Consider the following 72089-nt stretch of genomic DNA (forward strand, 5'->3'; position numbering starts at 1 on the left):
CCAGTTGATGTTTTAGGTTCAACTGAGGTTATAGAAAGTTTCTAGGAGATAAATGAAACCTTTTTCATGTTGGGATCGAGGTCTATAACAGTCCCAATTTTAAAATCACCAATTGAGTTCATAAGTGTTCTTTAAGACTGCCGTTACCACTTTTAATCCGTTTCCAAAATTCCCAAACACCTTAAACCGATTCTGTTGTGTTTATAACTCCATCAATTAAACACTTGATTAAGTATCAATGTCAATTCTCTATTCAATAGTCAATTTGTGTTGAGAAGATAAAGAAGAAAAGGAAACAGAAAAATAATGGGTTATAAATATTTAAGGGGAAATAATTTCAGAAAAACAGTCACAGAGGGATGGTTAAGGGGTTGTTCAGGTGTTTGAGAGGTCACGGGTTTGAGCCTGTCTTGTGGCATTTTTTTTAAACGGCTGATATGAGGTAGATTTCTAATTATAATTATTATTATTATTATTATTATTATTATTATTATTATTATTATTATTATTATTATTATTATTATCTTTATTATTAATTATTGTTATCATTATGTTATTCATTGTTATTAATATCTTGATTATCATTATAAGTTAGGTTATTATCATTACTAAGCATTATTATTATTTATGATAAAAATGATTGTAAGGATTATAAATATATATATATTGATTATAAATACAAATATGAAAATTATTATTATTACTAAATATCTAGAAGTATCATTATCATTAATTAAAATTAAGAGTATTAACATTATCGTTATTATTAGTATAAGTATTATAACTACAACTAGGATTATCATTATTATTAATGTTATTACTAATATTATTATCATTTTAGTATTAGCCTTAAGTATCATTATTATGGGTATTATCATTTTTAGAATTATGATTATTATTATGAAAATAATACAATTTATTATTATAAATACTATTATTAGTATCATTTTATAATTATTAGTATCATTAGTAACATAGGCATTATTATTAATACATTCATTATTATTATTAATATGATAGTTAGTATCAATATTATTAAACTTATTATCATTGATTCATTAATAGTAAAATTGTTATATTCATAGTTATTATTATTATTATTATCATTATCATTATTAAAAGTATCATATTTAAATATGTCAGTTTATTAAAATTGGTATTATCATTACTATTACTAATATTACAAAGTATCATTAATAGATTTATCATTTAAACACTAATATTAGTATTAGTGTATGATTTCTGAAAATTCTATTAAAAATATCATTTTTATTAAAATTACCCTTATTATTAACAGTATTATTTTTACTAAAACTATCATTATTATTATTATCAGTATTATCTAAATTACGATTATTAAAATAATTACGATTATAAAAATAAAAGTTTTAATAACATTATTAAAGTCATAAGCATAAAAATAAAAGATTTCATATATAATTATGTACTTAACAAACATAACTTATCTATATTAATATTTATATATAAAATGAAAATACATATATAATGGAACTTAATAATTTATTATATATAAAAATTACATCAATAATAATAACATACATATTTGTTCGATTACAATTACATATGTTAATATATATATACAAATGATATAGGTTCGTGAATCCGAGGCCAACCTTGCACTTGTTCAATGCCATTATATGCGTAATTACTACAAAATACAGTATTGTGAGTTCATTTGATTCCCTTTTACTCTTTACATTTTTAGGACTGAGAATACATGCTCTGTTTTTATAACTGTTTTACTAAATGCTTTGAGATATATTTTTGAACTGAGAATACATGAACTGCTTTTATAAACGTTTAATGAAATAGACACAAATATTCAAAAACTATATTCTATAATAGAATTATTTGGATTCAGAGGTTCGATTTCTACAAAGATTGTATTATCGACCATCGGCGAGATGATTTTGTCATTGCACACACGCATTAGCTCCCGAAATGGTTCGATTTTGTAGTTAGTAACGGAGAGATGATTTTGTCATTGTACGCACGCATTAGCTCCCGTTCTAGCTACCATCGGCAAGATGATTTTGTCATTGCACGCACGCATTAGCTCCCGATGTAATGTATTGTATTGTATTGTATTCGATTTTGTGGTTAATAACGGAGAGATGATTTTGTCATTGCACGCACGTATTAGCTCCCGTTTTTGCTACCCTCGGAGAGATGATTTTGCATTGCATGCACGTATTAGCTCCCGTTGTAAAATTATATTAACTACCACGGTTTGATGATTTTGCATTGCACGCATGCATTAGCTACCGTTGGTGAGTTGTTTGAAAGGTTCCGGTGTTCTTCATATGAATGATTTTACAGCAGGAGTAGACCTGCACAGATTGTTTTCTAAATATGAGTATATTGTGGTCTATTATACTATTGGAAATGATTATTTATGATAAACTAATGAACTCACCAATCTTTTAGTTGACACTTTAAAGCATGTTTATTCTCAGATATTAAGGAAATCTTCCGCTGTGCATTTTCTCATTTTAAAGATATTACTTGGAGTCATTCATGGCATATTTCAAAAGACGTTGCATTCGAGTCAATAAGTTCATCAAGATTGATAAGAAGTCATTGATAGTTTGATATATTAGGAAATGGTATGCATGCCTGTTAACTTTCGATGTAAAGAAAGTTTATCTTTTAAAAATGAATGCAATGTTTGTAAAATGTATCTTATGGAGGTCAAATACCTCGCGATGTATTAAACTATTGTGAATCGTTTATAATGTATATGAACGAGGCATTTCAGATAATCCCCCTTTTCAGTTGTTTCTAAAAGAAAGTCTGCCAAAATTTGCCCTTTAACTGCATGTCTTGGTGAGAAATTTATTTCATATTCTCCCAATTCAACCGCCCATTTTGCTAAACGTCCTGACGACTCTGGATGTTTCAAAATTTGCTTTATTGGTTGATCTGTCAAGACGAGAATTGGATGTGCTTGAAAATAACGTCTGAGTCATCTAGCTGCATGTGTTACAGCATATACCAATTTTTCAACTGGCGGATAATTAACTTCACTTTGCTGTAATATCTTACTGACAAAGTATATTGGCATTTGTACCCCGTTTCATTCTGCGATTAAAACTAAACTAATGACTTCTGCCGACGCTGCCACATATAAAATTAATGTTTCTCCTGCTATTGGTGCAGTTAAAGTAGGCAATTCTTTTAAGAGTCGCTTAACATCTTAAAAATCTGTTTCAGCTTCTTCCATCCACATAAAATCCTTTTTGTTCAAACAACTTTTTAAGACTCTCATAAATGGTAATGATCAGTCTGCTGCTCTGGATAAAAACCTTGTTAAGGCTGCCAATCTTCCATTCAAGCTTTGTACTTCTTTCTTTGTTTTTGGGGATACCATATCTTCAATTGCTTGAATCCTTTTTGGATTTGCCTTAATTCCTCTTTCTGTAACAATATGACCTAAAAATTTGCCTTCTTCCACGCCAAAAGTGCATTTTTTAGGGTTCAACTTCATATTAACTCTTCATAATGATTCAAAAGTTTCAAGTATCTCTGAGCATACTTTCTTCCGTATGACTCTTGGTAACAATATCATCAACATAGGCTTCCACATTCCTACCTATTTGATCTTTAAACGCTTTATCAATCACACGCTGATAAGTTGCTCATGCGTTTTTCAATCCAAAAGGCATTTTGATGTAGCGGAAATTCCATCTGGTGTATGGAATGCTGTTTTATCCTGATCCCGTATTGCCATAGGATTTGATGGTACCCCTTAAATGCATCCAAAAAAGATTTAAACTGATACCCGCTTACAGATTCCACCTTCCAATCTATTTCTGGCAAAGGATAGTTATCCTTTGGACATGCTTTATTTATGTCTGTGAAATCCACATACATCCTCCATGTGTTATCTGATTTTCTAACCATCACTAGATTTGCTACCCATGTCTGATATTTAACTTCCCGCAATATCCCAGTGTCGACTAATTTTTTAACTCCTTCTCTAAGAAATTTTGTTCGTTCTGGAGCCATACCTCTTTTCTTTTGGCATACTGGTGGAATATTGGGATTCACACTGAGCTTATGTTCAGCTATATGACGTGGTACTCTAGTCATATCAGATTCTTGCCACGCGAAAACATCTAAATTGGTTGCTAAAATTTAGTAAAGTTTTTCTTTTATTTCTTTCGCTATAGTGTTTCTAATAATGATTTTCTGATCTGGGAATTCTGGATTTGGTGATACTGACCCATCTTCATGGACAATTGGATTAACAGCAGTTCTATTTATTTGTATACATTCTATTGCTCTTCTCCGCTCAGCGTATAGCGTGGCATGTCAGCCGATGTGGGAAATTTTATCATTCCGTGCACCGTTGACGTCAAAGCCCCAAATGTCATCATAGCTGATCGACCTAAAATTACATTATACTGTGAATTCTCTTTGACAACCAAAAACTCGATATGAGCTGTTCGTTTAAATGGTGTTTTTCCCAACACTACTTCTAAAACTATGCTTCCTTCTGACCATGACGGATCATTAGCAAAGCTTGCTGAGGGAACAAATGTGTCTTTCAGCCTCTCCTTAACTATTTCTGGAAATTGTACAAAACAATGCTCATGCATGATATATGCCCCTGCTCCTGTATCAGTATATATTCCTCCAACAACACAATTTGTATACGAGCTTCAATCACTACAGGAGCATCAGATGGATTGGTATTAAACATGGAAGGAAAAACAATCAACTCATGTTTCCAATCTTCTAATGCTTCTGCTTTTCTTCGTTGTCCAGCTTGCCATGAGTTTATCATGTTTACTTCAATAGGGATTATCTTACAATTACGCTTCTTGGTGCTCTTGAGAGTTGAATGATCCTTTAGAACGGATGGTGCCATATGTTGGTACGATTTTTCGTGTAGCGGTTGTAAGGTACCAGTGCAATACAATAACAGCTTAGCGTTGAGCGTATGATGCCGACTGATGTTTGACCTCGAGAAATAATCTCTGCAGACCCGAAACATGGATGGGAGATGCGTGTGGTAGCCTCAATCAGTCTGGGATCAATCTGTAATTGATACGTCTAGCGTATTGCTGCTAAGCGGCTAATGTGTAGTGACCTGAACTTTTCCATATTTATATTTATTAAATGAAATTGATATTTATATTTATATGGTTAAGTGTTTCCAACATGTCAAGCAATCAAACTTGTTCAGACTGGATTAATTGAAATAGGTTTTATATAGATAATTGACCACTCAAGTTGACCGGTGATTCACGAACGTTAAAACTTGTAAAAACTATATGATGTCATATATATGGATAAATATATATAGTTAACATGGTATTATGATAAGTAAACATATCATTAAGTATATTAACAATGAACTACAAATGTAAAAACAAGACTACTAACTTAATGATTTCGAAATGAGGCATATATGTAACGATTATCGTTGTAACGACATTTAATTGTATATATATCATATTAAGATATATTAATACATCATAATATCATGTTAATGTAATAATTTAACATCTCATTTGATATAATAAACAATAGGTTAACAACACTTAACAAGATCGTTAACCTAAAGGTTTCAAAACAACACTTACATATAACGATTAACGATGACTTAACGACTCAGTTAAAATGTATATACATGTAGTGTTTTAATATGTATTCATACACTTTTGAAAGACTTTAAGACACTTATCAAAATACTTTTGCTTAACAAAAATGCTTACAATTACATCCTCGTTCAGTTTCATCAACAATTCTACTCGTATGCACCCGTATTCGTACTCGTACAATACACAGCTTTTAGATGTATGTACTATTGGTATATACACTCCAATGATCAGGTATTAGCAGCCCATGTGAGTCACCTAACACATGTGGGAACCATAATTTGGCAACTAGCATGAAATATCTCATAAAATTATAAAAATATTAGTAATCATTCATGACTTATTTACATGTAAACAAAATTACACATCCTTTATATCTAATCCATATACCAACGACTAAAAACACCTACAAACACTTTCATTCTACAATTTTCTTCATCTAATTGATCTCTCTCAAGTTCTATCTTCAAGTTCTAAGTGTTCTTCATAAATTCTATAAGTCCTAGTTTCATAAAATCAAGAATACTTCCAAGTATTCTAGGTTACTTCCAATCTTGTAAAGTGATCATCCATCCTCAAGAAATCATTCTTATTTACAGTAAGATATATTTCTAATACAAGGTAATACTCATATTCAAACTTTGATTCAATTTCTATAACTATAACAATCTTATTTCGAGTGGAAATCTTACTTGAACTTGTTTTCGTGTCATTATTCTGCTTCAAGAACTTTCAAGCCATCCAAGGATCCTTTGAAGCTAGATCTATTTTTATCATTTCCAGTAGGTTTATCCACAAAACCTGAGGTAGTAATGATGTTCATAACATCATTCGATTCATATATATAAAACTACCTTATTCGAAGGTTTAAACTTGAAATCACTAGAACATAGTCTAGTTAATTCTAAACTTGTTCGCAAACAAAAGTTAATCCTTCTAACTTGACTTTTAAAATCAACTATACACATGTTCTATATCTATATAATATGCTAACTTAATGAATTAAAACCTGAAAACACGAAAAACACCATAAAACTGGATATACGCCGTCGTAGTAACACCGCGGGCTGTTTTGGGTTAGTTAATTTAAAACTATGATAAACTTTGATTTAAAAGTTGTTCTTCTCAGAAAATGATTTTTCTTATGAACATGAAACTATATCCAAAAATCATGGTTAAACTCAAAGTGGAAGTATGTTTTCCAAAATGGTCATCTAGACGTCGTTCTTTCGACTGAAATGACTACCTTTACAAAAAGGACTTGTAACCTGTATTTCCGACTATAAACTTATATTTTTTCTGTATAGATTCATAAACTTAAGTTCAATATGAAACCATAGCAATTGAATTCACTCAAAACGGATTTAAAACGAAGAAGTTATGGGTAAAACAAGATTGGATATTTTTGCTTGTTGTAGCTACGTGAAAATTGGTAACAAATCTATATTAATCATATCCTAGCTAACTTGTATTGTATTATACATGTATTCTAATATATTATGTAATCTTGGGATACCATAGACACGTATGCAAATGTTTTGACATATCATATCGACCCATCTATATATTATTTAAAACAACCATAGACACTCTATATGCAGTAACGTTGGAGTTAGCTATACAGGGTTGAGGTTGATTCCAAAAATATATATACTTTGAGTTGTGATCTAGCCTGAGACGTGTATACATTGGGTCATGGATTGGGTCAAGATAATATATATCAATTTATTTTCTGTACATCTAATTATGGACAACTAGTTGTAGGTTACTAACGAGGATAGCTGACTTAATAAACTTAAAACATTAAAACGTATTAAAAATATTGTAAATATATTTTGAACACACTTTGATATATATGTACATATTTGTTATAGGTTCGTGAATCGACCAGTGGCCAAGTCTTACTTTCCAATGAAGTAAAAATCTGTGAAAGTGAGTTATAGTCCCACTTTTAAAATCTAATATTTTGGGATGAGAATACATGCAAATTTATAAATGTTTTACGAAATAGACACAAGTAAATGAAACTACTTTATATGGGTGAATGATCGAAGCCGAATATGCCCCTTTTTAGCTTGGTAGCCTAAGAATTTGGGAACAGACCCCCAAATTGACGCGAATCTTAAAGATAGATCTATCGGGCCCAATAAGCCCCATTCTGGAATTTGGAATGCTTTAGTACTTCGAAATTATCATGTTCGATGGGTGTCCCGAAATGATGGGGATATTCTATATGCATCTTGTTAATGTCTGTTACTAGGTGTTCACCGTATGAATGATTTTTATCTCTATGTATGGGATGTATTGAAATATGAAATCTTGTGGTCTATTATTTCGATTGATAAATATATAGGTTAAACCTATAACTCACCAATATTTTTGTTGACGTTTAAAGCATATTTATTCTCAGGTGATTATTAAGAGCTTCCGCTGTTGCATACTAAAATAAGGACAAGATTTGGAGTCCATGCTTGTATGATATTATGTAAAAACTGCATTCAATAAACTTATTTTTGATGTAATATATTCTTATTGTAAACCATTATGTAATGGTCGTGTGTAAACAGTATATTTCAGATTATCATTATTTGATAATCTACGTAATGCTTTTTTAAACCTTTATCGATAAAATAAAAGTTATGGTTATTTTAAAAATGAATGCAGTCTTTGAAAAACGTCTCATATAGAGGTCAAAACCTCGCGACGAAATCAATTATTATGGAACGTTTATAATCAATATGAACGGGACATTTCAGTTGGTATTCGAGCGTTGGTCTTAGAGAACCAGAAATTTGCATTAGTGTGTCTTATCGAGTTTGTTAGGATACATTAGTGAGTCTGGACTTCGACCGTGTTTTCTTTAAAAACGATTGCTTAACACTTTTGTTGGAAACTATATATTATTAACATGTAAATATTATGTGATATATTAACCTCTTAATGTGTTTGATATTGTGTGATAGATGTCTACCACTAGTACAAATCTCATCGACTCACCTAATAATAATGAAGAGTCGAATATAATTTGGGAAGATTCACAAATTCTCGAAGAGGAACCGGAAGAAGAGGAACCGGAAGAAGAGGAACCGGAAGAAGAGAATCAGACGAAGAGGAATCGGAAGAGGAGGAACCGAAAGAGGAGGAACCGGAAGAAGAAGAGGTTCCGGAGGATGAAATTTTGATACCTACAGTAAATCGATTAAATAAAAGAAAATCATCAACCAATGGACCAAAGTTAAAAATGGTCAATGGTGTTTCCGCCGAGGAAGCAAAATATTGGGAAGATTACCAATTTTTCGATGAATCGGATCCCGATGAGGATTCCGATGATGTTATATGAGGATTCTGATGTATCGGCAACGTCCATATTTCCTAAATTGTAACAATAACCCGAGAACCTCTAAACCACCAAGTTTTTCTAAACCATTGTGGAAAATGACGGCTCGTATTAGAGGAACATCATATATCCCTAGAAAATTAGGAAAACGAACCAAGTTCGAAGAAGAAGAAACCAGTGATTCAGATTAGAGGGTTGTAATCATGTTGTGTATTATATGTATTATAATATGCTTGTACTTTTATGTTCTATGTAAAAATTGCTTGAATTGTTTGTTAATTATCTTTTACGAATTTAATCCTTGTCTATTTTACAGTATAAAAACACAAAATGGACGTTAAGGATAGACAACCAAAAATTTTAGAAGACCTACCAGGAGATATGATTGATGAAATCTTGTCTAGAGTCGGGCAGAATTCATCAGCACAATTAGTTACGGCAAAATTAGTTTGTCAAACGTTTGAAAGACATTTCAGGCATGCCTTAGTATATAAAAGGCTTTCCTTTGAAAGATGGGGTATATCACATTGGGGAGACTTTAAGTTACGCCAAGTTTTCTTTAAGACATTTAGTGCGGGAAACCCAGATACAATTTTACGCTACGGGTTACGAACCTATTTTGACTCAACATATCCCAACATAGGACTCCGTTCTTTAGAAAGAGCTTCTAACATGCAACATAAAGAAGCATGTTATGCTTACGGGCTAGTGATTTTTGCTTCTTACCAAAGCGAGAAAAAGAATATCGGATTGCAACTTTTAAATAAAACCTTCCCACAAGTGACGGATTCAGTATTTGGGGAGAGAAACAAGGTTTTTAGATTATTACGGGGCTGTTGGACATTACGAAACCCTCGTCCTTTTGACAACATTACAACATGCTGCCTAGCCAATGGTCATAACGGTTATTTTCCACAAGACCAAGGATGGGAAGTCATCTTAGTAAAACCAGAATGCATGACTTGTTTCTGGACTTATGAATTACGTGTCTTTATTTTCTTTGCTGAACAACTTGCGTATTAACTAGATTTTTCTTCAAAACTGTCCTGTATCAAAGTGTACTATATTTCATGTTATATGTAGTATAGCGAAGTTGTAAGTTTGAAGAATATTTGTATGTGATATATTATTATTGTAGAGACCCGTCCTAATCCATCCGGACGAAGTCCATATCGATTACAAATGATTCACAATAGTTAGTTACATCGCGAGGTACTTGACCTCTATATGATACATTTTACAAACATTGCATTCGTTTTTAAAAGACAAACTTTCATTTACATTGAAAGTTGACGGCATGCATACTCTTTCATAATATATCCAACTATAATCGACTTAATAATAATCTTGATGAACTCGATGACTCGAATGCAACGTCTTTTGAAATATGTCATGAATGACTCCAAGTAACATCTCTAATATGAGCAAATGCACAGCGAAAGATTTCTTTCATACCTGAGAATAAACATGCTTTCAAGTGTCAACCAAAAGGTTGGTGAGTTCATTAGTTTAACATAAATAATCATTTCCATCATTTTAATAGACCACAGGATTTCATTTTCAGTTCTCATAAAAATACGTCCCATGCATAGAGACAAAAATATCATTCATATGGATTGAACACCTGGTAACCGACATTAACAAGATGCATATAAGAATATCCTCTATCATTCCGGGAAATCCTTCGGACATGATAAAAACAATATCGAAGTACTAAAGCATCCGGTACTTTGGATGGGGTTCGTTAGGCCTAATAGATCTATCTTTAGGATTCGCGTAAATTAGTAGATCGGTTTACTAATTCTTAGGTTACCAAGCAAAAAGGGGCATATTCGGCTTCGATCATTCAACCATATAATGTAGTATCGATTACTTGTGTCTATTTCGTAAAACAGTTATAAAAGCAGCGCATGTATTCTCAGTCCCAAAAATATATATTGCAAAAGCATTTAAAAAGGGAGCAAATGAAACTCACTTTCACAGATATTTCCTTCCTCGGAAATAAGACTTGGCCACGGATTGATTCACGAACCTATACAAATATGTACATATATATCAAAGTATGATCAAAATATAATTACAACCATTTTTATTATGTTTTAAAGATTTGAGGGTATTAAGTCAGCTGTCCTCGTTAATAACCTACAACTAGTTGTCCATAGTTAGATGTACAGAAATACATCGATATATATTATCTTGAATCAATCCACGACCCAGTATATACACGTCTCAGGCTAGATCACAACTCAAAGTATATATATTTTTGGAATCAACCTCAACCCTGTATAGCTAACTCCAACATTACTGTATATAGAGTGTCTATGGTTGTTCCAAATAATATATATACATGGGTCGATATGATATGTCAAAACATTTGCATACATGTCTATGGTATCCTAAGATTACATAATATATTAGAATAATACATGTATAATACAATATAAGTTAGCTAGGATATGATTAATATAGATTTGTTACCAATTTTCACGTAGCTACAACAAGAAAAATTATCCAATCTTGTTTTACCCATAACTTCTTCGTTTTAAATCCGTTTTGAGTGAATCAAGTTGCTATGGTTTCATATTGAACTTAAGTTTATGAATCTAAATAGAAAAAGTATAAGTTTATAGTCAGAAAGTTTAGTTACATGTCAATTACTAAAGAGGTAGTCATTTCCGTCGAAAGAACGACATCTTGATGACCATTTTGAAAAACATACTTTCACTTTGAGTTTAACCAAGATTTTTGGATATAGTTTCATGTTCATATGAAAAATCATTTTCCCAGAAGAACAACTTTTAAATCAAAGTTTATCATAGTTTTTAATTATCCAAACCAAAACAGCCCCCGGTTTCACTACGACGGCGTATATCCGATTTTATTGTGTTCATCGTGTTTCCAGGTTTTAAATCATTAAGTTAGCATATCATATAGATATAGAACATGTGTTTAGTTGATTTTAAAAGTCAAGTTAGAAGGATTAACTTTTGTTTGCGAACAAGTTTAGAATTAACTAAACTATGTTCTAGTGATTACAAGTTTAAATCTTCGAATAAGATAGCTTTATATGTATGAATCAAATGATGTTATGAACATCATTACTACCTCAAGTTTTCTGGATAAAACTACTGGAAATGAGAAAAATGGATCTAGCTTCAAAGGATCCTTGGATGGCTTGAAAGTTCTTGAAGCAGAATCATGACACGAAAACAGTTCAAGTAAGATTTTTACTCGAAATAAGATTGTTATAGTTGTAGAAATTGAATCAAAGTTTGAATATGAATATTACCTTGAATTAGAAAGATAACCTACTGTAAATAATAAAGGTTCCTTGATCTTAGATAATTACTTGGAATGGATTAGAAAGCTTGGAAATAGACTTGCAAACTTGAAAGTATTCTTGATTTTTATGAAACTATACTTATGGAATTTATGAAGAACACTTAGAACTTGAAGATGGAACTTGAGAGAGATCAATTAGATGAATAAAATTGAAGAATGAAAGTGTTTGTAGGTGTTTTTGGTCGTTGGTATATGGATTAGATATAAAGGATATGTAATTTTGTTTTCATGTAAATAAGTCATGAATGATTACTAATATTTTTGTAATTTTATGAGATATTTCATGCTAGTTGCCAAATGATGGTTCCCACATGTGTTAGGTGACTCACATGGGCTGCTAAGAGCTGATCATTGGATTGTATATACCAATAGTACATACATCTAAAAGCTGTGTATTGTACGAGTACGAATACGGGTGCATACGAGTAGAATTGTTGATGAAACTGAACGAGGATGTAATTGTAAGCATTTTTGTTAAGTAGAAGTACTTTGATATATGTCTTGAAGTCTTTAAAAAGTGTAAGAATACATATCAAAACACAACATGTATATACATTCTAATGGAGTCGTTAAGTCTTCGTTAGTCGTTACATGTAAGTGTTGTTTTGAAACCTTTAAGTTAACGATCTCAATTAATGTTGTTAACCCAATGTTTATTATATCAAATGAGATGTTAAATTATTATGTTATCATGATATTATGATGTATGAATATCTCTTAATATGATATATACATTAAAATATCGTTACAACGATAATCGTTACATATAAGTCTCGTTTCGTAATTCTTGAGTTAGTAGTCTTGTTTTTACATATATAGTTCATTGTTAACACACTTAATGATATATTTAAATATCATTTTATCATGTTAAATATAGTGTATCAATATCTTAATATGATACATATGTATTTAGTAGACGTTATCATAACGATAATCGTTATATATATCATTTCGAGTTTCTTAACTTAGTAATCTCATTTCTTATGTATATCACACATTGTTAATATACTTAGTGAGATACTTACTCATCATAATCTCATGTCAACCATATATATGTCTATATATACCACAACATGTAGTTTTTACAAATTTGTAACGCTCGTGAATCGCCGGTCAACTTGGGTGATCAATTGTCTATATGAAACTTATTTCATTTAATCAAGTCTTAACAAGTTTGATTGCTTAACACGTTGGAAACATTTAGTCATGTAAATATCAATCTCAATTAATATATATAAACATGAAAAAGTTCGGGTCACTACAATTATAATCAATTTTTCATATGGAATTGTAGTAGTTGAATTGTATATTAGCTACTAAGTATGAACTTAACGGGTAGGTAGTACCCAAATTTAAACTTATAAAATGCTAATATGAAGAAAAAGCTTTTATAAATGAGTTCATATTATGCTACGAAATACTATTGACTACTCTTAATATTCTGTATGATTAACTCGATTCAGTTGGCTATTTTGAAGGAAATGGCACCGGCGACTCGTCAGAATTTGAACATGAACGAGGAAGACTTCCGTGTTTTCCTTGCAGCAAACATAGCCGGAGTACAGGCTGCGATGCAAACTAATAATAACTCTGGATCTAGCAGTGGAACTAATTCCACAAGAAATCGTGTCAGATGCTCCTACAAAGAATTCACTGCCTACAAACCTTTGGAATTTGATGGAACCGAAGGACCAATTGGATTGAAACGGTGGACCGAGAAAGTCGAATCGGTGTTTGCCATAAGTAAGTGTACTGAATAGGACAAAGTTAAGTACGCTACGCATACCTTCACAGGTACTGCGTTAATATGGTGGAACACCTATCTTGAACAGGTAGGACAAAATGCTGCTTACGCACTACCGTGGTCGGCATTCAAGCAATTGATGAACGAGCAGTACCGTCCTAGAAACGAAGTCAATAAACTCAAGGTAGAACTTAGGGAGTTACGAACACAAGGGTTCGACATTACCACATATGAACGACGATTCACAGAGTTGTGCCTATTGTGTCCGGGAGCATTCAAAGATGAAGAAGAGAAGATCGACGCGTTTGTAAAAGGGTTACCAGTAAGGATTCAAGAAGATGTGAGTTCACACGAGCCTGCTTCCATACAAAAGTCAAGTCGAATGGCTCATAAACTCATAAATCAGATTAAGGGAAGAATTAAAGAGCAGGTGGCCGAAGAAGCCAACACGAAACAACTCAAGAGGAAGTGGGAGGAAAACGGTGACAAGAGTCACCAGAACAACAACAACAACAACAATTACAACCACAATTGCAACAACTATCCCAACGATCGCAACAATAACCGTAATCCTAATAATAACTACAACAAATATCCAAACAACAACTACAACAACCGTTCCAACAACATTAACAATCTCAGCAACAACCTCAATAACAACAACGGCAACAAAAACCAAAAATGCCAAAGGTGTGAAGAGTACCACCAGAATGGGTTCTGCACGACATTTTGAAACAAGTGTAAAAGAACTGGCCATGGTGCGAAAAAGTGTGAGGTCTACGGACCAAAGTTTAACAGAACTAAAGGAACAAATAGTGGCGAAACAAGTAATGCCGCCTTTGTTTGTTATGGATGTGGAAAATCGGGCCACATTAGAAGTAATTGCCCGAATCAGGGGAATACTAATGGGCAGGGCAGCGGAAGAGTTTTCAATATTAATACGGTAGAAGCGTAAGAAGACCCGGAGCTTGTTACGGGTACGTTTCTTATTGATAATAAATCTGCTTATGTTTTATTTGATTCGGGTGCGGATAGAAGCTATATGAGTAGAGATTTTTGTGCTAAATTAAGTTGCCCATTGACGCCTTTGGATAGTAAATTTTTACTCGAATTAGCAAACGGTAAATTAATTTCAGCAGATAATATATGTCGGGATAGAGAAATTAAACTGGGGGATGAAACGTTTAAAATTGATTTAATACCAGTCGAGTTAGGGAGTTTTGATGTAATAATTGGTATGGACTGGTTGAAAAAGGTGAGAGCAGAGGTCGTTTGTTACAAAAATGTGATTCGCATTGTGCGTGAAAAAGGAAAACCTTTAATGGTGTACGGAGAAAAGAACAACGCAAAATTAAATCTTATTAGTAGTTTGAAGGCGCAGAAACTAATAAGAAAAGGTTGTAACGTCATTCTAGCACACATCAAGGAAGTTAAACCTGAAGAAAAGAACATCAGTGATGTTCCCGTCGCAAAAGAATTTCCCGATGTATTTTCGAAAGAATTACCGAGATTACCCCCACATCGATCCGTTGAATTTCAAATAGACCTTGTACCAGGAGCTGCACCAATAGCTCGTGCTCCATACAGAATCGCACCCAGCGAAATGAAAGAATTACAAAGTCAATTGCAGGAAATTTTAGAGCGTAGTTTCATTCGACCAAGTACATCACCATGGGGAGCTCCTGTTCTGTTTGTCAAGAAGAAAGATGGTACATTCAGGTTGTGTATCGACTACCGAGAGTTGAACAAACTTACCATCAAGAACCGTTACCCATTACCGAGAATTGACGATTTATTTGATCAACTACAAGGCTCGTCGGTTTATTCGAAGATTGATTTACGTTCTGGGTATCACCAAATGCGGGTGAAGGAGGATGACATTCCGAAGACTGCTTTTAGGACGCGTTACGGTCATTAAGAGTTTATGGTTATGCCGTTTGGATTGACTAACGCACCAGCTGTGTTCATGGACCTCATGAACCGAGTGTATGGCCCATATCTTGACAAGTTTGTCATTGTCTTCATCGATGACATACTTATTTACTCGAAGAATGATCAAGAGCACGAAGAACATTTGAGAAAAGTGCTAGAGTTGCTAAAAAAAGAAAAACTGTACGCTAAGCTTTCAAAGTGTGCATTTTGGTTAGAAGAAGTTCAATTCCTCGGTCATATAGTGAATAAAGAAGGTATTCAGGTGGATCCAGCAAAGATTGAAACCGTTGAAAAGTGGAAAACCCCGAAAACTTCGAAACACATACGCCAATTTTTAGGACTAGCTGGTTACTACAGAAGGTTCATCCAAGATTTTTCCAAAATAGCAAAACCCTTGACTGCATTAACGCATAAAGGGAAGAAATTTGAATGGAAGAATGAACAAGAAAAAGCGTTTCAATTGTTGAAGAAAAAGTTAACTACGGCACCTATATTGTCATTACCTGAAGGGAATGATGATTTTGTGATATATTGTGACGCCTCAAAGCAAGGTCTCAGTTGTATATTAATGCAACGAACGAAGGTAATTGCTTATGCGTCTAGACAATTGAAGATTCATGAGCAGAATTATACGACACATGATTTGGAATTAGGCGCGGTTGTTTTTGCATTAAAGACTTGGAGGCACTACTTATATGGGGTCAAAAGTATTATATATACCGACCACAAAAGTCTTCAACACATATTTAATCAGAAACAACTGAACATGAGGCAGCGCAGGTGGATTGAATTGCTGAATGATTACGACTTTGAGATTCGTTACCACCCAGGAAAGGCAAATGTGGTAGCCGACGCCTTGAGCAGAAAGGACAGAGAACCTATTCGAGTAAAAGCTATTAATATAATGATTCACACTAACCTTACTACTCAAATAAAGGAGGCGCACAAGGAGTTTTAAAAGAGGGAAATTTAAAGGATGAAATACCCAAAGGATCAGAGAAACAACTTAATATTCGGGAAGACGGAACCCGGTATTGGGCTGAAAGGATTTGGGTACCAAAATTTGGAGATATGAGAGAAATGGTACTTAGAGAAGCTCATAAAACCAGATACTCAATACATCCTGGAACGGGGAAGATGTACAAAGATCTCAAGAAACATTTTTAGTGGCCAGGTATGAAAGCCGATGTTGCTAAATACGTAGGGAATGTTTGACGTGTTCTAAGGTCAAAGTTGAGCATCAGAAACCATCAGGTCTACTTCAACAACCCGAAATCCCGGAATGGAAATGGGAAAACATTACCATGGATTTCATCACTAAATTGCCAAGGACTACAAGTGGTTTTGATACTATTTGGGTAATAGTTGATCGTCTCACCAAATTAGCACACTTCCTGCCAATAAGAGAAGATGACAAGATGGAGAAGTTAGCACGACTGTATTTGAAGGAAGTCGTATCCAGACATGGAATACCAATCTCTATTATCTCTGATAGGGATGGCAGATTTATTTCAAGATTCTGGCAGACATTACAGCAAGCATTAGGAACTCGTCTAGACATGAGTACTACCTATCATCCACAAACTGATGGGCAGAGCGAAAGGACGATACAAATGCTTGAAGACATGCTACGAGTATGTGTTATTGATTTCGGAAACAGTTGGGATCGACACCTACCGTTAGCAGAATTTTCTTACAACAACAGCTACCATTCAAGCATTGAGATGGCGCCGTTTAAAGCACTTTATGGTAGAAAGTGCAGGTCTCTGATTTGTTGGAGTGAAGTGGGGGATAGACAGATTACGGGTCCGGAGATAATACAAGAAACTACCGAGAAGATCATCCAAATTCAACAACGGTTGAAAATCGCCCAAAGTCGACAAAAGAGCTACGCTGACATTAAAAGAAAAGATATAGAATTTGAAATTGAAGAAATGGTCATGCTTAAAGTTACACCGTGGAAAGGCGTTGTTCGATTTGGTAAACGAGGGAAATTAAATCCAAGGTATATTGGACCATTCAAGGTTATTGATCGTGTCGGACCAGTAGCTTACTGACTTGAGTTACCTCAACAACTTGCGGCTGTACATAACACTTTCCACATCTCGAATTTGAAGAAATTTTTTGCTAAAGAAGATCTCACTATTCCGTTAGATGAAATCCAAATCAAATAAAAACTTCAATTCATCGAAGAACCCGTCGAAATAATGGATCGTGAGGTTAAAAGACTTAAGCAAAACAAGATACCAATTGTTAAGGTTCGATGGAATGCTCGTAGAGGACCCGAGTTCACCTGGGAACGAGAAGATCAGATGAAAAAGAAATACCCGCACTTATTTCCAGAAGATACGTCAACACCTCCAACTGCTTAAAATTTCGGGACGAAATTTATTTAACGGGTAGGTACTGTAGTGACCCGAACTTTTCCATGTTTATATATATTAAATGAAATTGATATTTATATGGTTAAGTGTTTCCAACATGTTAAGCAATCAAACTTGTTAAGACTTGATTAATTGAAATAGGTTTTATATAGACAATTGACCACTCAAGTTGACCGGTGATTCACGAACGTTAAAACGTGTAAAAACTATATGATGTCATATATATGGATATATATATATATATATATATATATATATATATATATATATATATATATATATATATATATATATATATATATATATATATATATATATATATATATATATATATATATATAGTTAGCATGGTATTATGATAAGTAAACATATCATTAAGTATATTAACAATGAACTACGTATGTAAAAACAAGGCTACTAACTTAATGATTTCGAAACGAGGCATATATGTAACGATTATCGTTGTAACGACATTTAATTGTTTATATATCATATTAAGATATATTAATACATCATAATATCATGTTAATGTAATAATTTAACATCTCATTTGATATAATAAACAATGGATTAACAACACTTAACAAGATCGTTAACCTAAAGGTTTCAAAACAACACTTACATATAACGACTAACGATGACTTAACGACTCAGTTAAAATGTATATACATGTAGTGTTTTAATATGTATTCATACACTTTTGAAAGACTTCAAGACACTTATCAAAATACTTCTGCTTAACAAAAATGCTTACAATTACATCCTCGTTCAGTTTCATCAACAATTCTACTCGTATGCACCCGTATTCGTACTCGTACAATACACAGCTTTTAGATGAATGTACTATTGGTATATACACTCCAATGATCAGCTCTTAGCAGCCCATGTGAGTCACCTAACACATGTAGGAACCATCATTTGGCAACTAGCATGAAATATCTCATAAAATTACAAAAATATTAGTAATCATTCATGACTTATTTACATGTAAACAAAATTACACATCCTTTATATCTAATCCATATACCAATGACCAAAAACACCTACGAACACTTTAATTCTTCAATTTTATTCATCTAATTGATCTCTCTCAAGTTCTATCTTCAAGTTATAAGTGTTCTTCATAAATTCTATAAGTCCTAGTTTCATAAAATCAAGAATACTTCCAAGTTTGCTTGCTTACTTTCAATCTTGTAAAGTGATCATCCAACCTCAATAAATCTTTCTTATTTACAGTAAGATATCTTTCTAATACAAGGTAATACTCATATTCAAACTTTGATTCAATTTCTATAACTATAACAATCTTATTTCGAGTGGAAATCTTACTTGAACTTGTTTTCGTGTCATGATTCTGCTTCAAGAACTTTCAAGCCATCCAAGGATCCTTTGAAGCTAGATCTATTTTTCTCATTTCCAGTAGGTTTATCCACAAAACCTGAGGTAGTAATGATGTTCATAACATCATTCAATTCATATATATAAAACTACCTTATTCGAAGGTTTAAACTTGAAATCACTAGAACATAGTTTAGTTAATTCTCAACTTGTTCTCAAACAGAATTTTCTTACAACAACAGCTACCATTCAAGCATTGAGATGGCGCTGTTTGAAGCACTTTATGGTAGAAAGTGCAGGTCTCTGATTTGTTGGAGTGAAGTGGGGGATAGACAGATTACGGGTCCGGAGATAATACAAGAAACTACCGAGAAGATCATCCAAATTCTACAACGGTTGAAAACCGCCCAAAGTCGACAAAAGAGCTACGCTGACATTAAAAGAAAAGATATAGAATTTGAAATTGGAGAAATGGTCATGCTTAAAGTTGCACCGTAGAAAGGCGTTGTTCGATTTGGTAAACGCTGGAAATTAAATCCAAGGTATATTGGACCATTCAAGGTTATTGATCGTGTCGGACCAGTAGCTTACCGACTTGAGTTACCTCAACAACTCGCGGCTGTACATAACACTTTCCACATCTCGAATTTGAAGAAATGTTTTGCTAAAGAAGATCTCACTATTCCGTTAGATGAAATCCAAATCAACTAAAAAGTTCAATTCATCGAAGAACCCGTCGAAATAATGGATCGTGAGGTTAAAAGACTTAAGCAAAACAAGATACCAATTGTTAAGGTTCGATGGAATGCTCGTAGAGGACCCGAGTTCACCTGGGAACGAGAATATCAGATGAAAAAGAAATACCCACACTTATTTCCAGAAGATATGTCAACACCTCCAACTGCTTAAAATTTTGGGACGAAATTTATTTAACGGGTAGGTACTGTAGTGACCCGAACTTTTCCATGTTTATATATATTAAATGAAATTGATATTTATATGTTTAAGTGTTTCCAACATGTTAAGCAATCAAACTTGTTAAGACTTGATTAATTGAAATAGGTATATAGACAATTGACCACTCAAGTTGACCGGTGATTCACGAACGTTAAAACTTGTAAAAACTATATGATGTCATATATATGGATATATATATATATATATATATATATATATATATATATATATATATATATATATATATATATATATATATATATATATATATATATATATAGTTAACATGGTATTATGATAAGTAAACATATCATTAAGTATATTAACAATGAACTACGTATGTAAAAACAAGACTACTAACTTAATGATTTCGAAACGAGGCATATATGTAACGATTATCGTTGTAACGACATTTAATTGTATATATATCATATTAAGATATATTAATACATCATAATATCATGTTAATGTAATAATTTAACATCTCATTTGATATAATAAACAATGGATTAACAACACTTAACAAGATCGTTAACCTAAAGGTTTCAAAACAACACTTACATATAACGACTAACGATGACTTAACGACTCAGTTAAAATGTATATACATGTAGTGTTTTAATATGTATTCATACACTTTTGAAAGACTTCAAGACACTTATCAAAATACTTCTGCTTAACAAAAATGCTTACAATTACATCCTCGTTCAGTTTCATCAACAATTCTACTCGTATGCACCCGTATTCGTACTCGTACAATACACAGCTTTTAGATGTATGTACTATTGGTATATACACTCCAATGATCAGGTATTAGCAGCCCATGTGAGTCACCTAACACATGTGGGAACCATAATTTGGCAACTAGCATGAAATATCTCATTAAATTATAAAAATATTAGTAATCATTCATGACTTATTTACATGTAAACAAAATTACACATCCTTTATATCTAATCCATACACCAACGACCAAAAACACCTACAAACACTTTAATTCTTCAATTTTCTTCATCTAATTGATCTCTCTCAAGTTCTATCTTCAAGTTCTAAGTGTTCTTCATAAATTCTATAAGTCCTAGTTTCATAAAATCAAGAATACTTCCAAGTTTGCTTGCTTACTTTCAATCTTGTAAAGTGATCATCCAACCTCAATAAATCTTTCTTATTTACAGTAAGATATCTTTCTAATACAAGGTAATACTCATATTAAAACTTTGATTCAATTTCTATAACTATAACAATCTTATTTCGAGTGGAAATCTTACTTGAACTTGTTTTCGTGTCATGATTCTGCTTCAAGAACTTTCAAGCCATCCAAGGATCCTTTGAAGCTAGATCTATTTTTCTCATTTCTAGTAGGTTTATCTACAAAACCTGAGGTAGTAATGATGTTCATAACATCATTCAATTCATATATATAAAACTACCTTATTCGAAGGTTTAAACTTGAAATCACTAGAACATAGTTTAGTTAATTCTAAACTTGTTCACAAACAAAAGTTAATCCTTATAACTTGACTTTTAAAAACAACTAGACACATGTTCTATATCTATATGATATGCTAACTTAATGATTTAAAACCTGAAAACACGAAAAACACCGTAAAACTGGATATACGCCGTCGTAGTAACACCGCGGGCTGTTTTGGGTTAGTTAATTAAAAACTATGATAAACTTTGATTTAAAAGTTGTTCTTCTGGGAAAATAATTTTTCTTATGAACATGAAACTATATCCAAAAATCATGGTTAAACTCAAAGTGGAAGTATGTTTTCCAAAATAGTCATCTAGACGTCGTTCTTTCGACTGAAATGACTACCTTTACAAAAACGACTTGTAACCTGTATTTCCGACTATAAACTTATATTTTTTCTGTATATATTCATAAACTTAAGTTCAATATGAAACCATAGCAATTGAATTCACTCAAAACGGATTTAAAGCGAAGAAGTTATGGGTAAAACAAGATTGGATATTTTTGCTTGTTGTAGCTACGTGAAAATTGGTAACAAATCTATATTAATCATATCCTAGCTAACTTGTATTGTATTATACATGTATTCTAATATATTATGTAATCTTGGGATACCATAGACACGTATGCAAATATTTTGACATATCATATCGACCCATCTATATATTATTTGGAACAATCATAGACACTCTATATGCAATAATGTTGGAGTTAGCTATACAGGGTTGAGTTGATTCCAAAAATATATATACTTTGAGTTGTGATCTAGCCTGAGACGTGTATACACTGGGTCGTGGATTGGGTCAAGATAATATATATCAATTTATTTTCTGTACATCTAACTATGGACAACTAGTTGTAGGTTACTAACGAGGACAGCTGACTTAATAAACTTAAAACATTAAAACGTATTAAAAATGTTGTAAATATATTTTGAACATACTTTGATATATATGTACATATTTGTTATAGGTTCGTGAATCGACCAGTGGCTAAGTCTTACTTTCCGACGAAGTAAAAATCTGTGAAAGTGAGTTATAGTCCCACTTTTAAAATCTAATATTTTGGGATGAGAATACATGCAAATTTATAAATGTTTTACGAAATAGACACAAGTAAATGAAACTACTTTATATGGGTGAATGATCGAAGCCGAATATGCCCCTTTTTAGCTTGGTAGCCTAAGAATTTGGGAACAGACCCCCAAATTGACGGGAATCCTAAAGATATATCTATCGGGCCCAACAAGCCCCATTCTGGAATTTGAAATGCTTTAGTACTTCGAAATTATCATGTCCGATGGGTGTCCCGGAATGATGGGGATATTCTATATGCATCTTGTTAATGTCGGTTACCAGGTGTTCACCGTATGAATGATTTTTATCTCTATGTATGGGATGTATTGAAATATGAAATCTTGTGGTCTATTATTTCGATTGATAAATATATAGGTTAAACCTATAACTCACCAACATTTTTGTTGACGTTTAAAGCATGCTTATTCTCAAGTGATTATTAAGAGCTTCCACTGTTGCATACTAAAATAAGGACAAGATTTGGAGTCCATGCTTGTATGATATTATGTAAAAACTGCATTCAAGAAATTTATTTTTGACGTAATATATTCTTATTGTAAACCATTATGTAATGGTCGTGTGTAAACAGTATATTTTAGATTATCATTATTTGATAATCTACGTAATGCGTTTTTAAACCTTTATCGATAAAATAAAGGTTATGGTTGTTTTAAAAATGAATGCAGTCTTTGAAAAACGTCTCATATAGAGGTCAAAACCTCGCGACGAAATCAATTAATATGGAACGTTTATAATCAATATGAACGGGACATTTCATAATGTGCGTTTAGAGTGAGAAAGAACTGTGTGAGAGAGAAAGTGTACTTCTCTCTGCCTGAAGTTCCGATGTGAAATGTGGTGACCCAGGGGGTCTATTTATAGGCGTAGAATGTCCGAAAATCTCGGAAACACGTGTCAAACGCTGATTAATTCAGTTATGCGAAGTATCCGGAACCGACCTTGGTGTGGCTGACGTGGCTGCGTACCGTTCACGCGCCTAGTATAAGGGCTTAAGCATAGAAGCTGCCTGCAGGGCTTACGCATGACGTTGGGCGGCCTGCTGAACGCTAGGCTGCAAATGCTAAAAACCGCCAAATACTGCTATCCTTTACGCTTTTTGATCCATTTTTCTGTATAAAGATGGTGCTTTTATGCGTGTATCCCTTAAGATACACTATTAGTATCCAAAGTGATGAAATTCAAGATAACAAAAACAAATTTTCAAAAAAGATGCAAGATTGGTTGAGCATGTGTTTAGTAATTGTTGAAAAATTCGTATCACGATGTAACAAATTGACATACCTTTAAAGAATCGTCTTCATAACACAATTAACCAAGCCTTTTTGCTTCACAATCAAAGTTATGAGATGAAAACGAAATCAGGAACCCTAATTTCAATCTGTTACAACTTCAATTGACAGTCTCACGTGATAATTGAAGGGTATTTGCCGAACACACGAAATAAATCTATACACTCTGTGGATTGGATAATCAAACGTTAGAATCGAATGTGAAAATCAAACTTGATTAATATTGATAATAGGAGATGATATTACCGAATTGGATACAATCGACGTCAACGTTCGATTAATGTTCTAGGTTAAATGTGGGCGAACTGATGGGGTTACAAATGAAACCCTAGATGAGTGATAACCCATACCCCTAATTGTGAGGAAGTATCCGTATTTTCCATGTACGCTTAGAGTGACGTGTATTTTCTTTCAAGATTAATTAAATTAATCAGGATTAATTATCAATATTACATGTCAGCATTCATGAATAAGGAGTAATTAAAGAGTGCCACATGAGATTAAGTTACAAGATTTATACACATGTATATAGATATATAGATGTATATAGATGTATAGATATGTATTCAAATGAGAACATTCTCATTTTTAATTGATGTTTTATATCATTTGTGTACGTTAAAACTAAAAGTTTGCATCCGTGATCATCGATATCGCATTAGCATCCTCAATTAATGGTTTATATCTCCTATGTTAAAACGGAAAACAAATACTTTTTATAGTTTATACCCTTCTTTTGACTTTTTCTAACTATTTTTGAGTAATTAAATATATGGCTAGAAAGTGTTCCCACCATTTTATTGAATAAGAACGTTCTTACCGGATTACTACCCTATGTATTCAAATGAAAACATTCTTATTTTTAAGTTTTGTTCTCAACCAATCATTTGTTTTATTCTAATTCTAGTTAACTTTAAATTAAAAAGAAAAAAGTATTTAGGGGCTAATTGGTAAATGTATTTGGCAGTTACAACATATGTGGTGGGTTTAACATTAAACGTTTAACGGCTTCCTATTTTGAAGCATCTTGAGCAACTAGATGTGTCAGTCACAAACCATAAAAAAAAATCCGGACAACTAATCCAAAATGATTAGTTGTTATACGGGGTATATGATAAGCAAAAAATTGGTAAATTTATCAAGTACTCCGTATAAAAATATTAATAGCTGAAAATGGATCAAAACCGAAAGCTTTGTACATACATACAATATACCAAAAATAAAGTTTTGTACATACTTTTCCTGTTTTCTGGTCCAAAAGAAGATCCTCAGAGTGTAAGCAATTTCATGTTGCCTCCTGCCTTGTTAAATACACTTTCATACCATGAAAAAGCTCATTTAACCTGAACAAGCATAACATTATTTAGCACCGACAAAGATATGAATACACACCAAAGGCTATTATCAGTACATACAATATACACACCAAAGGCCATTATCAGTACGTAATCTAGCTCGGTCAGATGTTTGCCAGATTAAAAATTTCATCAAAGCACCTCCCAGTTGTTAACTATGAGACAATATGCTAATTATGCATGGACATCAGCTAAAAAAACTGAATAAGGTAAACAGGCTATTTTAACACATGATAACAGGGAATATGATTCATTAACTATCCGACCAACCAATAGTGCATTCTACCAATCAGACTCCCCACAACTCCTCTACATCAAATGGCATTAATATGGACATCTAATAGCAGCTTAATAAACTGGATTTGCCATCAAATTAATCTTTACCTTCCCTCACGAAAACAATAGCATTAATATGTTCTAATTCCATCTTTCCCTTGTTTTTTTTTTTAATACCAAATATTACTAACAAGTCAATTGACTGCAACATCCAACAATTGTGTTTATGACGGACTGACACAGTTAAGGAAGGAATGCAGGGTCTATAACAATTTTAATTACGCTAAATTAATTTAGTTTAGATGTATGAGGCTACCCCATAATCACAGATATTGTTGTTCTCTAGCCACAAGTCCACAACCAGATAGAGCCTAAATCAATAAATATCTATCTATTGAAAAGTTATGAGGTTCCTCTGGCTGGCACAGTAAATATATTAATATCTGCGAACAAAGGGAGTCGTCGACCATGGACCTCAGTTTGTAAGGTTAAAAACGGGAAAGGGGAGTATTTTTCAGTTTCCTAAAACTCATGGCAACACTAACTAACAAAAGGTATAAAAGAGAATAAGACTAGTACTACACCTTTTCTTGTCTTGGTTGGTCTAATTGCATGACCTGTAGGTCGTATTGGCGGACAAGACCTTCTTCTATCTGGAACAGATTTCAACGACGACGATTCAGGCTGCTTCTTCTTCTTTTTAGAAGATGAGGACGATATAAAAGCTGAAGGAAGAAGAGCATCTACAGCTTCTCTTTGTTGTTGTTTTTTTCTGTGAACAGGGTCACCGGGTTCTTCTTCTACTTGACCAGATGATGATGATGATGATCTACTACTAGTACTACCTAAACCTTCTTTCTTTTGAATAATAATAGTTTTGCTCAACGTCTCACTACCCCCTCCTATGTCAACATTCCTATCCAACTTATGTCTTCTACCTGAACCTTTTTTACCCAAACCATCTTCGGTGGTCGCTAGCTTCACATCTGTGGATGCTTTTTTGTTTAGACTGTCATCAACAGATTCCTTGCCCTTATCTTCTGATATATAATTATTATTATTATTATTATTAACAAATTGCACTTTTGCCTTTTTCTTTTCTATATAACTATCCTCTGTACCATTACTACGGCCCCCATGGTACTCTCTTTTCCTTGTACAAGAAACATTATTAGACCGTATCCTCTTTTCAGGATGATGTTTGTTAACCTCGTTCCCAGTTTTTTTACTGTTACGCTGTTCTGAAAGATTGAATGAACTATCATCTGGAACCCGATTACTACTCTTATATAATAATAGAGAGTTGAACGTGGATACATACGGTTTGGTAACAGATAATACCAAATTTCTGTCCTTGGCATCATTAACAAGTGCTCCCCAGTTCTTATTTGCCTGCAATGTTGTTGCGTTTCCCAAAATCCATAACGAGTGTTTGGCCCTTGTTAACGCCACATTCATTCGTCTCACATCAGAAACAAACCCAATACTACTACTACTCCTGGAGGAGTTGTTTTTGTTTTTTTCAGAGGATGCCGCCGCCGCCGCCCTAACAGTAGAAACTACAAGTATATCAACCTCCCGACCTTGAAAACCATCCACCGTATTAAGTTCCATTTCATCCATTATACACGAACCAAATGCAGCCGAAAAACGTGAATGCAACAACGAAAGTTGGGACCTATATGGAGTTATGATCCCGATTCTTCCCCCAACAAACTCCAACGGATAACTGACAACAACAACAAAACCAGTCAAATTTCCATAACTAGTATACAAGCCTAAACAAAAGTAGTATCTATCAAATATATATATATATATATATATATATATATATATATATATATATATATATATATATATATATATATATATATATATATATATATATACCTCTTCCTGAAGAATGTCAAAAGTTGTACAGCAGCATCAACCTCGCACTCATTGTAAAGAGATCCAGAGTTCTTACCATGAAGCTCCTGCCCATCCACAATATCGAAGAACAAATAAGGTCCAAGGCCTCTAGTCTTGTGATACGGTTTATCTTTGCTACACATCCCATCACCATTCAGTAAGTTGCCATCATAAAAATGCAATGAAGGAAACCTGCATATATCTGGATGCATCCTATACTGAAGTACACAAATACCAGATATATCAGCGAAATCTGAAACAAGCAGTTGATATATAAAGAAAAAAGAGGGAGACAAGCACAACAATTATTGTGTTTGGTTTTTAGTATAAATATATAGTGTATACTTGCTTCTAAACAAAAGACATGCATGTGATGTATATGTTCATAAACAAAAACAAAAAAATACATGCCTAATTCTCTAGATAGTTTTATTTATCACAATAAAATGGAGGAAGGTATTACTTGCAAGCGTAGTAACAGGATTACCAGTGGAAACAGTTTACCTGTTTTGTAAGCATAATAACAGGATGACCAGCCTTTTGTAGACGTTCAAACATACTGCATTGATACAGGTATTTACTTGCAACATCAGAGAGAACAGTTGCAGGAAGCTGTTTTGGATCTCCAACCTTATACAATATATATGTACCGAGTAAGTTTTACAAATTCAACTTAGAACAAATAAATAAATTAAACATATTAGAGTAGTCCCAACCATAATGCTCTTGCTTCCTTTTGATTTTAAGAGCTGAAGAGGAATCAAAGTAGCAGGTTCGAGAGCCTGCCAGAAGTGAGGGGCACATGCTTAGGAAGCAACAAACAAACACATAATCTTAATCTACATAAAAAGTCAATAGAGAAGTTGTTAACAAAGATGAAAAAGCAAAGATTCATACTTGAGCAGCTTCATCAATTACAACAGCATCAAACAATGAAGACTCGGATGAAGGGCTGAACTTATGAGTAAGCATAGACTCACAGCATACGGTGTAAAGATCTCCACCACAACCACTCAATGTCGTTATCACAATTTCAGCTTCCCTTAGTATAGACTTACGCAATTTAATTTTTAAAGCTTTTCTTTTCTCGTGAAGTTTTTTCTCTCGAGCCTGAGCAGTAGCAAGTTCTATGTAGACTGCTTTTTTGTCGCTATATAGTACTCTAAGCTTTGCCCCTATTTCTGCGTCAGACATTTTCTTGACATCATCAGCCGCCATATCATCATCATCCCCTTGAATAAAATTGTTCCCATTGCTTAAATTAGCTCGTTTGGCTTCAAGAAACCTAATACGATCCACTAACTTCTCCAGCTTGGAACGAACAACAGTTGAGGAGTCGCCGTCTGTATCACCCCCCGTCACATCACTATTACCATCTAACAACATCTCCTCAGCCTTTAAACGTTGGTCAACAAGGGTGTCAATGAAAAAACGTAGAGAATTCGAGTGAACTGTCTTTGCATTACCAACCCTAACAAGATATGGCTTGTACATTATTCCATCGATGTCGTATAAGCCATGGCTGGATATTCTGGACACCAGTTCATCAACTGCAGCATTTGATTGTGCACATATGAGAACTCGGCCTCTCATGTGGTGGCTAGCAGCAGCAGTATCTCCTCTAGAGTTTATAACCACCTCATCATCCTTCAGTTGTTGTTTGGCCAATGCTGCATCCTGCCAGGCCCGTGCAATTGCAGCAGTTTGACCCATTTTCATTTTAGTTACAGAACAAGTGTTGCTAGCAGCTCTCACACCACTACTTTCCATCCTTCGAGCATTCAATTTTGAAAACAATGCACTGACAATTGCCACAATAGTCCGTGTCTTCCCGGTACCTAATGAAGACACATTTCCAGATTAATTTTTACACTGAAGGCATCATAAAAGCTCAAAATAATAATGTGTTAGATAAGCATATGCATAATTACCTGGGGGACCCTGTATAAGGGATAGATCATGATTATTTGTTAAGTCCACCATTCCAGTGACAGTACTTATTGCTTGAAGTTGACAATCGTTAAATGAAGATTCAAGAATATGTTGTAAAGGCTTGGACAGCTTACTCAGATCGGTCCTTGGATTGAGGATCTTTGGTTGGTTTTCAGGATTTAGGATGACAGGAAGAAGAGGAATACTATGTATTGACGACAGAGCCTGAAATTCTCTTATTTGGGAAACGATACTCATGATGCGATGAATGTACCACTTGCTTCGTTCCAGTAAGAGTTTTTTGGCCCGATTTAGACGAGAAGATCCGTTCTGAAGATACAACTTGATCATTAATATGCTTGATCTTCTTCTATTATCTTTCTCACATCTTTCTACCTGGACCAATTGAAATAAAACTTTTTTAAAGAATGACATAGCCTTAAGAAAGACGGAAAAAAAGATTATAATATGATGTGTTCGTAAGTAAAATAGTCGGCGTCTTTAGACACTAACTAATTTGAGGATCTATTAACTGTGAAACTAACTAAATGTATGATGCATACACAATGTCCAATTTATGTAGGTACTTTACTATTAATTAGTTATACTTTCACTGATAAAAAGACTGAAAACTTATGCACATCATCTGCTCTAGCAAAATGCTACTATGTTCAGGAAGGATATACTAAAAGTTTCCAAGTACAACCCAACTAAAAGAGACTAAAACCCACTAACTTCTAGCAACAAAATAATAAAACTGAACATATAAATGACGTTACAATCAGTAAAGAGATAAAAAAAGGTTGACTACATTTTCAACTATGATGTTCCTATTTATAAAACAAGTATGAAAAGCAAATTCTCTTCAGCCATGTAGAAAACATTGTTTGCTACTCATGTCATTAATAATGTTAGTATTATGCAGGAATAACTTTAACCATGTGATTAATAATGTAAAAACTGTAAGCTCAACATAACAAGCAAGCAACCTTCTGGTTTTGTAACTAGTATTAAAAACATAATTACAAACCATATAGGCTTTTCTGAACTTATTTAGAAAATATATAATTTCTGCAGGAAACTGAAAGAGGCTCATTTTATGCAGCAGTTCTGGTATAACATAAAAAGCTTCAAAATTAGGAATAATGTAACTCAAAACTTTAAAAATGAGAAATCCTATACCTTTCCAATCATGTGAACATCATGGGAAGAATTTTGAAAAGACTGTCTTGTAAGCAATATAAGATCGTTTTCAACGCAGGTCCTAGAACCTTGTTGTAACTCTTTATCATCGTGAATACAACGAACAACATGAAAGTCGTCAACTCTTTCCACTGACATCACAGACAGACTTCCACAAGACATCTCATCTGAAGAAGACATCTCCATATACGAACTGTGTAGTTGTGCTTTTAATTCTTCTAACACCAATGGCCGAAACACTGACACGTAGTCATCAGCAGATTTAAAACAAACAGGAACCTCCTTCAATTTCACAGCAGTTTGATTCTTCTTCTCAGCAGCAGCAGCAGCAGCTGATGACGATGATGATGATGATGATGATGATAAACCTACTGTGGAAAAATAATCCATCTCAAGGATGGGTCTAAACCAATCGTCTAGACTTACAGGTTTAAACCTCTGATGTCCACCACGCAGCCTGTTCGATTGGGGAACTCTGGTTTCAATTGGTAAGTTGAGTTGAATGACTTTCCGTTTTGGACCACTAATTTTCAGTAATTTTGTCAGGTGTGAATGATGATGTCTTGCAGATTTTAACGCAGACTCCCATGGATCATCTTTAGCATCAAATACCAACTCCTTAACGATCTCATCACTCTTTTCTGAAGCCTTTTTAATACCTTGGTTTGAAGACTTAATAAAACCATCAGATATATTCTTCTTCAAACTGGGTGGACGCTGGCATGGAACAGAATTATCCAACTTGGAACTGATATTTTTTTCTACACGTGATTTCATCAAGACAGATTTCTTCTTCTGCACATCACATGATTTTCCTTTACTTGTGCCCTGTACAGATTTCCCTTTGGGCACAGAAGAAGATGGTCTTACTCTGTCCACATCCCTCTCAACCTCCACCTTCTTCTTCTGATTCACTAATCTTGTAGTTGTATCTTCTTCTGTAATATTTACCACACGTTCTTTAACTTTTGAAGCTCTTTCATCAGTATCTTCTGAGCCCATAGCTTCTTCACCAACAAATGCTGAAGGACTTGACACACCATGAGAAACACAAACAGTGTCGATGTTGTCTCTTACATCAATCTCATTATCATCATCATCTGATAGAACTATCACACTCTCTCTCACCGTTTTATCACCAGAATCTGAATTTGAAATCAACGGAATTGAATTCTCTGAAGGAAAACCTCCCAATATTGCAGTGGAAGACTTGTTATTGTACAACACTGTGTAAGTTTGTGCTTTTCCATAGCCATTAAAGGGAATATGGGCATCATCCTTCAGTGAACATAAAAGACACGATACCTGCTCACATAATGCATCGACCAATATGTTTTCTGCAACCAAAGACAAAAAATTAAGCTCATGTGTGATACAAATGCCAATAGAAAAACACAAACAAATATATATTTGTGTGTGTGTGTGTGTGTAAAAGAGAACATACCGGACTGAATAAGTTTTTCAATAGCCATGATAGAGGAGGATGTTATATCATCACTTGACTTCTTAAGCATATCAAGCAAAGATACCATTGTTTGTTTCCAATACCGAACTACAACAACAAGAGTAGACTTTCCCCAGTGCATTAAATCATGTAGCCATTTATACCTGCTAACTGAATTCTTTAACATGATGTCTGAATCTCCTGGTATTTTGTGCATAGATTGCTGAAGTCTTTGAACAACAACAGGTAAGCATTCAAGTAAGCGGATACAGGTCATCTGAAATAACAACAAAATAATACTCAACTTCATCTGTCATACCGAGAATCTAGACATATAACTGTTTCACATGCATTCATGTTTTCCCAGAAAACAAAAATTTCCATACATAGCTTTCTAGACAAACTCGGGAAGGTCGATTCTCTTTACTACATACATATCCCTGTACCTGTTTGCGACTCTCCACACACACCCTCCCCCAAACCACAGCCCCAAAATATGAAGGCTAATATGTAAAAAGCATTTACAACTTACAGCTTACAAAGCTGATCGAGATAATTCACTGATTAAAAAAAAAAAAACTGTTCAAATCATAACCTTAAGTTCAATATACGGAACATATAAAATTATATGCACAACATGTTCACCTCAAATTACTTGAAATAGCTTTTGAACATTAAAAAAAAAAAAAAAAAAAAAAAAAAAAAAAAAAAAAACCCTTAAATAATGACCACCAGCAGACTATTGGCCACAATAGTACCAACCAAGGTTAGGGTACCTTCAGATTTAAAAAACAAGCATCTGAAGAGGCGGTTATATCTAAGTTTAACCGATCAATTATTTAAGATTGCATCCGGAAAAAGTACTGGATTCTGAAAAATATTGCAGCCAACAAATTCACAGACATCAGACTAGCCAAAACACTTTTGAGATAGCTAATAGGCTGTCCAACCTTAAAAAGTCAGATTGGTATTAAACGTCGATCCTTAGATAAGAAGCCTAATAGAAAAATCTAGACAATTTACAGAAACACATAGTTACATACACATATAAACGTGTGTGTAAGCTTGACAAACAAAAATCCAAGTGCATTCTAAAAGATAAATGGATAGTACCTGTGAGATCTTATAGTCAATGAAAGCCTTCCCTTCAGATAAGCATATGCAAAAAGATGACCATGCAACTTCTGATAATAAGCAACCAAACTTTTTCCAATGTGTTGAATCAAACTTTGACGGGTTTCCATCAATGTCGGGAGTCATGGAATCAAACGTAGGCTGCTGTAGAAATCCACCTTGAGATGAGACCTCTAACTTACTACGCTCATCGTACTGACCAGATGGTAACCCTTCAGTAAGTAGCTTGCAAAGTACAAAAAAGAAATGATGTAGACTTTGAAATCTTTGTAGCACCGAATCCAACAGAAGCTGAAAAAATACATGAAACTATGAGTAGATTCGCAAATTTGAATCTAGCTTACTATTGTTATGATCATATGATTTTGAGTGAACATCAGAAGAAAGAATTAAGACACTGAAAAAGCCAAGGCTGTCTAAAATATGAGTAACAAATATACTCTTGTTCTTTCCTAGAACTAATCAGCATGTCACAAGCAACATGGCCTAGAAAACAAATGTCCCGCATACAACAAATAGATAGATGTAGATATTGAGAAGAAAAAAGAGAGTAAAAACAAAAATACCAACTCCTGAGCATGTCTCAGCCCCAGAAGAACAGCTGATTTCGACACAGAGGATGAACACAGAAACATTAAACAAGAAACAAGTCCTCGTGTGTTTGCAACTTGTTCAAGAATGCGCCTACCCACTTGCCTTGCATTCTGCAACCAAGGAGAGGTCTCGTTAACAGTTCATAAAAACAAACCCATGGATATCAACTCGCGACTTGACTTGCATGAGTAATAACACACACATAAACACATAAACTTTAGACACCAATAAGTATCAAAATGAATTCTTTGAAGTTAAAAGGCAAGATTACTTAATCTAAAAAACCTAGAAATTAGATAAAATTTGGAAAATCTACATTAAAAATCATTGACTATTAAGAATTTACACTTTACATGTAGATTTAAAAAGTTGGAATTTATTGGCGTCTTGACTGCCGTTTAGAGCCTAAATTGAATTCCACGCAGGATTTAAAACCCATGGAAATTTGATTCTACCATTTTCATGGCGTCTCAATTTTATTTTTAATTTTATTTTACTATTTTTCTTTAAAAAAATTTCCTACTTATTGGCCGGAGGTCCACTCGGAAGCAATCTTTTATCCGTCGAATAGAGAGAAGGATGACTTTCTCTACTTTTGAGAGTGTTTCAATCTGGGTGGAGAAAGGACTTGTTTTTATTCTCGGATAGGGGAAGGATTGTCTACATCTCACCTCCCCCATACACCACTCATGTGGTATTGGGTTTTGTTGTTGTTGTTGTTAAAAAGTTGGAATTTGAAATTAAGCATATTAATCGATTGGGTGACACACCGACGCTATTGTAAAAAACTTGACTCCTCAATCAGCTGTTAATGTTTCTTTTTCCAAACCTTATCATAGTTTCTACAGTGTCTTTAAAATATTACTCAGAAAGATAATGTTGTGTATGATTTTTGTTCTCAAAAAAAGTAGAGTGGTATGAGGGTTGATGGTGAAGTCATCGACCGGCACCATAACTGTTTAATTTAAAACAAATTCTAGTCATTGATTTCTCTGGTTTCTGCTTATTCGATCTTGCAATACAATTTAGTCTAAATAACTGACTCGTAAGAGTCACGGCACGGCATGACTCGGAAAAGACGGTAACAGTCACGAGTCACCTAGTTTTTGGGATTTTTGCCTCGATTGTTGGTGGAACTCGTGACTCGTAAGAGTCTGAGAACTATAGGCGGACCACTATAAGAAAGAAAGAAAAAGTTCAAAAATTCCTAGATGAAGGTTGGGATGCCATAACCGTTACATTGTAATTACATAAATAATGAATAATGAATTTTAAAAGAAGCACTTACATCATCAGGATCAACAATCAAAAGAATTAAGCTCTCAGCCATCCTTGGTTCCCAAGTCCAGTGATTTCGAAGCTCACTTTGCTCCACTCTTGAAATAAAATGGGCAGTTAACCTGTGATTAAATGATCAACATCAACAAGCATACAACTTCTGGTTTCACCATGTACCCATATTTTCATTATACAAATGTTTAAACAAGGATTAGAAGGCATAGCTTTATAAAAACTTACCTCCTGAATGTTCTGATTAACGGGATGCACATTGTAGTGACCTTGACTGAGTTCTTTGACTCTTCTCCATCTCCACCATCATCCGAACCAGATGGTGTTCTCCACCCAAATAGATGTGATACGTCTGGATCATTTGTGGTTAACCAATGTCCAACTGGAAGAGCCATCTCAGTACTAGTTCCAGGTTCAACCATTGAAAAACGAGATAGAGCCCACAAAACTGCCTTATAAAATGAAACTGGTAGAACTGCAGGATCGATTTCAACTAAAACATCAACCCATAGCATCGGAATGCACATCCACGCCCCATATTCTGTTGATGTAATCTGACTCTGCATGCTAAATTGATTCCAACAACTTTCGTCTTTATCTTCAACAACATCATCTGCAAATATGTCTTCATTGTCATCTTTATCTCTGGAGTCAACAATATTCATATCAACACTTTTGTGTATTTGAAAGTGTAGAATTGAAGAGACTAATGCAGATGCATCAGAGACAATAATAGTTTGGATCAAATCAAAAGCAGGTTGCCTAAGAGAACTGTAGAGTGTCGAGTCCTTGAGAGATGCAACGAGAGAAGGACCCCTGTGCCATAAACATAAATAAAAGAATCTCAAGACAGGTACATCAACAATCAACAAAATACATCATAAGATAATCGTGACAGCTCCTTACACAGTAAAAATGAAACATGAAAAGGATATGACTATATAAAAAAAATGTTTGTTTGTACATTTTGGGTGTTGGTTTTAAATTAAAGATAAAAAGAGGAAGGAAAAAGATGCAAGTCCCGAACTAGGAATGGGTTTTTAAAACCCATCTATGAGAGGTTTCCATAAACCCATCTTTGAAGGATTTCTTACACGCATACCTCTAAAAAATAAAATGTATCACATTAAAACCCATAGCTTGAAACCTAAATCTTCCAAACAAACACCACCTAAGTTATATGATATTTAAGAACGACATACCAAACAAACACGGGTAAAACCATCAGTAAATTTGTGCAGATATAATACTAAGATTTTGATCATACCACATGTGTGCACACTCAAAAGGTGGACAGGAAGGATTCATTATGTAGCCTCTGTGGATAATGAGAAGAGCTATCTGCAAACACAATTTAGCCATCAATTACTAAAAAGTTATGGCAAAAAAGACCATACATTGCAAGTATAACATTTATAGATGCCCAAATAAGATAGGATGTACTTCATCTCAATTTAAAAAAGAAGCATATACCTGGCAAGCCTTCTTTCTCATTAGAGTGTTGAAGTTGCTACTAACAGTTACTTGATGCAGAAGAAAGTAAATAATACGTCTGCGTTGCTGTTTGTATTCCCCATCTTGCAAAGCCTCAAGAGACTGCAGCAAAATAATGCACATTATCAAGACTACAGAAATACAGATTGTCTTCTATCATTGAATTGAACTCTCCATGAATACAGAGTAGGGGGGGAAAAAAAAACAATGTGAATTTAGAATGAAGTATAAAGCAACGCATGCCTGAAGAAAAGGAGGGAAAAGATCGAATATTTCCTTGTGGCTCTTCTCGTCTCGAGTATGAAAACACTGACCCAGAAGTGTATCGCGCATTACACTCGGCGATAGCGCTGCCCTTAGCCACAGCTTACATCCTTGAAAAATAACAAACTACTTTATAGAAGACTGTAAGTACAAAACGAATAGCAATCAACTATTCTACAGTAAAGATATAAATTAGATGAAAAACATACCAAGCATTTGAAACAGTAATTTAAGGCAGTTGATTGCGTACGAAAACTCAAGGGAGTCATCACAAATATGGTTAAGTACAATACTCAGAAAATTGGGATAGCACTCCAGAATCCCTTCTTCAAAAGCACTAGGCTCTAAAAACCCAAGCCTTCAGATAAAAAAGCAGAAAACATAATAAGAAATCAAGACTTAATGATAATTACAACACTAGTAAGTACCACAACATGAATGAAATGAGTGGGTAAAAGCCACTGCTCCCTACAGTGCCTTGATTCCAAGCCATACAGATATTCGATCCAGCTGCATCCTTGGCCTATCAGCATTTAGAGACACAACTTCTGTCTCTAAAAACGCAAAACATTTCTTGAGCAACGGTTGCAAAGGATCCAAGTCCGATGCATTCCTAGAGCGGAAAAAAAAAAAAAAAAGAGACATATTAAACAAACTTTGTGGTATAATGCTTTAAAATTAAGGTACAACTAAATTTCAATATATGCAGCTTTCCTACATTGGAACTACTAAGACCATGATGATATAAGAAAAATGAAAATCAAAACTAAGCAAGAGTTTTGAAACATAACACTACAACTGACAGAAAAGATGGATTAATAATAGGCTTACAAAAACATAATGTTCCAGACATGATTACATTCACCCGCCTCGCATAGCCATTAACGTTGTAACTTGTAATGTGTGTTGTAATCAATTTATCTTACAGTCAACCTACACGAGTTTGTCATGTAAGCATAACATAGAAACTTCTCTAGCTTCAATCGATATATCCTACAACTTAATCCTATTAGTTCACGTATTTGGCATAACTTAATCCTATTAGTTCACGTATCTGGCATAACTTAACCACTTGCCACACCTATGTTTAGACAGATCATCAAGGATATTATACCACTATGCAAAACACGATTTAGGTAGTGACGAGGACCTGTAGTACAAGTTTGTGCAATTCTCATATGGCCAGCCTATGAAAGCTGTAAGCAAATCACCCCACTTCATTATGGAAGGATACTAAAATAGTTATTCCATTTAATATACAAGGGTGATCCTAAGAAAATTGCAGAGTGATTATCCATCATCACGAACGACAAATGGAGGAAGCTTAACTGGACCTTCGAACAAGAAGCACAAGAAATGATACCTCAATTTTCCCATGTATCCAGCTAAGCGAAAACCTATGGATCGACATCTTCTTGTCTTGAGAAAAAGTAGTGCATAAACTCCCTACATAAACCATAAAAACCACTCATTGTGATATTAGAGCAGATATGAGGAAAAAGGGAATAAGAAAAGAATATTGTTGAAGTTGTACTGGGTATTGTTGATGCCCATCCAAATTAAGTTCATGAGAGTCATCAACTGCTTCGATGAATATTTGAAACTCAGTGACCAACGATTGATCATCCAACAAGACGGGATACATCAACACCTGTACACGGTGACAAATATAGGTAAAAATTATTGTTCAACATATCTGATGGTCACACTTGCATAACAGGAAGATTAAGTAGTTGAACATGGCAGAAAGATTAGACTTTCCAAATAATGAAAAAATTAGGTACGTAAATTTAGTAAGGCAGAATTCCAAGCATTATAATTTATAACGTAGTAAAGCTTGAATTGGTCCAATTCAAGAATTCAACTATTATCGCTCTAAATGTGCAACTCCAGATATCAAGATCATATGGCAGTTATGTTGCAATTAACAGCCAAAAATGGGTGTGCTTTTCCTTATTTTCATATAACTTAACTTTAACTACTTGTGTCAATATGTGCTGCATCATCAAAACAACCAACAATACTAACACTCAACAATAAAGATCCCAAGCAGCCTGCTAAGCAAGAATAAATCGTAAATTCTCTTGGCTATCTATACAGAAGTAATTGTACAGCATTATAAAAGAACACTCTGATGTAAATACATCACAGAAGTAAAATATAACGATGCATTTACTTCGTTTCATTGACTGCCTTAAGTAGTTAAGTGACCAAATCGTAAGTTAAAAGATGAATTTGATATATTCACGGCCTACGATGTAGAAGGAAACTACTACAAGAACAATAATAGCCAACATTTATTTTCATAAACAGGGGAAGTCCCATACTATTATTCTAGACATTCAGGAAGCATTAATGCACCTTTCATGATGATGCATAACTATATTGATCTGACACAAGCTCAAAAACACTTCAGTATATAAAACTGACTTATAGCAGCTGCACCTGAGCCAGGCAGTTATGTGATTAGTGGGGTTGCTTATAAAAACTTAATTGTTTTGTTGATTAAAAAGAAATCGACATTTTTGGAGCTTAAATGCCTACAGTACGTAACTGCAAAGCCCGATCAACATTTCAGTTAAAAAAAACTATCATCCCCATATATATTATATATTATACAATATAAAACCTTCGAGTATATAACGGTTCAACTTGCATACACCAAGTAAAATTATGTCCATGTTGATGATAGGCAATGCTAAATATAAAAAGTTTTATCATTGAACCTCATTATCTAGCACTCAAGCTAAATCTACTTTCAAACCGATAAATATTTTTTTGGGTAAAGGGTTCTACCCGGTAAATATTATTTATAAAAAATAATAAAAATACAAATAAGAACAACGGCCACAAGCGCACCTTGCGACCTCACAAACAACCACAAACCTCGCTAGACCTACAAACAACCAAGACTAGCAAAAAACAAAGACATATAACGACCCACCTATACAATAACACCTATCACAACCAACCCGATTTCAAACCGATAAATATTGGATATAGAAAAATAAATGAAGCTAGATAAACTATCGACTCGGCAATTGTGACAAAATTTTTACAGTATACAGTATAATACAACATACCTACCACCAGCAGATTATAAACTGCGTACTAGTAGCTGAAACACCCAAAAAGTTACATTTTCATACAGACAATACATGAACATAAAAATCTGGAAGGAATGAATGACAAAAAAAAAAGATCACCTCATACATGACGCTGATAACTTTGGCATTGTCTCTCACCTGATCATAATCCCCCTGTGCTATGCGTGTGTTCATCTCTTTCAATTGATTAGTCACCCTTTCTTCATCTAGTCTACATAACACATCAAGAAGAGGTCCAATTGAACTCAACTCATACTCCATGGCATATGTGTCCTTGGCTTGATGATGCTGACAAATGCATTGCATGCAAACTTGTAATTCTTCAGAAACTCTTTTCCATAGAAGCTTAAGAGGAGAATCATGCCGATCATCTTTGAAGTAGTTGTAGAATGTTTCTAGTAACGGTCCCATTATATCCCAAAAGCCACACCAAATATGATCTTCTCTAGGAAGATATATCAAGAAATTAAACGCATCTGCAAACCTGCATATAAATTAGGAAAAAGATACTCCATTAATTCAATAAATAAACATATATGTATATGTTGTTAAAGGAATAGTGCTCTGAAGGTGGATCACAAAACATCCAAGCTTATTGTGGAGCTTATAGGATATCTAAGTGAAATTACAAGTTGCAGAAAGATTATATCCAAGATTATTTTAATATTTAAGATTCGTGCATCGACAAATTGCATGCCACTTGTTGTGTTTAATTGTTATGTGTTGTCTTGGTTTATAATCAGATACAAAGTAACCCCTGAAATTTGTGGCAACTCAAATTTTTGACTTTATATGTTATATAGAATAACGACATGAATTTTTAAAATCTGTAGCCGTTTAAGATATCAAATCCATTTGTGATTTAGTTTAGTTCCAAGTGATTTAGTCAAAATAATTGACAATTTTAATGTCCTAAAAATTTCATTGAGCAACATCAAATGTAGATTATCGTCATCTATACGTTTTCAGTATTCTAGTTCCCAATTCCATTTACGCATCATCATTTATCGTATTGCTCTAATACCCAACCCAGTCCTTTTTTGGCAGCTCCTGCAAGAAATTATATATCTATGACCAACCCTAGATTATTGCTTGTACATGCACATATGCACATTGATCATGAATAACTAAGCAGCAAATCAAGCATTATTGCCTGCCTAATAATTTACTGTAATAGATTAATTGATGACTTAAGTGAGAACAACAAACTCGTGAATCAAATAAATAACTAATTTTAATATATATATATATATATATATATATATATATATATATATATATATATATATATATATATATATAATGCACATATAGATATAGATGGCACACCAAGTTTCTTTAAGACGGCGGAAATGAAGTTGTTTTGAATTATCGAACTCGTTCTGATCATCGTCGTCGTCTTCTTCTTCTTCAATGGCTCTCCATCGGTCCAAAAGTTCTATTCTCGTGACGACTTTATTCTTCGACATATTTAAACCCTAGCCTATAGCTGAGTTTAATACAATGTACAAGGATGACTTCCGATAAAGAGAGAAGAACAAATGACCTGGAACAGTTATTATTAGGGTATTTGGTGTAAGTTAGTATAGCACAAACACAATTTCCTGCAATATAAGCCCGAGAGTTCATCCTTTTTCTAAAACCAATTGTTGATAGAGGGACTTCCCCTTAGACTTATATACATACATTTGTTTTGTCCCATGACCGATGTGGGACTTTGGTTTGCACCCTTACAAACCTCCCCTCAAACCTAAGTCCATCTAGGCCTCCCCTCCAACGATAGTCTGGATCCAACCTTTACCGCCGCCAACTCGGAACTCTCAACCTGGTGGGAGGGCAGAGAGATTTCGATACAAGGCTTCCAGGATCAACTCATCGTGCCAGGGTCCCCCTCGAACGAGAGCTGGGTCCACTCATCGCTGCTAAAGACCGAGGGGTGCGCCACATCGCTGCGTGCGCTCAGGGGTGCGCCCTACTGCGTCGTCCACCACATCGGGGCTGTAGCCTAGCTCTGATGCCATTTGTAAGATCGTATAGCCCAAACACAATGTCCTGCAATATAAGCCCAAGAGTCCATCCTTTTTCTAAAACCAATTGGTGATAGAGGGACTTCCCCTTAGACTTATATACATACATTTGTTTTTGTCTCCCTCCTATGTGGGATAGGTTTGCACCCTTACATTTGGGTGGCCTTTTTCCCCTTGGAAGCCAAACGCCACGAACCGGGATTCTATTGAAATGAAATACTCTGTTTATAATCATCGACGATAAAGGTGGTACTGCTTGTTGTTGCTGTCTACTGCATTGTTGTTGTTGTTGCTGTCTACTGCCTTGTAGACACTACAAGGCAGTAGACAGCAACAACAAGGCAGTAGACGGTCGACTACTTTGTAAATGTCTGTCTACTGCTTTGTTCTCGCTGTCTACTAACCCTGCCAGTAGGCGGTAATTCTGTCTACCACATTTATCTCACCGTCGACTACTTTGTAAAAATGGTAGTAGACGACAGATAAAGGTGGTAGACGGAATCCCGTCTACCGAATGGTGTAAAAAGACAATTTTTATAAAAAAAGTGTATTTTGTTTGAAGCCTAAAAAAAGTGTATTTTGAACAATTTAATAAAAATATAGAAATAAATAAATTTTTCATTAAAAAAAATTTATTAAATGGTTTTTTTTTTAATGGTGTGTTTGTTGGGCCAGCTGGGTGGCTGGAGCTTATTTTTTAAGGTTGAAGTTGAAGCTTATTTATATATATATATATATAAATATATAAATTGTGGTAAATTGTGTCAAAATTTAATTGGCTAAGACCTTTTGTTAATAGTAACTACTATCAAATTTCAAATGGGTTAACCCGGCTACACACCACAACCCGGCACTGTAGCGCTACACTCCTCTTCACCCACTTTCTAGGATCTTCCATCCCCACTCTCTCCTAAATCCTTCAACCTACAAACCCTAATTTCCCCAAATCTTCCCCAACTGCCACCCCAAATAACCATTTCAACCCGCTGCTCCAACATTCAGTTTCAAAGCTTCTCCTCTATTCCCTATCACAGTCGTTCCACCTCTTACTTCAACACCAGCTTCTTCTCACTTCTACAACCTTCACCAATTCCAGATCTGCTTCTTTCACCTCAGCTTCTACTGTCACTGGATAAACAAAAAAGCGACGGTGTCGATGGCAAAAAAAAAAATCAGTTTTCATGGCCAAAAAACTCTTCTCCGCCAATTTCAGATCTGCTTCTTTCAGATCAGCTTCCACATTCGCTGGAAAAAGACAGACAAAAAAAGACGGTTGCGATGGCGAAAAAAACAACGGTTTCCATGGCAAAAAAATTCGATAGTTTCCGATGGTTGTAACCACCGCGTTGTGGTTTACAAATCGAAGGTTTGTGGTGGCTTTAATCGATGGTTATAACCGACGTTTTGCGTTCTATATTAGATGAAAAAATAATTGATGGTTAATTTTACAGGTCCGTTGTTATAACATAATTATCTGCTCCATGGATTTCACTCCTGCTATTGACTCAGAGTTTCATCTATTTAAATGGGTTTACTCTCATTATCCTGCTTTAGATTAGGTATGTGCTTTTCTGAGAATTCAATTATGGGTGTGTTTGGCGCGTAGCTTATTGGAGCTTATGGAAGCTTATTGGAGTTTGAGCTTATAATTTTAATAAGCTCCAAGTCATAAGCTTCGTTTGGTAGACAAAAAAAAGTAGAGCTCATGAAAATCATAAGCTCTGAAAAAATAAGCTACTTGTAGTAGCTTATGAAAAAAAGTAGAGCTTATGAACTGAAAAATAAGCTCCAGCTAGTTTATCAAACATTTATAAAAAATAATAAGCTCCAGCTATCAGCTTCAAAAATAAGCTCCGGCTCAAGCTCCTGCTCATAAGCTCCAGCTCAGCTATAAGCTCCAGCTCCAGCTACTTTCGTCCAAACACACCCTATAGAAATTAATATTATTATTGATCGGATTGTAAATAGGCTCTCTTGAAAATGGAGTTCTCCCAATAAAGAGAGATCATTTACTCAAGATCAAAATTTGCAACATTCATGGTTTTAATGAACTTAGATTACTTGCAATGGATTTGTGCAGTGGTTGCTTTCATATTCTTATGATTGTGTTTCATATAATTTTGCGAATTTCAACTCTTGAAAAAGTTAGTGGTGATTTCTTGAAACATAAAGATGATAACTTTGAAGGTCAACTAAAGCATTTCTTGCAAGAAATTGGTTGATTGGATTTTGTATTATTTGATTTTTACGATAAAATGAATTCTGTTATAATTTCATATTGTATTGTATATGAAATATATCTTACTAATATGAAGGAAGATAGAAGAGATTAAATTCTTATTCAGGAATGGTGTACATATCCTTACAATTGAATGAGTATTTATAATACTAAAAGTTAACTGTACATTATTCGTTTTTCACAATCAATTATAGAGTAGGTGAAATAGTAATCAATAATTCATGATTTTACTGTGCAAGATTATCAATCATCTCTATTCATCTGCATGCGTACAAAATGAGAATCCATCCATATCGTAACACTCCCCCTTGGATGATAATTTTGTTTTGTTAGAGATTAACTAGTACTGCCTCGTTAAAAACCTTGCTAAAGAAAAACCCAATGGGATAAAAACTTTAGCCAAGGGAAGAAGAGTGCAGCATAGAGTTGACTCCCCCTCAAGTAGTCATCGCTGAGTCGTCACATCTTTTGAACTTGCCTCATGCCAATATTGTGAACGTGTGTTCTGAAAATAGATGTTGGAAGTGATTTGGTGAAAAGATCAGCAGAGTTTTTGCTGGATTGAACATATCTCATTTCAATTTGGTTGTCCTTAATGAGATCTTGAGTGTATGAGAATAATCTAGGATGTATGTGTTTTGTTCGGTAACTTTTGATATACCCTTCTTTCATCTGTGCTATGCAAGCTGCATTATCTTCATAGATAGTTGTTGAACTTTTATCGCGTTCTAGTCCACAAGAATCAGTAATGAGTTGTGTCATTGATCTCAACCAAAAACATTCCGGAGTGGCTTCATGTAATGCAATCGCTTCGGCATGATTTGATGATGTTGTAACAAGTGTTTATTTTTTAGAACGCCATGATATTGAGTGCCTCTATTTAGGAATTCATATCCAGTTTGAGATTTAGCTTTATGTGGATCAGATAAATAATCTGCATCTATATAACCATACAAATCTTGTTTCGAGTTGTTAGAATAAAATAATTATAAATCAGTAGTTCTCCGAAGGTATCAAAATATATGTTTGATCACATTCCAATGTATTTTGGTAGGGGCTGAGTTAAACCTTGTTAACAAATTAGCTGCAAAAGAAATGTCAGGTCTTGTATAATTTGTAAGATACATAAGAGCCCCAATTGCACTAAAATATGAAACTTATGAACCAAGAAGATCTTCATGATCTTCTAGAGGATGAATCAGTATCAACATTGAGATCTGACAACCATATGAGTACTTAATGGTTTTTGTCTTGTCCATATTAATATGTTTTAAAATCTTTTCTGTATAAGTTGTTTGATGTATAAGTAATTCATTAGTCATATGCTCAATATGTAAATCAACGTAATACTTGATTTTTCCATTTCAAAATATTTTTTTAGAAGTTGAATGGCTTCATAGATTTCTTTATTTAAGATAACTAATATAAACAACTATGATCACATATCCGAACATTGTTTTTAAAAAACACACGTGCAAATAAGTTTATATGTATACCATTTTCTTATCAAGTACTTGTATAAACCCATATAAAAATCTTTGTGATTTAATGGAATACATTCCTTTGGGTTTTGTATTATATGCTTATGATACCTTAAACCCTTCAGGTATATTCATGTATATCACTATCAAGTGATCCATACAGATAAGTAGTAACAACATCCATGAGATGCATTTAAGTAACTACCAGGTTGATTAAGTATCTAATAAGTAACTGTATCCATTACAGGAGGATAAGTCTTCCTCGTAATTCATTTCTGGTCTTTGTGGGAAATCTTGAGTTACAAGTCTAGTTTTACCTTGTAACTTTATTTTTCTCATTTCTTAATTTTTCGGATAAAAATTCATTTGTCTCCCATACGTTTCACATCTTTAAAAATGATAACGATTGATCCGAAAACTTTTTTTTATTGAGCGAATCAAATTCAACTCGTATTGCTATTGAGCTCATTCATGTCTATTTTGAAATTCAATGACAGATTTTGGTTCCAGATTATCATCTTTATTCATGATTTCATTGAAAGATTATATGAAAAATCAATATTTGTCATTTCGTTTCAGTTCCATACTATTGCATAATTTCTACATATATATCATCAATCTCCTCTGCAGAAGGAGTATTGATTTATGGTTCTTCTTGAACATCTTCTTTTACCTTATTATCAGTTGATTTTCTTTTTCAAGAATTTTTATCTTTTGGAACTAATTCGTCTCCCACGTTTCGGACGTGGCAAAGACTTATGAGTGACATTATTGCCAGCTTTTGAAATTTTAATTCGAGCTAGAGCATTTCCTGCTATTATATGATTTAGTCACTCTTTTTGTATCTTTAAATGAATCAAGTAATTGATTTGCAAGTTCTTGCATATGCATTTTTATTTTTTTTTTAATTTTTGTTTAACATTCTTTTGTGTGAGTATCAAGATACCTTAATTGATGTTCACACCATGAAACATCATTTTCTTTATTTTTTATTTCTCCCCCTAATCTAGGGAACATTGTCTCATTAAAGTGACAATCAGCAAAACGTGCCGTAAAAATATCACCCATCATGGGTTCAATATATCTTATGATTGAAGATGTTTCATATCCAACATATATTCTCATCCTTCTTTGAGGACCCATTTTAGTGCGTTGTGGTGGTGCGATAGGAACATAAATCGCACAACTAAATGTTCTAAGATGGAAAATATTTGGCTCTAAACCAAAATTAAGTTGGTAATGGAGAATATTTATGACTTGCACTTGGTTTAATGCGAATTAATATCGCATCATGTAAATTTACATGTCCCCGTATAAATATTGAGAGTTTTGTACTCATTACCAATTATCTAGTTATTAGCTGCAAGCGTTTATCTATTGATTCAGCTAAACCAATTTTGTGTATGCACATGAGCAATTGGATGTTCAACAACAATCCATGTAGACATATAATAATCATTAAATGTTTGAGATGTTAACTCACCAGCATTATTAAGTCTCATCCTTTTAATGGTGTAATCAGAATAATGTGTTCTCAATTTAATAATTTGTGCAAGAAACTTTGCAAATGCCATATTATGGCTTGATAACACACAAACATGAGACCATCCGCTAGATGCGTCTATTAGAACCATGAAATATCAAAATGGTCCACATGGTGGATGAATTTATTCACATATCTCACCTTGAATTCTTTCAAGAAACATTTGTGATTCATTTTCACAATATACTTTTCATTAATCACCATATATGCTTTTCATTAATCACCATATGTACTTTTTCATTAATCACCATATGTGCTTTTTCATTAATCACAATATGTGATTTTCATTAATATATCCTTTTCACCATATGCGCTTTTAATCATATGCGCCGCGCATTTCATCATATGCGCTTTTCATCATATGCGTTTTTTATCATATGCGCTTTTAATCATATGCGCTGCGCTTTTCATCATACGCGCTTTTCACCATATGCGCTTTTAATCATATGCGCTGCGCTTTTCATCATATGCGCTTTTAATCATATGCGCTTTTAATCATTTACTGATAATCATATCCATTATGATACATATCAGAGAAACTTAACAAATTTCTTTTTGAAAAACAATACATTATTTATCAGAAAATTCGTACCATTTTGTAACATGAATTTTGCCTTTCCCGTTCATTTTATTAAGACTAGATATGTATAGTTCCTTATACAACTTAACAAGATGTTAAGATCGACAAGTTTTATATCAGTGGTCTATGCTACCACAAGAATCTTCATGATTCTTATAAGAGTTTCATTCAAACCACTTATTTTGTGCACTTATTTGGTGGTTGATATTATGTTTTGTGCATCATTATTTCTTTGATCAAAGAATTTATAAATATCGCTCATTATCCCAATTTAGCGATTATAGCCTTCATGACAATAATATAGCCTTTGTGTCAGTACACGTAGCTTTCATGGCATTACATATCCTTTATGGTATTTCATATAGTCTTCATGGTTTTTTATATAGTCTTCATAACTTTTCGTATAGCCTTCATAACATTTCATATAGCCTTCATAACATTTTTTTTATTTCTTCTCATTAATTATATTATACAGTAAGTATTTCATATATGTTTTTTTTATTATAAATACTCTGTATCTTTTATTGTTGTTATTAAGAGTTATATGCACAATTTACATTAGAAGTATAAATTTTACTACGTATAAAATAAAATTAGTTGTTGATAACATATCTAAAATTGACTTATAAATATATAAAGGGCTAAAGGTATAAAGGTATTGAACTTGAGGATTTAAATTATATTTATATACCCATTTAATAATACGGGTTCTAAAGAAGATATTATTTGTTCTCCCTACACATCACAATAAAAGTTAAGAGTAGGTGGGATTACGGGCTGTTTATTTTATTTTGATTAAGTCACTTTATCCATATGGATGAATGTATGGATATAGATGGCAGAATGGAATAATTTAATTATAATAAAATGATGTTTATTTTTACAACTGAACGAAGTATCTGAATGATTTAAATGACAAATTTACCCCTTAATTATTTATTTTTGAGTTTTATTATATATTATTTACAAATTAAATAAACCACGGGAAACTTCTCAAATATGTAAAAATATTGAAAAGAATTATATATATTTTCGTAAAAGACATCAACATGAAACTTCTCAAATTACCCATATATTTATATTTATTCATTATTATAGACCTATATTTACAATTCTTAAAACTCCCTGTATCATACCTACCGTCAAAATTATTTCAAGACAACCTCATCGTTAAATTTTGAGAAATTTTATTTCAATATATATTCGATTCTCTTAAAACCAGCACTTCAATATTGATAGTCAATAGTCAATTATGTGGATCTACTCTCAATATCATTTTAGATTTAATACACCATCAACAATATAGCAACATATGGCCATGGACACGGATTGATGATTTTTATGGGGAGCGGAGATTTTCTTCAATCGAAAATGTTATTTCAATATTTACGATTTCTTCAAGAGCTATCATTATTTTTTTTATTCTTGATACTGATGAACACAGATGGACAAAGCATATGAGATATGACGTTCGTGGTCATGAAGATAAGTTTGGGAGAACACAAAGAATCAAGTGTCTTACATCTGATTTTTTAATTTTTTTTTTAACTGGGTATTCTGATATATATATATATTTTTTTTTTGTGAGTGAGGAGAAAAGGGTAGATGTGGAAGTAAATTAGCCAGATGGGGACAACACCCCTTTTCTGAATTAACCAGGAATCTTCTCAGCAAGCTAAGTTTGAAAAATTAAGTTCAAAGTAAACAAGATGAAATGGTGACCGAATAATCTTTTTAAACCATCAAGTCCAATAAGTCACAAGTAAACAGGCCTTTAGTCTTATTCTTCCTCAAATCTCCCTGTATCCCTATCTTTCTATAAAATTTCTTTCTTTCTTATTTCACAGTAGTAAATCCAATTTTCTAAAACAAATTTATATATTAAATTCTTCATGACTTCATCTACCAATTGTGAATTGCTTAAAAATCTAATTTCATATGAGTTAACGGTAGCGCCAATTTTTTTTTTTAATGGGTGCACCACTCAAAGCCCAAATATTTTACTCTGTAAACAACCGTTGGACAACCTATTGACAGCCGTTTGACTGATGACACGTGCCACCAGTGATTATATGGTGGCTCCGCCTCTGGTCGTGGCTGTCTTTGGCGGTGATGATAAAGTGGTGGACGACGATGGTGGTAGTATATGGTCGGATGGGGTGATCGACGGTGGTTAGTTCTAAAAAGACTTTCTAACTTTCTGGTGTTTACAAACTTGATTTTATTTAACATACGAGTGAAGGTTTGTATATAATTTCAAGACTTACCTGAATGCTAGCAGTAGAATCGATAGATCGATCGGTCGGAAAGACTATCTCTAACAGAAGCCTTTCAATCACAGCTACAATTTCTTCACCAGGTTTGATTCGTACTCAATTTGATTTGAGCTTTTCCTGGCTGAAAGAATTTCTTCACTGCTGTTGTGCTTGCAAACCTTGATTAGTACACAACTGAAGTTTGGTTTATGATGTGAGAGATCTGTTCAATAACGGTAGTCACAGAGCATACTAATCCAAACCTTAGTGAGATTGATATAGAGCTTTCGTGCTGATAACGTGTTATAATTTCATATTGTATATGAAATATATCTTACTAATATGAAGGAAGATAGAAGAGATTAAATTCTTATTCAAGAATGGTGTACATATCCTTACAATTGAGTGAGTATTTATAATACTAAAAGTTAACTGTACATTATTCGTTTTTCACAATCAATTATAGAGTAGGTGAAATAGTAATCAATAATTCATGATTTTACTGTGCAAGATTATCAATCATCTCTATTCATCTGCATGCGTACAAAATGAGAATCCATCCATATCGTAACAAATTCATAAAATCATTCTGATGCGACTGTTGACACACCATGTTTATGAAAAATATTGCTTTGTTAATAATCTTAGCATTATGTTTCACTTGAAGTTTGTAGTAAGTTCAAAACCCCATTAAACATCATATTATTAGTCATAAGCTAAATGAGGTGTTGTATTCGTTATAATTGTGCTGTACTTTTTGAGTGTATACATATAGAGTGTACAATTTGCTAATAACAACGCAAGGTTATTGGTTTAGATCAACAATTTTAGATAGTGTTGGAAAATTACACGTTGGTTAATTTGTAAAAGACTTTATGTAATAATATGCTATAGAGTTTATGCATATGTAGACTTAATGTAATATGTAGCAGCAGACTTTATGTAACATGTAAAAGAATTCATGTGTCTAACAAATATGTAGCAATAGTCTTTATGTGGAGTATCATGTAAAAGACTTCATGAATGTGTGTTAGTAAAAAAATATAATAGTTGCAGACTCAGGTTATGGAATGGGATTCGTTTACATCTCCAAAGGATCACGGTGCCATTGTTCAAGTAAATGCTTTAAAATTTCGACATACATGATCCTTGAATAATCGAGTATTCATTTGCAGTGTTTTGATGTTTGCATTTTTATAGGTTAAATGCACCTTTTTTTTAAACTGATGCTAATTTTCTTGATTCTAACCAAAAAGCAAAGAATAATGCATCATACCACTGCTCTGCAATTTTTGTATCTGAGTATTGTGATAGAGGTTGAAATTATTGTGTTGTATTACTCTAATAACCATTAAGTGATTTTTTCATATTTTACTTGACCATAACAAATATATATATGGGGCATAGCCATCCAAAATTAGTATATAATGGCTAGGGAAACGAAACCAACTCATTTTCTTAATTTCAAAGCCGGAGCCTTGGATGCATTTGTAAGTTGTAATTAGATTCATTTTTCACAGTTTCGTTGCATGCAAGTTTGATGAAAACATCATGTTTAATGCAGATGTGGGTGTCCTCGATGATACACAATGGGGTTATAATCTGAATGTTGATTATGAAATGTACTCGAATACGCCATTTGCATCTTCATGGATGAAGAAAAAGGTCATGAGACTGCTTTCGTTCTGTACCTACAATCGTTTGTAAATTTTACTACGAATGATATTTATTGTGGTTCTCATTGAATTATTCGTGAGGTGAGTAACATGAATTGCTAATCTACAGGTGACAAAATGGGTACATTGGGTGATGACAAATAGTGAGTAAAGTTTTTGTAGGGTCGGGTTTCGTTGTCACAAACACTTTCAACTCGACAAATGTGAATCATAAAGGACCAACAACACACATGGCACCAAAAATATTACGTCTGACGACCCAGGTAACCGTGCCCATACATGTAATAATTTTATGCAACTAGAAAAGAACAAAAACCTTATAAATGCATACTTTTGCAGACACGTACGTGCATCAACAGAAGAAGGAAAAAGATTAAAACAAGCCGGAACCACCACAACCATCACATTCCCTTTTGAACATAATACGTATCAGCTGATGCTATGCAGCTGTTAGCAACCACCTCACTCTTTTTGAACATAAAATGTGTTGGTTAATGTTGCAGTATGTAGCCCTTTTGAATACATGATACTCAATATGAAGATATTTTGAAAATGTAAAAAGTACAGTATATAGCAACATGTAGTAGCATATAACAATCAAGTATGCATCCTTACTGCAATATTAACTAATCCATTAACCCCCCAATGTTTGCAAAAGTACCGCGGCATCGCGCGGACCATATAACTAGTTATCTTTAATAAGTGTTGTAAAATAGTTGGAGTTGAAGCTTATACCTATAAATTAAGTAAAAGGAAAACACGATATATATCAAATAATTATAATTCCTTGATGAGAAGAGCTTATTTTTTAAGCTCTACATTTTTTTTATTACCAAACAAAGCTTAAAAACCATAAGCTCCTAGAATTCATAAGTTCTACTTTTTTAAGCTCCTATAAACTCCAAAAACATGTCATCCAAATACACCATACAACTAGTTTACCAAATACTTACAACAAATAATAAGCTCCAGCTATCAAAATCAAAAATAAGTTTCAGCTCCAACTCTAACTCATAAGCTCCAGCTTTCGCTATAAGTTTCAGCTCCAGCTAAAAGCTCCGGCTCCAATTAGATGCTCCGGCTCAAATTAGAAGCTCCAGCTAGTTTCATCTAAACACATCTTAAAACAATAATTTTAAATAAAAAAAAATTGTCACCATTAATATGGATGGTTGAATAATTAATGTTTAATTGTTTAATTTCTCTCGCGTTTAATAAAAAAAAATTATTTTTATCACTTACAAAAAACTTTTATGTTCCAGTGCAATTAATTACACTTTTTGGAATCTCATTTTGGTTATTAAAATAATTTGTGAAGCGACCCGTCCTAGTCCATAAGGACGAATACATTTACATATGGATACATCGCGAGGTTCTGACCTCTAAATGATACATTTTACAAACATTGCATTTGTTTTTAAAAGATAAACTTTCATTACATCGAAAGTTGATAGGCATGCATACCATTTTATAATATATCCAAACTATAAATGACTTAATAGTAATCTTGTTGAACTGAACGACTCGAATGCAACGTCTTTTAAAATATGCCATGAATGACTCCAAGTAATATCTCTAAAATGAGCAAATGCACAGCGGAAGATTTCTTTCATACCTGAGAATAAACATGCTTAAAAGTGTCAACCAAAAGGTTGGTGAGTTCATAAGTTTATCATAAAACAATAAAATTGAGTAATTTTGATAGACCACAAGATTTAAATATTGCATGGTACAAATGGGCCCGAATCCTATACCCACCTGTAATGTACATGCGATTTCTTTTAAATACAGTACACATATCTCGTGTACGAAATCATTTTTCAAAATGCTTCATAACCGTACACATATCTCGTGTACAAAATATCATACACATATCCTATGTATAAAAATCATTCTCTCGATATATAACATTCACTTTACTTTCTTTGCTTGGTAACCGACCTTAACATTTAATCGCATCATAAATATTCCCAAAATAAGCAGAACTTTCAGTCTGTAATAAATATATAAACCTCGAAGTACTAAACACCACGCCCACTAGCTCTTCTGTCTAGTGAACATTCTGGGTGAGGGTGTTAAACCCGGTAGCTACCTTTAGGATTCGCGTGAATTAGGGGCCATACCCGTTTCCTAATTCTTAGGTTACCAAGCTATAATAATCAAGGGAAAATATTCACATCAATTAGTGGCAATTATAACGTCCAACTAATTCAACAATAATCAACAGAACTTCTATCTGTATAATAATTCATTCGAGAAATATTTTGCTTGTGTCTATCTCGTCAAACATTTATAAAAGCATCTCATGTATTCTCAGTCCAAAAATATAGATTTCAAAGGCATTTAATAAAACAGTTGTAAAAACAGCGCATTTATTCTCTGTCCCAAAAATATAAAGAGTAAAAGGGAATCAAATGAACTCACAATACTGTATTTCGTAGTAAAAATACATATAACGGCATTGACAAATGCAAGGTTGGCCTCGGATTCACGAACCTATATTAAGTGTATATATATATATATATATATATATATATATATATATATATATATATATATATATATATATATATATATATATATATATATATATATATGTTGATCAATATCTGTCTAACAATTTAGGTCAAGTCGTAGTGTATCACAATCCTAATGCTCGAGATTATCATGCAAAAGTCAACAAAAGTCAATTGGACCAAAATGACTTTAAAAATCAATACATGTTTATTATATAACTTAAATAGTCGTTTTATATATTTAAATATATTTATCAGATTTTATTAAAGTAAATAATGCAAGTCATATATTAATAAATAAAAATTTATAATAAAATTTATATATGATAAAAATATACTTTTATATATCTCGAGTAATAAAATTTATATAGTTCACTCCAAAATCATAAAAATATAGTGGTATGTATTATTAATGGAATTATATTACGTGTGGTAAAAATATCTTTGTATCACATATTTATTTGATAAAATAATATTGATAATAATAATAATGAGTAAAAGTTGTATTATTTTGTAATAATAATAATGATAATAATAACGATAATGTTATTAAAAGTATTTTAATATAAATAATAATGGTAATAATAATGATGATATTAATAATACTAATAAAATTGATAGTAACGATAATTTTAAATAAAAAGATAGTTTTAAATTCTATACTTTTTAATGATAATATATTCTAATAAAAACGATAATTTTTAATAATAATAATAATTTTTAGTAGAATGATAGTTTTAATAACAATGATAAATTTTAAATGATAATTGATAGTATCGATACTTTAATATTAGTAAAAAAATAATATAACTTATCTTAATAATAATATTTACTATATATAATAATTATCATAATAAGAATAGTAATAATAATATGTTATAAAAATAATTCTATCAAAAATGATAATTTTTAATAATAATAATCCTAATATGATAATAATGATAATATTTTATAATAAAAATGATATTTCTATTAGAAATGATAATTTTAATAAAAGTGCTAATTTTAATTTTAATGATACTTTTAATAATAATAATAATAATAATAATAATAATAATAATAATAATAATAATGATAAAAATAATAAAATGATAGTTTTTACAAAAATGTTAATTTTTAATAATAACGATAATTTCTGTCATAATATCAATGTTAATGATTATAATAATAATAATAATAATAATAATAATAATAATAATATTAGTAATAACCTTTAGTGATAATAACGATAGTATTAATAATAACAATAACAATTTTAATGGTAATACTTATATTGATAACGATAATGATAATAATAATAATTATTATTAGATAATAATAATAACGATAACTATAACAACGATAGTAATAATAATAATAATAATAATAATAATAATAATAATAATAATAATAATAATAATAATAATAATAATAATATAATAATTATAATAGAATTAATAATAATTCAGTTAACCATATCTTTTAATTCGTTCATCGAAACCACACGATTTCTAAATGAAAAGTTATTAAATTTTCGCCAACTTTCCAATGACATGCATATCATATACATTATTTCAGTAGCATATGTATTAAATTCATGATTTATCATAAACTATTTAACGACGAAATTAAGCATACAAGCATGCATAGTCATATATACTCGAGCACTAGTCAGAGATACACTCTTAATATATAAAAGATAAGATATGAATGCTCACGTATCAATATTGAGATTCAATATTGCAGGAAAGTACGTAGACGCAACGGAGATGATAAACGATAGGTTGACCTCACGAACGAAATCCATGAACCATACCCATAACCTCCATAGCTATAACCCATAATTTCCTTAGCTTTATCCCACTCAAAAACCCATTTTGAAAATAATCCGCTCATGATCTCGTCGTAGTATTTTATGTATAATACTAATAATAATGCTATATCAAAATAATAATAATAATAATAATAGGATTAATATTAATAATCTTAATATTAATAAAAATAATAATATTCATAATATATATCTATTTATTTGCAAAGTGTGTGTGAAGAGAATTGAATCAGATAAACTGCAACTCGCTCGATTTATAAGATGTTAACCACCTAACCTCACCATGCGATCACATGGGTGAGAAAGGCAATGGCCATGCGATCGCATGGCACCATTGTCCAGCTCATAAACACGATTAAATATCTTGCCGACACTCGTTTATTATTGATAAGGCTAAAAAGGAACATATATTTCATAGCAAAATCCCCCAAGAAAGACAAGATTTTAGTTGCAATTGTTCCATTTTCGAGTAATATTCGTTTATTTTAAATAAGTGCGAAGACAAAAGGCGAAAACGAAGATTTGAAGACGCAAAGGTCCAAAAAGCTCAAAAGTACAAGATACAATCAAAAAGGTTCAAATTATTGATGAAGAACGTCTAAAAATGACAAGAGTACAAGTTACAAAACGCAAAGCACACAATATAAAATTGTACGAAAGGACGTTCGAAAATCCCGAACTGGGACCTAAGTCAACTTTCAACGCTCGACGCAACGGTGTAAAAATTACAAGTCAACTATGCACAAGAATAAAATATAATATTTAAATAATTCATAATAAGAATAATATTAAATAATAAAAAGTTGTTAATTGAGCATAGTTCAGGGGTCGTAAGTGAAAAATCAAATTCAGAATTCGCCTATAAAAGGCAGTGTATTCGATAGAAAAAATATACACCCTTTTCTATCCTAAATCCCTTTTCTATATCTAATATCAATATCTATAATTCTCTATCATAATGTTAATGTAATAAGATATAACAATAATCTTAATTTTAAGTTTAAATTATGATAATAATAAGATTTATGATAGAGATCGTTTGAGTATGTAAGTCGAAATTCTGTCCGTGTAACGCTACGCTATTTTTAATCATTGTAAGTTATGTTCAACCTTTTTACATTAATGTCTCGTAGCTAAGTTATTATTATGCTTATTTAAAACGAAGTAATCATGATGTTGGGCTAATTACTAAAATTGGGTAATTGGGCTTTGTACCATAATTAAGGTTTGGGCAAAAGACCGACACTTGTGGAAATTGGACTATTGACTATTAATAGATGGGGGGTATTGTCTAATTGAGTGACAACTCATTGGAGTCTGTCGAACCTATCTTCAAATTAATTATCCTAATAATTAATAATGATTATGGTTGTCCTATTTAGTGACGTTCATATGGAATCTATTATAATCATTTAATTAATTATTCGGGTTGGGTAATTGATTATTCAAACTGATCAAGTGGGTAAATTAATATTCATATCTAATCAAAACAGGAGTAGATTACATACAGTGATAACTGGTGTAATTGTTGACAGAAGTGATAACTGCGTCACAGTTTAAATCCTTAATTAGTTGGAATATTTGACTTCGGGTATAAGGGTAATTTGACGAGGACACTCGCACTTTATATTTATGACCGATGGACTATTATGGATAAAAACCAGATAGGTATCAAATAAACCATGACAAAGGACAATTAACCCGAGTAACAATTAATTAAAATCAAAACGTCAAACATCATGATTACGGAAGTTTAAATAAGCATAATCCTTTTATTTCATATTCTATCGCAATTTTATTTATTGTTATTTTATTTATCATCATTTATTTATTTTACGCACTTTAATTATTGTCATTTATCTTTACGCTTAAAAATATAAAATCGATAAACCGGTCATTAAACGGTAAAAACCCCCCTTTTTTATAATAATATTACTACTTATATATATATATATTTTATATAAATATAGTTTTATAAAAATATAGTACGTAATCACTAGCTCCCTGTGGAACGAACCGGACTTACTAAAAACTACACTACTCTACGATTAGGTACACTGCCTATAGTGTTGTAGCAAGGTTTAGGTATATCCCATCCGTAAATTAATAAAACTTGTGTCATATTTTGTAGTATTTTGTATTAAAAATAATACTATTTCGTACCCTCACGCTACATCATCAAGTTTTTGGCGCCGCTGCCGGGGAGCGCTAAAACGCTATATTTTTAATTATAATAATATTGAAATAAAATATAATAATATAATAATATTGAAATAGAATATAATAATATAATAATATTGAAATAGAATATAATAATATAATAATATTTTAGAATCAAAATTTGATACGTAAAGTTTTAAAAAGTCGTATTTATTAAATACTTCAGGGGTATATTATGTAACTTGTAATTAATAATTTCTATCATATCGTTTTCATGTGAATAGTAAATTAATTAATTTCTTTTCATTTACTATTCATGAATAGTAAATGAATTAAAAAAAAAAAAAATTTGAAAAAAAATAATAATTATAAAAAAATTATTAATTTGTAAAAAAAAATCGTTTTTTTTAAAAAAAAAAAAAAAAAAAACCTAAAAAAAAAAAAAAAAACGTAAAAAAAAAAAAAAAACAAAAACGTAAAAAAAAAATATATTTTTTTTAAGATTTTGTCTATAAAAAAAATGTTTTTTTTTGTTTTATTACCTTTAGATTTTTAGACTATAGTCGCAACTTTTAGTATTAAGTTTAGTTTTGCCATAGTTATTTTCTTATTTTTATTTTTCGATGCCTTTTACCTATGTATCAATTACAATTCCAATTAGTGATCTCTATTTGTAGTTTTAATTTTAAGATAGTGATAGTTATAAGGTTGGATTAACCACGTGTTTACAAACCACTCTTCGTCTTTTTCATTTTTCGACACTTTTCGACGCGCAATCTTTTTCTCTCTTATTTCTCGCCATTCTAGTTTTTAGGACTTAGAATTTTTTCTACTTCTTCTCTAAATTTCTTAAAATTACGAAAATTTATTTTAAGTGGTTAAATTGATAGACATCAAAATTTTCTGGTTCGTAGTAATAGTTGGATTTGTACGTGGACCGGGTTATTGGAGCCAAACAGTACTCAATTATATTGAGACCAAACGAATCCTGCCCCTCTGCTGCATCTTTTGGCTATTCGAAACGTGGGCAAAATCAGAAAAGTCTATTGATTGGATAACTTATATAATTTTTCTTTCTTTTTTAAAAACTAATAGGATATTCAGTGAATGCACCGAGCAAGACGTTCGCCGCCGGTCATACGTTCACCACCTGTAACTCGATCAAGACATCGTTTAACGAATATCGCCGCCGTTGATTTTTCTTTAGAATCGTCATCTAGTCGAACAAGAACTCCAACTCAAATTTCCGATAATCCATCTTTTGAACCCGACTTCACAATTAAGAACCCGGAGCATATTCAAGGACAATTCCAAGATCCTGAATCACTAATTATTCCTCCTGAGCCACAAACCATTAAATCAGAATCCTCTAGTGATTCGTATTCAACAAATTCAATTATGGAAGTAACGGAACCTCTAAGTATGGAAGATCGAATGAGAGCCACACGCACGGGCCAAGGTCACGCCATTATTAAGCCAGAAGTTAATGCGCCGGATTATGAAATCAAAGGACAAATTCTACACATGGTAACTAACCAATGCCAATTCAGTGGTGCACCGAATGAAGATCCTAACGAACACCTTCGTACGTTTAAAAGAATTTGTACACTATTCAAAATCCGAGAAGTGGAAGATGAGCAGATCTATCTCATGTTGTTTCCCTGGACTTTAAAGGGAGAAGCCAAAGATTGGTTAGAATCGTTACCTGAAGGGGCGATTGACACATGGGATGTTTTAGTTGAAAATTTTCTTAAACGATTCTTTCCGGCATCCAAAGCCGTGAGACTTCAAGGAGAAATTGTTACGTTCGCGCAAAATCCAAATGAAACATTATATGAGGCGTGGACAAGATTCGGAAGGATGTTGAGAGGATGTCCTCAACACGGATTAGATACTTTTCAAATAGTACAAATCTTCTATAAAGGCGTAGACATCGCCACACGAAAAGACATCGACATAACCGCTGGTGGATCCATTATGAAGAAAACCGCAACTGAAGCTTACAAAATTATTGATAACACAGCCTCCCACTCGCATGAGTGGCACCAAGAAAAAGATATCTTTCGATCATCTAAAGCGGCTAGAGCCGATTCTAGCCATGACTTTGATTCCGTTTCCGCAAAAATAGATGCTTTCGAAAGACGAATGGAAAAGATGAATAAAGATATTCACGCAATACGAATCAGTTGTGAGCTATGCGGTGGACCACACTTATTGAAAGATTGTCACATTGAACCAACATTGGAACAACGAGAGAATGTTTCCTATATGAACCAAAGGCCTGGAAATAATTATCAAAATAATTATCAACCGCCAAAGCTAAACTTCAATCGAAATCAAAACATTCTTTACAATCCAAAAGGACCCGAAAATAACTGGTACAACCAACAAGGTCCGAATAACCAACCAACTCAAAACAACACTTTCAATCAACAAAGACCTGGCTTATATAAACCACAACAACAAAATGAAGAGAAAAAGTCAAATATGGAAGACGTGGTATTCAAGCTAGTTGAATCTCAAACACAATTTATTGAAACTCAAACCCAAACGAACGAGAGGTTTGATCAGTCATTAAGAACTCAACAAGCTTCCATTTTGAATCTAGAAAAACACGTAGGTACTCTTGCTAGCATGATGAGTGAGAGGGAACAAGGAAAGCTACCGAGTAATACTGAAGTAAATCCTCGGAAAGAGAATGTTAATATGGTGTCAACAAATTCTGAAAAACCAGCTCCAGAAGATGGAAAGGTTTTAGATGTGAGTAACAATGAAGAAGTTACACCACCACCACCATCCGAGTATGTAAAGCCAGTGGTGACACCATACAAACCACCCATCCCGTTTCCAAGAAAAGGAGTTGAGTATGAGCAAGTAATAAGTAATAAAGATTGTGATACTTCTGGAAAGAAGAAGAAGAAAAAGAATAAGAAAGTACAAGAAACAAAAGCCGTAGAAGTAAACCCGGTGAAGACAGTTCCACCAAAACCTCCACCTAGGGTAGGTGATCCGGGTGAATTTATTGTTCCTTGTCTACTTAGTGATTGTGTCATGTATGATGCACTAGCAGATTTAGGTGCAAGTGTAAGTGTTATGCCTCTTTCCTTATATAAGAGATTAGGTGTAGGTAAGTTAAGTCCAACGGATATGAGTGTTCGACTCTTTGATCAAACCATTAAGCACCCAGTTGGAATTGCTGACAACCTACCCATTCAAGTAGGCAATTTAACCTTTCTAGTCGAATTTATTGTCATTGACATAGAAGAGGACCCAAACATTCCTCTAATTTTAGGTCGGCCATTCTTTGCGTTCACCGGGGCGTTATTTGATGTAGGAAATGGAAGAATGACACTTAAAAGTGGTGACAAATCGATCACCTTTATGATTCGAAAATCTAAACCTCCACCAACCAAAACCGTTGAACCAATAAAAACGATTGGTAATAACCATGTTGTTTTACCAACTCCAACGGCAGTGCTTAGCAATAATGAAACGCCTAAGTGTGGGAAAAATGAAGTAACACCTAATGATAACCCAATAACAAAGGACCCCGTTGTTGATACGAAATTAGATGACCCCGTTATTAACAGTTCAATGAAGAAACTTTTTAAACGGGCTATTGATGCTAGAAGTAAGGGGAACTTTAAGTTATGTAACCGGTTAGTATCCAATCTGTCGCCTAAAGAAAGGGCGAAGCTAGTTGAATTATGGGATATTACGGAAGAAGCCGGGCACTGGCTTAAAGAAAAAGTCACAGATAGGCAAGTTGATTATGGACCAAGAGAAATTGACAATGAAGTTAATCACAATTTCAACACCACAGCTACCTAAGTGTGGGGAGATTCGAATGTTCTAAAAAGATAATGCTGTCTAAAGTTATTTGTTCTGTTCTCGTGTAGTTCCGAGAATGGAATCCGATTGGTCTTTTCCGCTAGCAGACACTAAAGAACTAGTTTTCTCCCTCCATTCTGAATTTTTATTTTTTTTAGGTTTTATTTGAAATTAATATGCATTTTAATTTATGTTTTATTGTGATTTAAAAAATTTTTTTTACTTTAATTCATTAAGTTTAAAAAATGATTTCTAAAATTCGTCGTGAGTTGAAGACTAGGTCATTAAGCCGAAATTGCTTTACCCGAGGGCGTGGCGACAAATTTTGTTATCATTTAATTTTATTGATCTAAAGTATGCAAAAAAAAAAAAAATTATTATATTAATTTTTGAACGTAGGGGTTATATACCAAACTTCAAAAATATGTATATATGTTTGTATTTTATGTTATGTACACAACAGGGTAAAACAGCGCACTTTCAAAGACTGTCATTAAGTTCAACAAAAAGCTACTAATTTTGATGACAAGGCGCAAAATATCAAATGTGATGTAAAATAATATGCTTACAAACTGGGTATTTTTAATCACTTTTCTATACTAATCACCCTCATGAATTTATAATTATAGTCTGATTTCATGCAAATGAGGGCATTGCATGATCTCAAGTGTGGGGAAGGGTTATAAATTCTCTCGAGTTTACACTTAGTTTATTTGCCAAATTTTGTGAAAATTTGAAAAATTTTCAATTAAATGAACTCAAAATCATGTTTATACATATTTATGAACGATGAAAACTAGGTGATAATACCGAAATTATCGTTACCTCGAAAAGGACATAAATTGAGAAACACCCTAAAACGCTTGAATTCATTTAAAATGAAATAGAAGAAAATAAAAAGGCAAAGAAAGAAACTAAGTGTGGGAAGAATGTACCAAGTTATTCAATTTAAAACATATATCACATATTTTTGTACAAGATTATTGCAGGTACTTTTGCTTTGGATGATACTAATCAGTTTTACCCGGTTTACTGTAATATATTTGAAAGAAAGATGGATCTACACGATGAATCAATTCCATCATTAAAAGGAAGTAAAGTCTTCCGAAAAAGACACGCGCTTCTTGATTTAGGTCAAGAAGTTGTCGTCCAGACCAGCTGTAGGTTGACGAAAAATCTAGAAAAGTCATCTCTAAAATCAGCAGGAAATCCACGGACCTCAGCATCAAACAGGGTCGCCAAGTGGTCAGATTTATCCTAACCATGAGAAGGATTTATCTCGTACAATGGGGAGGCACCGTGCAAATTAGCTTGATAAGACTAATGAATCAGATCCCCAGAAAGGACAATCTCCTTAAAGATTAAAAATCAGCTTTTAAGACTGATATTACTCAATCCTTGAGATTGACCTTAAAGATTGAGAATTCAAACTCATGGAATTCAATGATATCTAAACTCGAGCTTGAACGAGAAAATATTTTGATCAAAAATACAAACCGATTTGTTTTCTGAAAACCCATTTTCAATGCGTTCATTACCATTGAACGTAAAATCCTAAGAATTCACCTGGAATTCATTAGGTCACCTGAACCAAATCGGGTGTCAACCGTAAGAACGGTGGTTGCATAGCATGGTCGGAGACAGGACCTTGTGCCAGACCGAAAAATCATAGGATGATCTTTACTATCGCTCCTACCAAGGATAGTTCTAGCATCCGACACGTTAAAAGACCATAATCAAATGCATGTCACGGGACATTGCCTTAACAGTTTCTTGTTCATCGCTTTCCTTTACAACCGGACGGTAGTTTGCCGAAAGGTAATATACGGAACACGTAAACTGGATGTGTGCTTTCCGATACCGGGATAGCAGTGGATTACACGAACCTAAATGTTTTTAGCCAAAATATTGATCCACAAATATATTTTGCAACACCGATGGTGGGTCAAATCAGAAAACTTGTCTAGGGTAAAATCTAGCTTGAATTTTTAAAAGATCAAATGTTTTCATAAAGATCCAATTTCCTAAAGGATCTACATTTTTATAGTCATGTGGGACTGTAAACCGCCTTTCAAATGTGCACTTTGCTTTGGAAACCGAAAGTAAATCGGCTATTTGATTGCAAGTGTCGTTGACCTAAACCCAAGGCAACTGTGGATGACACACCCACCTTTAACCATGGTTCTATTGTTAATATCATTGTTTATACCGCTCTATCAAAATCACTGATGTACAAAGTGTGAAGAATAAAGAAGTGGTTCGTGTGATGTATTATATTATTTCAAGACTGTATTGCTTGAGGACAAGCAACGCTCAAGTGTGGGGATATTGATAAGGCTAAAAAGGAACATATATTTCATAGCAAAATCCCCCAAGAAAGACAAGATTTTAGTTGCAATTGTTCCATTTTCGAGTAATATTCGTTTATTTTAAATAAGTGCGAAGACAAAAGGCGAAAACGAAGATTTGAAGACGCAAAGGTCCAAAAAGCTCAAAAGTACAAGATACAATCAAAAAGGTTCAAATTATTGATGAAGAACGTCTAAAAATGACAAGAGTACAAGTTACAAAACGCAAAGTACACAATATAAAATTGTACGAAAGGACGTTCGAAAATCCGGAACTGGGACCTAAGTCAACTTTCAACGCTCGACGCAACGGTGTAAAAATTACAAGTCAACTATGCACAAGAATAAAATATAATATTTAAATAATTCATAATAAGAATAATATTAAATAATAAAAAGTTGTTAATTGAGCATAGTTCAGGGGTCGTAAGTGAAAAATCAAATTCAGAATTCGCCTATAAAAGGCAGTGTATTCGATAGAAAAAATATACACCCTTTTCTATCCTAAATCCCTTTTCTATATCTAATATCAATATCTATAATTCTCTATCATAATGTTAATGTAATAAGATATAACAATAATCTTAATTTTAAGTTTAAATTATGATAATAATAAGATTTATGATAGAGATCGTTTGAGTATGTAAGTCGAAATTCTGTCCGTGTAACGCTACGCTATTTTTAATCATTGTAAGTTATGTTCAACCTTTTTACATTAATGTCTCGTAGCTAAGTTATTATTATGCTTATTTAAAACGAAGTAATCATGATGTTGGGCTAATTACTAAAATTGGGTAATTGGGCTTTGTACCATAATTAAGGTTTGGGCAAAAGACCGACACTTGTGGAAATTGGACTATTGACTATTAATAGATGGGGGGTATTGTCTAATTGAGTGACAACTCATTGGAGTCTGTCGAACCTATCTTCAAATTAATTATCCTAATAATTAATAATGATTATGGTTGTCCTATTTAGTGACGTTCATATGGAATCTATTATAATCATTTAATTAATTATTCGGGTTGGGTAATTGATTATTCAAACTGATCAAGTGGGTAAATTAATATTCATATCTAATCAAAACAGGGGTAGATTACATACAGTGATAACTGGTGTAATTGTTGACAGAAGTGATAACTGCGTCACAGTTTAAATCCTTAATTAGTTGGAATATTTGACTTCGGGTATAAGGGTAATTTGACGAGGACACTCGCACTTTATATTTATGACCGATGGACTATTATGGATAAAAACCAGATAGGTATCAAATAAACCATGACAAAGGACAATTAACCCGAGTAACAATTAATTAAAATCAAAACGTCAAACATCATGATTACGGAAGTTTAAATAAGCATAATCCTTTTATTTCATATTCTATCGCAATTTTATTTATTGTTATTTTATTTATCGTCATTTATTTATTTTACGCACTTTAATTATTGTCATTTATCTTTACGCTTAAAAATATAAAATCGATAAACCGGTCATTAAACGGTAAAAACCCCCCTTTTATAATAATATTACTACTTATATATATATATATATTTATATAAATATAGTTTTATAAAAATATAGTACGTAATCACTAGCTCCCTGTGGAACGAACCGGACTTACTAAAAACTACACTACTCTACGATTAGGTACACTGCCTATAGTGTTGTAGCAAGGTTTAGGTATATCCCATCCGTAAATTAATAAAACTTGTGTCATATTTTGTAGTATTTTGTATTAAAAATAATACTATTTCGTACCCTCACGCTACATCATCAATTATTATTATTATTATTATATATATTATATTTAATTTATATAATTACTTATATATTATATTATATTCTCATTCAAAGTTAATTTGTAAATTTAGTTCCGATAATTCGTACGTTGACGCTCAACTCAAGTCCCATTTCCAGTTTATCGAACATCCTTTCGTACCCTTAGAAAACTTATACTTTACGTTTCGTGACTCGTACCCTTGTCAAAATATAGACTAAAATCATTGATAAACAATATTACATGAGGTATAACTTATACATTTGAGTATTTTGGTCATTTGCTTCTATAAATCAACTTCTCGTTGTTTATTAAAATATATTTAATAATATATATATATATATAATATTACTTAAATCAAAACGTTTTATGACTATATTAATATTAATGACACTTTTGTTCTTACTTGAAGATCACTTTACCATTATTTCCGAATATCGATAAAAAGGAAAGGTTTCCTAAATCAAAGTGGACCTCTCAACAGAGACCCGTAATCATAACACAATGTATCTGATAACTCAATCATTTGGTATCATCTTTTAATTCCATCGGTAAATACGATCATGTAAAGTATTATACCTAATACTTTGTATACGTTTTCAAGTTATAATATATATGCACACATATATATATATATATATATATATATATATATATATATATATATATATACAATCATATCCATTTGTATAATAGTTCGTGAATCGTCGGAATTTGGTCGAGGTTAAATGAATATATGAACACAGTTTATAATTTTTGAAATTCAACTTAACAAACTTTGCTTATCGTATCGGAATAATATAAAGATAAAGTTTAAATTTGGTCGAAAATTTCCGGATTGTCACAGTACCTACCTGCTAAAGAAATTTCGTCCCGAAATGTGACGCCCCGTACAAAACCATCGTGTACGATTCGTCAACAACAGGATATTTACACGGTCAATTACTACATGCTGTTTGAAAACCAGTTTTGCATTCATAAAATGATAGCGTTTACAAAAGATAACGTGACACAAAGGTCGTTACAAAGTCATTATTTAAAAATAACATAAGTTACGAATGTATGATAAAAGTTCTATGATTGAGACATCTCTAAGTAATGCAGCGGAAATCTAACACAGCAGGTCCATAACAGCAAGTCTATAACACCAAGACAGCAAGTCTATAACACCAAGACATCAAGTCTAACAGCGGAAGCAACATCGTCTAAGCACCTGAGAAATACACGCTTAAAAGTCAACACGAATGTTGGTGAGCTATAGTTTGTAATCAGTAAAGTAATGTAGACCACGAGTTATCGTATTCAAAATAGTATGAAAAGTATATGCTTATATGTGGGCACCCGGTAACTAACTTAACGTAATAATAATAGCCCCTAAAAGTACACTTGGCGAGTGCGTATGTTCTCGAAGTATTAAACACCCGTTAAATGCTAGCGCGACTAGCCCGAGTGGGGATGTCAAACCCTATGGATCCATATCTAAGATTCGAGTCAATCAGTTCAAAAACCAATGACTAAACGTTACCGTGCTAAGGGGAAAGTTTATGCCATTATATAACCCACACATATGTAAAGTTTAAGTGCTCGTGTAAAGTAAGTAAAACTTAAAAAGCGCATGTATTCTCAGTCCCAAAAATAGTAAAGTAGAAAAAGGGAAGCTATAAATCACAGTGAATAAGTGTCATCATCGACATCATCATTATAATCATCATTTATCAATACTAAGGTAAGTTTAATAAGAATAGAGATCGAAACAAAAGGCTGACTTCGGACAGCTGTTACGACCTCTATACAAATCGAAAAGACGCGTAATCAGTGTCTATGGCTCCGTATGTGAGTCCCCTAACCTCTGATCAATTTTCAGAACCTAACTCGTCTTTGTTTGACCGTGGCAACGGTTTAAGTGCGAGTAGGTCAGAAATTTCAGCACAACGTTACAAAGGCGTAGTGACTTTCGGAAGGCCATAAATCCTAAACCGTATATCGGATTAAGACGAGGCCTAAACGAAAAGTCATCTAATCGAAACGAACTAATGGAAAATCAATTTTCCAGAAGTCCAGGAATCTGATTAGATCCTAAAAAACAGTAAACAAGTGCTCCGGTGGGGTTCTTGGTGCTTGATGCTCATCACGGTTCTCATCCTTGATGCTTGTAGCTTCAAGTGTACAACTCATTGATGGGTTAGAATCACCTTGACCAAGATTCAACCATCAACATACAATATGTTAAGATCAAGTAAGAACACAACTCATTTAAGAGTCTTAGATGGATGATGAACCAAGGTTACATCACATTCTTAGTCTTAACACAAATACAAGTTCTATTTACAACTAAAGCTACAAAATTTACTTCAATCAAACAAGTATGAACACAATCTTAATAAAATAAAGTAATGGAACCCTAAGCTAGAGAGCTTGGATCCTTTTCACACAAGTTATGAGATTACAAAGCTAGAAAGCTTGAATCTTTGGTGTTCTTGAAGATCTTGAAGCATAAAGCTTGGATCTTTAAGTTACATGAAGACCACAAACACAAGTTTTGATCTTTATAACAAAATCATGAGATTAAAGCTAAAAGATTTAGATCTACAAAATAGGTGAAAATTCAAAGCTAGAAAGCTTGAATATTCCATGTTGTTGAAGGATTCAAATCTATGTTTGAATCTACAAGATGTAATCAAGATCAAAAGCTAAAAAGCTAGACCCTTTGATGATGATGATGATTTCGTGAGAGAGAAGGGAGGAAGAAGAAGAAAAATCAAATACTTACACTTTTTAGAGAGAGAAAGGCTAGAGAGAGAATTAGAGAGTAAGTGTGTGTAAATTACAAATGAAATCAAGTGTGAAATGGATGAAGTAAGGCTTGTATTTATAGGTGGTGAGGTGAGGGAGGGGTGATGGTGGCCGTGGGTTTTGGTGGGGGACAAGGGGGATAACTTTTTTGCTTTTTGGTTAATGGTTGTCTAAAGTTGGTGCTTATGTTAGGATCCCATGCAATATTAAGGATAATACTTGACAAAAATGCTAGTATGTCCCTCTAATAAATAGGAATTTATCTTACTTATTAATGGGTCACTAGTTATTTATAATTGGGCTAATTAAATAGTCCACTAGCTAGTGTAGGGTGGGTTAAGGTCCAACAAGGTAGAAAGTCCAACAAGACTAACTAGTTTGCTCTAGTAAATTACTAAGCGTAATTAAGCATCCAAAAACCCAAGTAATTATTATTATAAAATAACAATTAGTATTTCGTAGTCATAATATTCCGATTACGACAAAAGTTAAACGTTTACGCAGTACGCAGTTCGTTAAAAACGTCAAGTAACACTAACGGTCATAAAGGCTTCCGGGGGTTAAGTTAAGTATCCTACGTACATAATGATACGTTTTAACATATAAATGAAAGTAATCAACACGTAGGGAGTTCCCAGAGTATAATATAGCTCATTATGCACAAATACGCAGTTTCGCGAAAACACAAAGAACAAAAGCAAGTCGAAAAAGTCGGGTCGTTACATTACCCACCTGTTAATGAAAATTTCGTCCCGAAATTTTAGGATGAGGTAGACGGTAGAGTCGGGAAGAGGCGGGGATACTTCTGCATCATTTGATCCTCTCATTCCCAAGTAAACTCAGGTCCTCGTTTTGCATTCCATCGGACTCGGTCGATCAGAATCTTGTTGCATTTCAAGGTCTTGACCTCACGGTCCATAATATCGACAGGTTCTTCCACGAAATAAAGTTTGTTATCAATCGTAAGCTCCTCAAGTGGTATGACGAGTTCTGGTTCTGCAAGACACTTCTTCAGATTCGACATGTGAAAAGTAGGATGAATGGAGCTCAATTGTGTCGAAAGATCCAAACGGTAAGCAACGGGTCCAATACGTTCTAAGATCTCGAAAGGACCAATATATCGCGGATTCAACTTCCCACGCTTTCCGAAATGGATTGCACCTTTCCAAGATGCGACTTTCAACATAACGCGGTAGCCAATTTGGAATTCACGATCTCCACGTTTAAGGTCGGCATAACTCTTTTGACGATCACGGGCTGTTTTGAGTCTCGCTTGAATTCGGACAATCTTCTCGGTTGTTTCATGAATGAGTTCGGGTCCGGTGAGTTGCTTTTCACCTACTTCGGCCCAACAAATAGGAGAACGGCACTTGCAGCCATACAATGCTTCGAAAGGTGCGGCATTAATACTCAAATGATAGCTGTTGTTGTAAGAAAATTCGACTAGCGGCAAATGCTTTTCCCAAGCCTTTCCGAAATCGATAACACATGCTCGTAACATGTCCTCTAGGGTTTGGATTGTGCGTTCGCTTTGTCCGTCGGTCTGCGGGTGATATGCAGTACTCATATCGAGACGCGTTCCCAAGGCTCCTTGCAAGGAACGCCAAAATCTGGAAGCGAAACGGGTGTTGCGATCGGAGATAATCGATAAGGGCACACCATGGCGAGATACAATCTCCTTTATGTATAGCTGAGTGAGCTTTTCCATTGTATCAGTGTCCTTCATGGCTAAGAAGTGTGCAGATTTGGTAAGACAGTCGATAATAACCCAGATGGTATCCTAACCTCCTACCATCTTCGGTAGCTTCGTGATGAAGTCCATAGTTATCCCTTCCCACTTCCATTGCGGGATTTCTGGTTGCTGAAGTAATCTAGATGGCCTTTGATGTTCGACCTTAACTTTCGAACAAGTCAAACACTTCCCAACATAAGTAGCAACATCCTTCTTGAGATTAGGCCACCAATACTGTTCCTTGAGATCGTGGTACATTTCACCGGCTCCTGGATGAATCGAATACCTTGACTTGTGGGCTTCGTCTAGAATAAGGCTCCATAAATCCCCATAACTAGGCACCCAAATTCTTCCGGCAAAGTATCGGAGTCCAGTCTTCTTGACCTCAAATCGAGAAACGAGAATGTTCAAGTGCTCTTAAGAAATATTCTCCTCCTTGAGATCCATTTCTTGAGCTACGCGGATCTGGCTGTTGAGATTCGTCTGAATGGTGATGTTCAAGGCATGGACACGAAGTGGTACCGTTCTCTCCTTTCGGCTCAAGGCATCAGCTACAACATTTGCCTTGCTAGGGTGGTAACGAAGTTCACAATCATAGTCGTTCAACGTCTCGATCCATCGACGCTGTCTCATATTCAGTTGCTTCTGATCAAAGATGTGTTGGATTCTTTTGTGATCGGTGAAGATAGTACTCTTGGTTCCATACAGATAGTGTCTCTACAGTTTTAGTGCAAAGACAACGGCTCCAAGCTCAAGATCGCGCGTTGTGTAATTTCGCTCGTGAATCTTCAGT

At 33.3% G+C, this 72089-nt stretch overlaps 1 protein-coding gene across 4 annotated transcripts; it reads right to left on the minus strand.

Annotated features, from left to right (window-relative positions):
* Positions 1 to 25573: 25573 nt before the first annotated feature.
* Positions 25574 to 42054, minus strand: LOC139867621 (uncharacterized). Of its 4 annotated transcripts, none has more exons than XM_071855985.1 (22): positions 41858 to 42054; positions 40667 to 41012; positions 38956 to 39072; positions 38785 to 38867; positions 37894 to 38034; positions 37631 to 37779; positions 37401 to 37531; positions 37137 to 37259; positions 36931 to 37004; positions 35892 to 36479; positions 35662 to 35773; positions 34346 to 34483; positions 33759 to 34070; positions 32646 to 32922; positions 31181 to 32538; positions 29998 to 30394; positions 28964 to 29904; positions 28783 to 28848; positions 28571 to 28696; positions 28046 to 28284; positions 26740 to 27884; positions 25574 to 25867 (listed from the first exon to the last, which is right to left on the minus strand). In XM_071855985.1, exons 1-22 carry the CDS (start codon positions 41995 to 41997, stop codon positions 25863 to 25865), a joined length of 7008 nt encoding a protein of 2335 aa, XP_071712086.1. In that variant the 5' UTR covers positions 41998 to 42054; the 3' UTR covers positions 25574 to 25862. The 4 variants fall into 4 exon arrangements, with proteins under 4 accessions (XP_071712086.1, XP_071712085.1, XP_071712088.1 ...); XM_071855984.1 differs by having other exon boundaries at positions 40628 to 41012; XM_071855987.1 differs by lacking the exons at positions 38956 to 39072; positions 40667 to 41012; positions 41858 to 42054 and having other exon boundaries at positions 37917 to 38034.
* Positions 42055 to 72089: the final 30035 nt, after the last annotated feature.

The sequence above is a fragment of the Rutidosis leptorrhynchoides genome, chromosome 9 (assembly GCF_046630445.1).
Source record: "Rutidosis leptorrhynchoides isolate AG116_Rl617_1_P2 chromosome 9, CSIRO_AGI_Rlap_v1, whole genome shotgun sequence".
In the NCBI taxonomy this organism is placed as follows: Eukaryota; Viridiplantae; Streptophyta; class Magnoliopsida; order Asterales; family Asteraceae; genus Rutidosis; species Rutidosis leptorrhynchoides.

What these genes read in the sequence shown, in the direction of transcription:
- LOC139867621 (XM_071855984.1), bottom strand. Translation starts at nt 41,997, where the DNA reads ATGTCGAAGAATAAAGTCGTCACGAGAATAGAACTTTTGGACCGATGG. An exon ending in TTAATCAGAACATTCAGGAG is followed by an intron (nt 35,774 to 35,891) that starts GTAAGTTTTTAT and finishes ATTTAATCACAG; the next exon opens with GTTAACTGCCCATTTTATTT. An exon ending in TGATTGTTGATCCTGATGAT is followed by an intron (nt 34,484 to 35,661) that starts GTAAGTGCTTCT and finishes CCTTGGTTGCAG; the next exon opens with AATGCAAGGCAAGTGGGTAG.